The sequence below is a fragment of the Antechinus flavipes genome, chromosome 1 (genome assembly GCF_016432865.1).
Source record: "Antechinus flavipes isolate AdamAnt ecotype Samford, QLD, Australia chromosome 1, AdamAnt_v2, whole genome shotgun sequence".
NCBI lineage: Eukaryota > Metazoa > Chordata > Mammalia > Dasyuromorphia > Dasyuridae > Antechinus > Antechinus flavipes.
This window is the reverse complement of record NC_067398.1, coordinates 150,842,222-150,914,310: the sequence shown is the minus strand read 5'-3', so window position 1 is coordinate 150,914,310 and position 72,089 is coordinate 150,842,222. Positions and strand designations below refer to the sequence as shown.

The 72,089-nt window shown below is 33.2% G+C and overlaps 1 protein-coding gene across 5 annotated transcripts; it reads right to left on the bottom strand.

Annotated features, from left to right (window-relative positions):
• Positions 1–11,814: 11,814 nt before the first annotated feature.
• Positions 11,815–57,687, bottom strand: SREK1 (splicing regulatory glutamic acid and lysine rich protein 1). Of its 5 annotated transcripts, none has more exons than XM_051991475.1 (12): positions 57,415–57,661; positions 49,021–49,154; positions 43,025–43,140; positions 38,538–38,702; positions 38,226–38,404; positions 34,474–34,604; positions 33,501–33,615; positions 30,535–30,654; positions 28,986–29,312; positions 20,503–20,598; positions 17,473–17,617; positions 11,815–16,515 (listed from the first exon to the last, which is right to left on the bottom strand). In XM_051991475.1, the coding sequence occupies exons 1-12, from the start codon at positions 57,573–57,575 to the stop codon at positions 16,363–16,365; spliced, it is 1,842 nt and encodes a 613-aa protein (XP_051847435.1). In that variant the 5' UTR covers positions 57,576–57,661; the 3' UTR covers positions 11,815–16,362. The 5 variants fall into 5 exon arrangements, 4 of the variants coding, with proteins under 4 accessions (XP_051847435.1, XP_051847443.1, XP_051847450.1 ...); XM_051991483.1 differs by having other exon boundaries at positions 17,473–17,614; positions 57,415–57,657; XM_051991490.1 differs by lacking the exon at positions 28,986–29,312 and having other exon boundaries at positions 57,415–57,685.
• Positions 57,688–72,089: the final 14,402 nt, after the last annotated feature.

Sequence of the window (72,089 nt, the reverse complement as noted above, 5' to 3'; positions counted from 1 at the left end):
CCAGCACCAAGTTGAATCTGTCTTGTCTCTGAGAGAGCCTTCTCAATCTTCGGCTGAACTCTCGATTCATAGCTTCTTCCTCTGAACTCTTCTGACTGGCCCCTTTGAAGCTCTATTTATTTGAGAGAAAGGAATTGTGGGATGCGAGAGAGAGGGATTATGGGTTTCTCCCATAGTGCTCTCTGGCCCTAAGAGCTTCAAGGGAGGTGTGAATTCACAAAGTTACACAGTTAACTTTGTGAATCTCCCCTACTTGTGAATTCTAGTGAGTAAAGGTGTAAACACAAGCATTGTATCAATTAGTTCTACTTAGTACCTTGTTTCAGGTTCTGGCCCTAAACATCTTCTTGTAAGATCAGATCTATAATCTATCAACTCTAATGAGTTAGCAGTTTGTAAAGATTCCAACAATAAACTATATTCTATTTTAAAGATACCATAATGAAATAAAAGTAATTCATTAATATATGCACATTAAAAGACTTTACATACTTGAAGGAAAAGTTCATCGAATTAGAAAGAATGCCCCTTTCAGACCTAGACAAATCTAACAAAGAGATTTTTTTAAGTTAATCTTTTGATTAGAACTTTAGAAAAGTTGGATATGATAGTTCTAAAGCAATAACTAAATAGAAAAGAATACATATAGTTCTTACTTCAGCTGAAGTTCTGCTCCAACTCTCCCCTTACTTTATGTGTTTCTCTGTTTCAACTCTGTTTCTTGCAAACAACATATTATTGGGGGGAAGCTATATGATGCAGTAGATAGAACATTGGCTCTGAAGTTAAGAACACCTGAGTTAAAATCCAGCTTCAGGTGCTTAACACTTACTAGTCATGCTCTGGTCAAATCCCAACTGCCTCAACAACAACAAAAACAAAAAACCATATTGTTGAATTCTATGTTTAAATCCACACAGTTACCCACTTTCATGATGGGGGAAGGGGGTAAAGCAGGGGCAATTCATCCTAGTCACATTCAGTTGTTGCTTTTTACTTCCTTCCATCCTATTTTCCCAATTATTTCTCTCCCCTTCCTTTCTTTCTCCCTCTTTTTCCTTTTTTCTCGTTTCACCCAATTCCTCCTCAAAACTGTTTTGCATCCAAACACTGTTTCTCCGGATCCATATTCCTTTTTATCTTTTTACTATCCAGCCTCCCCTCCCACTTTCCTGTAGGATAAGATAGACTTCTATATCCAACTAGGTGTGTTTATTATTCCTTATTTGAGTCAGATGAGAGCTGAACCAGACATTATCAGCAGGTTCCCTTTAGGATAAACGGTCTTATAACTCACCAAGAATTCCCCCACTGCCTGTGGCCCTCTATAGTTTTTACAAGGATGAATGTTGAAAATGTGTCTAGAAAAATAAAATAACTAAAAAAATGAACTTTGCTATTTCTAACTTAGTATAATACTTTTTAGTAATATAATTGGAATGGTGTTGAATAAATCGGTTAGGTAAAATTATTTTGAAAACTGTATTGGCTTTACTTGTGAACAATAAATATTACTTCAATAATTTAGATCTGAGTTTGTATAAAAATATTTCATCTGGAAAATCCTCCATGAATTCAAGCAAAGTGAAATGTATTGTATACATAGAAAAGGCAATATTCTGAGATGACCAGCTGTAAATGACTTTGCTATTCTCAGCAGTACAATGATCCATAACTACTCTGAAGAGTTTATGATGAAAAATCCTATCCATACGCAAAGAAAACACTGATTATGTCTAAATACAGATTGAATCGTACTTTTTTTTAAACTTTATTTTTCTTGAGGGTTTTTTTTTTCAAACTAGGGTGGGAGATCTATGCTTTCTTTAACCACATGACTTTAATGGAAATGCATAACTTCACATGTGGTTTCTTAATGGGGTTTGGGGGTGGGGTGTTGGGGGCCGGGCCAGGTCACAGGAAAACGGGAAACCACAATAGTGACTGCCTCTCCAACTTCCCCGAGCCTGACGGGGCTTCGGACGTCTCCGGCCCTCCTCGTGGAGACGGGAGGAGGGAATCACCAGACAGAGAGCCGAGGTTGATAGAACAATGATGTTTATTGATGTTACAAGTCAGCCGTGTCTCTGTTCCATGCCCGCTCTTTTTTATAGCTCTTTTCCTTCCTCCTTGCTGTACACCAATTGGGATAGAGAGTCCTCCCCAATCCCTCCCCGAAGGAGGAGCCCAACCTTACTGTGCCTCCCCTGTCCCCCAACCAGTCCAGGCTCCACCACGCCAGCAGTGCCAGCGTGGTAGTCCAGGGATCCGGGTTAGGGTGGGCCTGACACTAAGGCGTCTCAACTCACTCCAGGAGGGTCAGGTCCAGAGCCTCTTACAGTGGGGAAAAAGAAAAGAATCTTGAACTCAAGCTTTTTTTAATGTAAAACAATTTATATTTTTTAAAATTTACATGTTTTAAATGTAACTGGGGGAAAATATAAAGTAAATAAAAAAATTAATAATGTTTACATTTGTGTTCATGAAGTTCCTGTCTATTTTGACAGGAATACATTCAAGTATTTTATACTATCTTGGGTATTTTAAGTGGTTTAACAATACTAAATAATATTGCTAACATAGTATATTTCTCTATTTTTCACTTTTGATTTTTAATTTTGAGATCAATAAATTCTATTCCTGTCCTTTATCTTTATAACTCTCATTTTTATATTTCCTGAAAACAATATACAGTTAAATTCCAATTTTTAGTCTGCTGTCCATGTCTGTTATATGAATAAATTTATCATGTTAACATTCTAAGCTACTATACTCATTGTATATTTTCCTCTGTCATATCCTTTCCCCCTTATCTTTCTTATTCTAGTCATCCTCTCTCTTCACTCTTTTGCTTTATTTCTACGTACTACCTTACCCTCCTATTCCTTATCCCACTTATCCCTATAAGAGTCCCTCCCTAATACTCTCCCCCAACTCTATGCCCTTACCCTCATTTCTTTCTGAATTATATATTCTATATATACATATAAAAATATTTCCCTCTTTAACCCACTCTCAGTGCCCTTCATTAGTTTCTTTTGCATCAATTCTTCCTTTTATGCCTTGTTTGTATAATTACTTTTTCTCTTTTTCTCTTTCTTTAGTTTCTTTTATTATTATTATTATTATAGCTTTTTATTAACAAGATATATGCATGGGTAATTTTTCATCATTGACAAATGCAAAACCTTTTGTTCCAATTTTTCCCCTCCTTCCCCTCACCCCCTCCCTCAGATGGCAGGTAAAACAATACATGTTAAATATGTTAAAGTTTGTGTTAAATACATGTGTACACATGTCCAGTTATTTTGCTGTACAAAAAGAATTGGACTTTGAAATAGTGTACAATTAACCTATGAAGGAAATCAAAAATGCAGGACAAAAATAGAGGGATTGGGAATTCTATGTAGTGGTTCATACTCATTTCTCGGAGTTCTTTTGCTGGGTGTAGTGGGTTCAATTCATTACTGCTCTATTGGAAATGATTTGGTTCATGTCATTGTTGAAGAGGGTCACGTCCATCAGAATTGATCATCATATGGTATTGTTGTTGAAGGATATCATGATCTCCTGGTCCTGCTCATTTCACTCAGCATCAGTTCATGTAAGTCTCTCCAGGCCTTTCTGAAATCATCCTGCTGGTCATTTCTATTTCCTTTTTTTAATAGCTTTTTATTTACAAGTTATATACATGGGTAATTTTATAGCATTGACAATTGCCAAACCTTTTGTTCCAATTTTTCCCCTCCTTCCCCCCATCCCCTCCCCTAGCCGGCAGGATGACCAATCCATGTTAAAGTATAAATTAAATACAAAATAAGTATACATGTCCAAACCATAAATTTTGCTGTACAAAAAGAATCAGACTCTGAAATAGTGTACAATCAGCCTGTGAAGGAAATAAAAAATGCAGGCAGGCAAAAATATAGGGATTGGGAATTCTATATAATGGTTCTTAGTCATCTTTCAGAGTTCTTTCACTGGGTGTAGCTGGTATCATTCATTACTGCTCCATTGGAACTGATTTGTTTCATCTGTTTGCTGAGGATGGCCAGGTCCATCAGAATTGATCATCATATAGTATTGTTGTTGATGTATATAATGATCTCCTGGTCCTGCTCATTTCACTCAGCATCAGTTCATGTAAATCTCTCCAGGTCTTTCTGAATTATCCTGCTGGTCATTTCTTACCGAACAATAATATTCCATATTATTCATATACCACAATTTATTCAGCCATTCTCCAGTTGATGGGCATCCATTCATTTTCCAGCTTCTAGCCACTACAAACAGGGCTGCCACAAACATTTTGGCACATACAGGTCCCTTTCCCTTCTTTAAGATCTCTTTGGGATATAAGCCCAGTAGGAGCACTGCTGGATCAAAGGGTATGCAGTTTGATAACTTTTTGAGCATAGTTCCAAATTGCTCTCCAGAATGGCTGGATGTATTCACAATTCCACCAACAATATATCAGTGTCCCCATTTTCCCACATCCCCTCCAACATTCCACATTATCTTTCCCTGTCATTCTAGCCAATCTGACAAGTGTGTAGTGGTATCTTAGAGTTGTTTTAATTTGCATTTCTCTGATTAATATGACTTGGAGCATCTTTTCATATAGCTTGATTTCTTATAAATTAAAGTCAATTCTCTATATATTTTGGAAATGAGGCCTTTATCAGAACCTTTGACTGTAAAAATGTTTTTCCAGTTTAGTGCTTCCCTTCTAATCTTGTCTGCATTAGTTTTGTTTGTACAAAAACTTTTCAATTTGATAAAATCAAAATTTTCTATTTTGTGATCAATAATGATCTCTAGTTCTTCTTTGGTCATAAATTCCTTCCTCTTCCATAGGTCTGTCTCTCCTTAGTTTCACCCCATCATACTTAGCTCAGCCCCAGCCTTTCTTTTAAACTATTCAAATAACAATGACAATCAAAAAATACAAAAGTACCTCTACTATTTTCACATATAAAAAGTAAGCAATATGACCTTATTAATTCCATTATAACTGTTCTTTAATGTTTACCTTCTATTCCTCCTGGATTTTATACACTGAATTTTTTCTTAAATTCTGGGGATTTTGTCACAAAAATCCAAAAGTTTTTCATTTTTTTCCCCCATTCAGGATTTGGATAAATTGTTGCTGATTATAATCCCAATTCCTTTGCTCTACAGAATACAGTATTCTAAGACCTATGGCCCTTTATTGCAATAACTACTATGTCTTATGTAATTCTTGTTGTATAATTCATGGATGTAAACTTCATGATGCTTAAATTATTTTTTTTTCCTTCTTTCCACTATTTTCTCTTTATAGCAGAACTTAAAACTTGACTATGATACTCCTGTATTTCATACATTCTTTCAGGTGATGATTAGTGGATTTTTTTCTATTTCTGCTACCCTTCTTGTTCTAGAACTTAAGGGAAATTTTCCATCAAAATTCTTTTTAGAATATAATTTTCAGTAGTCCAATCACTTATATATTATTCCTTCTCAATCTGTTCTTCAGATCTATTGTTTTTCTGATGTTTCATTTTCTCTTTTTCATTATTTTATTTATTGTCATCTTACAACATCATTGGTTTCCCCTCACCCAATTCTAGTTTTCAAGGAATTATTTTCTTAAGTTTTTGATTTTCTAGTTCAAGTTGGTTGACTTTTTCTTAATTTCCTTTATTTTTCTTGGATTGATTTACCTCCCCTAATTTTCCCTTGATCTCTAAAATGATTTTTAAAGTCCTTTTGAAGTTCTTCCGAAAACTATTTTTGTGCTGGGGACCATTTAATGTTTTTTTCACTGAGCAAGGAATGCCTTTTTCAGCTCCATTATCATCTTCTGAATATGAACCCAGATCTTTGCCATCCTCATAATTATCCTTAATTGGGTTCTTTCTCCTTTGCTTACTTTTTTTTGTTTTATCTGGTTTTTAGTGGCTATTAGCATAATCAAGTAGCTCCAGATATAGGAAATGATGCACCAAGTTTCAAGTTCTTCTTACCATTATTTCCTGAGGTCTGTATTAAGTCTGAACCTTGGGCTTACCTCTTCACTAAGCCATGACTAAAATCACCAATCATACTGTTCCACAAATGATCTTGCTCCCTGCAATCCTACAGGTGACTATAAACTACAGGTGTCCTCTCCAATATGGAACTGAAAGTACAGACTCTCTTCTTCTGCAAAGGCCCACAGCCAGCAAGGTCCCTGCCCCTCTGCTGCTGCACATACTAGATATATGCTAGCTCCTTCTCCCCACAGCCACAGCCCAGGGATGTCTGGGCAGCACAGCCATATTTGGCATCCCTTGACAGTGGGAGGTTTTTCAATCTTCGATTCAGTTGTCAGACCCCAACTTGTCTACAAAAATGAAAATGTCTAAGACTGAGGCTGCCTCTCAACCCTAGAGTTTGCTTTTTGATTCTGCAATCAGTTTGGAGGTATTTGTACCTCCCTCAAGCGAAACTTTTACTCCAGGCATTCTAGTCTTTCCTGGGTCTTCTCAAATTGTCTTAAGAGGACAATTGCTTGACCCTGTGTTTATTTCTCTAGCTATGAATCCATGTTCTGTTTTTTTGTGTGTGTAGGTTTTTGTTTTTGTTTTGCATAAGTAATTTGAGGAGCTAAAAGTTTTCTGGCTTACTCCATCTTCCCAGGATTTCTCCCAATACAATTCCAAAAGGCTCATGATGGAAAATACTATCTACATTCAGAGAGAGTCTGAATACAGATCAAAGGCATACTATTTTAATTCTCTTAGTTTTTTTCCCCCTTTTGTTCTGTTTCTTCTTTCACAAGATAACCAATGTGGAAATGTTTAACAAGACTGCTTGCTGTCTTGGGAAGGAGGAAGAGGAAAGAGGCAAGCAGAAAAATTTGGAACTCACAACCTTATAAAAACTTAATATTTAAAGCCAGCTTTATGGGTAATCAGAAAAAATATTATTTACATTAAAGAAAAACTGGTCATGTATTTAGGCATAAAATGTAATAATCAAAAATATTAAACATCATTTACCATAAGGCAATAAAAATTTACAATAAAGGGCTTAAAGAAAACATTCAACCTTAAAGAGACTAAATAATTTAATAACTAAAGAATTAGTAGATCAAAGAATATAACAAAGTTATCCTTTTAAATAAATGACAATAAAATGATAACAAAAATACAACAAATCAAAACTTGTCAGAAGCATCACTGAAGCCTCTAAGGGAAAATTTATATCTTTTAAACACTTTCATCAACAAATGAGAGAAAAAAACAAATTCGGAAACTGGAAGTGTAACTTTAAAAAAAGTTGCAAAAACATTTAAAAGGATGAAATATGGGGCTTCTGTACTGGCAATCTGATTCTCCCCTCACCCAATCTAGGAATGCTATTGTTCTGACAATCTGCCTGATTCCAGAGACCAATAACAGATAATCTGTTGGTCAGTGATAACCAAATTCCAGAGACTACTCCCCCATCCTACCTATGAGCCACGGAATTAGCATATCATTGATAGAAGCTGGATAAATGTCTGTTTTTGATTCTGTTTCTCTACTGAATTCTCTTAGAATTCCAGTCCACTTTGTAATGGCATTACTATTACAATAAATTTTGCCCCTTGACTAGGGAAAAAAAAAAAAAAAAGAAATATAATCAGGCTGCATTCATAGACACTATGCGCAATTGGCTCAATATTATGAAAACTATAAACATGTTAGGAAATAATATTCTTAATTCTAAAAAAAAGGCACAGTGAATGAAGAGATTCAGGATAAGTGAGAACAATAGAATAAGAAATAGATATCAGAGCCAAGTTATTGTAATCCCACCTTAACCCCACCTCCTCCTCAAGTTTCCACTGGGGACCCTTCAGAAGTCTCACTTGTCATTCCACTTCCACTACATACAGTCCTTAATATATACCCCCACACACACAAATATGTGTCCCATGTTCAAAAATAGTTATTAATTCCACCCTCCGGATGTGTCAGTTAATATGCATGAGGTTTATTAAGCATGTGTCTTTGCAAAAAGCTTATGTCCTGTCATTGACCCCAAATGGCTTCAATGAGCTTTAGACCTGGGGCCCCTTTATCAGTAACCTTGTGGCTCCGCTAGTTTCTTAATTCACAAGGTTATTGGTTGGAGATATCTTAACAGAATGTTTTGCACCTCCTTCTTGTCCTTTGCAACATTTGTAGCAACCTAACTATAAACATTTTTTGCAGTAACAAGCTATATTAACAAAATAGTAAAAATCAAGACACACACACACACACACACACACACACAAGACAAAATATACATTGTTTAAAAATATTTAAAGGCAAGGCAGCTAGGTGGCGCAGTGGATAGAGCACCAGGAGAATCTGAGTTCAAATGTGATCTGACACTTAACACATCCTAGCTGTGTGACCTTGGGCAAATCACTTACTCCCAATTGCCTCAGCAAAAAAAATTAAATTAAATTTAAAAATGTATATATATAAAGGCATAGGAAATAAGTGAATTAACTCCTTAATTTGTTAAACAGTGGTTATATAAAACAAGAGCTAAAATGTATAACGAAAAAATTCTGAACATCTTTCAAATATAACAAGTAAACTAAGGTTATCCATTATCATTATTGATATAGATATGCTTGCTATAGCGTAAAACAAAATAGAGAAAACAAAATTAGTGCTTTTTGAAGATGACAATGAAAATTTCAAGTTAAGAAAAAACACAACATAAAAAATTGAAACATTAAATTTAACAAAGTAACAGGATCTAAAATAAATCCCATAAAAATATTGGCCTTTCTGCATATTAGCAGCAAAAAGTCCACAGGTAAAGAAAAAAATTTCATTCAAGATAACTACAGAATATTTAAAATCTCTGGGAGACAAATTACCAACATCCAGGAATCATTTGAATATAACCACAAAATCTTCTTTATACTAGTGACAATCCCAAACAATTGGAAAGATTTTGTTCATGGTTGTACCATGTCAATATAACAAAAATGATTATGCTGATGAAATTATTTACAAACTCATTGCCAAACCAAGTTACCAAGGGTTAATTATAAAACCAGGAAAAAAACAATAGAATTCATCAGGTAGGGAAAAAAAAATCAAGTATTTTAAGGGAAATGAAAAAAATGGGGAGAGCCCCTCATAATGCAGTGATCATCCAAATTATTTGATACTCATTAAAAAGTAGATTTGATTAGTGAAACAAGTTAAGTTCACAATACTGATACAATTATAAAGGAAGAATGATTTTAAGAACAAGTTACCAAATTTGGATTTAAATGTTTCTACTAGGATTTAGAATACAATTGGAGTTAGATAAATCCTAATTTCTCAAGCTAAAGTGAACAAGTCTTTATAATTAGCCAAGTGCCTAGCATTTCCTGCCAAATAAATATTTATTGATTGTATAGAGGATTTAATAACAAAACTGTAATCCAGACATTCACATCAAGCAATCTTTTAAATAAATTGAGGTTGAGAGTTCCCCAGCTCTCTTAATCCTAAAAGCAATTCCATTTCTACTCCAGCCCTTCCATGAAGTTCAATCCGTCAGTGTCACAATGTTTCTCAGGCTCCCTATATTTACGTTAGGTCATTTATTTCACCATAAGTCTTAAAGTTCCCTTGATGTGCCACTTGAGCAGTAAAGCCCATTATGAAGCCCATTTTTTGCAGCGGGAGTAAAATTCCCCAAAGTCAAGCATTTAATAGGAGAAAATATTTAAGTAGTAGAAAGCTATTTCCTGGAAGGATAAAATACTATACATTTCTTTAAATTTGAAAGGGAAGGAAAAAAAAAAAAAGGCAAACACAATAGAGGGAAGAAAAAATACAAAACAGCATCTTTGGTGACAAAATAAATCTGACTTGGATATAAAACTGCACCCTACTTTGATGACATTAGCAGCCAAATGAGAACTTCCCTCATATTGTGAAATTCAATAACATATGAAGACAATACGTTCTGAAGAGATGAGATTTATATACTTTCCAAGAAATCAGTCCTTCAGGGTTTTCCCCCCAAAATGAGTGATTTTTTAAATAAAGTTCACAGCAGTCACATTTTTTTAATCCCTATAATTTAGACAATTATGTATTATCATACTAACAATTGTCTCTCACATTCTCTCTATTCTTTTACAGAGCTAAGTGGACCACATGGGGAATACTGCATATATTTTTAGATTATATTGATGTATTTTGTTGTTGATCTTTTTCTTTAAAATATTTTTTTTGATATATAGAATTGCTCTCTTGGAAGGAAAAAGGAGGAAGTTAACTAGAAATTAACTAAAAACAAAAGATGTCAATAACCATTTTAAAAATACATCTTTAGGACAATGCTAATTGAGATATCCTGTTTGGAAGCTCAGGAACATATAGCAATAACATTGACTGAGAGTACACATTCTGTATTTGAAGAAAGCTAGCTTTGATCAAGCTAATGAATGCTAAACCTTTCAAATAGTAGTAGTGAACTTATTAACAATCATTATCTCAATGGTCAGTTATAGGCCTTTCCTATCTCTCAATTCCCAGGGTTCAATTATATCTATGAAGATGAGCTATATCCAGCTCTCTTCATCCAATTCTAGTATCACAGACTGTTAGATCTATCTTAGATGTGAATTTTTCCTAATATCAAAATTTCACTCAAGAATATGATCATTCGTTCAGTGACTCAAATTGTAACTGAATGTATTGTCTCTGTGGTTTTTTCACTATGCCTCATCTTTCATTCAATCAATTTCCAAGATATATCAATTCTATCTTCACAATCTCATATCTCTCCCTATTCTCTTCCAGTACATGGTCACTCTCCTACTTTAAATGTTCTTCACTCATCACATGGACAATTGCAATAGCTTCTCAATTAAATTTTTTAGGATTAATTTTGTAGTAGTCCTCATGTATTCTATTCCAAATGGTCTAGTTCCTGGCCCCCAAAATAGAAAATTATCTCTTCTCTCTTTGCTTTTACAAAGTATAATAGAATTCCATCTGCACCTCTGCCTCTGAGTACCCTAATTCCATTTTCAAAGTTCAACTCAACTTCCTATATGAAGTCTTTCTTGATCCCTCTAATCATTAGTGCTGCCCCCACCTCTAAAATTATTTTTAAATTATTTTGGACTTCTCTATGTACATGAGCTGCGTTCCCATGGAATATTTCATTTTTGTCTTTCTACTTCCAGCACTGAAAATGGTCCCTGGCACATAGCAGACACAATATTTGTTGAATTGAAAATGACTGACTAGAAGTGAGGAGTTGAGGTGGAGCAGAGACTTAGACTCAGTCTCTAACCACATGAAAGTGAAAAAAAGAAATAAGGTGGCGAAATCTATAACATTAATTTCCATTAATGTCACCCCTTGAACACCTGCCTGAATGTCTAAATTTAAAATAATAAACTAAAATCAACTAAATATGCAACTTGAATAAGTGAGGCAAAAAATTAGTGTATTATATTTCTGATAAAATATCCCATCAGCCACTGTAAAAAAATAAATGTTTTTTCAGCATAAAAATGTGCCATTTAGTAAAAAAGTTTAGCCAAAACAAAAACAAAAACATTCAATTAGCTGGATAATGAGTATAGCTCTTGCCTGTAAAAACAAAAATTTATGTAGTAAATCACTGTTGTGCAAACTTATCAGCACTTATATAATGAAGCTATAATAATATACTTCTGTCATGGAATAAAGATGGTCCAACACTCAACAGCATCAAAAGTAACTTCATGGAAGAGATACTGATGACCCATGGACTACAAAAGTAAGAATAAATGTCACAAAGTGATAAGATTTTAGGAATTTAATTTTATTAAAAATATAGCAACATAATAGCAGCATCATTGGACATATCTTTACTAGTACCATTTAATATTGGCTCTACCCACAAATATATACCACCCATGTAGCACATTATTTCTTTAGATGTTTAAATTTTAATCTCTCTGCTTTATAACCAAGAGAATCATGTAACAAGCATTATTTAACACAACTAAATGAGATCAAAATGTGGGATATTATTTAACTATTCAACTGAATTGATTGTATAAGTTACCTAGAAGATCTAACGAAAAAGTAAACTGCTACAAAAATTAAGGAATTCTTGAGCAGATCCTTCTCTGCTTTATTCCCAGCAGTTAATTATCCACTGTACCCTAAAACTGGTGCAAACCAACTTCATTAGTTCTAGATTCTCCAAGTGATTTTCAAGAGTTTGAATTTACACATCCAAAGCTGGAAGTAACTGTTTATGCTTTAAAGCTGCCTTAGAGCTAGCTTGGAGGGACCTAAAAACAACAAAGAATATAAATTCTTCCATTCTTATATAAGTGCCTCAGAGGAAAAATGCATGCAAGGTCATTCAAAATTTGGCAGTTTTTAATTTGAAAAATTATCAAGGTAAGGCGACATTTAAAATATCAGAAGCTAAAATCTATTTAAAAGAGTCATACAAGTATCATATTTAAGACTGATATAAATTGATAATAGAAATAAAATTCTAGAGCAGAGAATTGAATTAAAATAAAATGACTTCTTATGAGTTAACAAATTCAATCTAACTGAACACAAAACAAAAAGCATGGTTGACTTAGTGGCTTCTGCCTTCAAAATTGTTTTAATTTTAAAGCAAGGGCACTTCACCAAAGAAAATATTTTTTGAAAAGATAACTCATTGAGCAGCCCAGGATTAAGAGGTCCCATTTCTGCCCCTAAAGGACCAGTAAGGCAGGTTGAGGCACATTTGTTGAATATGTTAGGAACGTTACTTATTTGTGCTGAAGGTGCCTCTCTCCAGAGCTGTCAATTCAGCACCTTTTCAAGAACATTACATAAATTTTGAAGCGTGAAAACAATTTGATTTTAAATTTTCAGATGTTAATTCAGCAGATGTGCATGAAATAAACCTCTTTGAGCTGGCTCCACAAAGAATAACAATTACTGAATGAAAGGGTAGTGCAAAATAAAACTATGAAAATATAGCAAACATTTTGATAAACCCAATCCTATTTGAGATCTCACAGAACTAGAACCGTATGTTAAAGGTACTAAAATTATGAAAGATAAAATTTTTCAAATTTATGGTTTTGGTTTTTAAAAACACACCATAAAATGGCTTCGTTTCAACTACTAATTCAGCTGCTAAGACAAGAATCAATTCATACACACAAATACTTCAGTAGGCTAAAAACAAAACAAAACAAAAAAACCTTGCTATTTAATTTCCACAGAAATAATTCATTAATTTATAAGTTCCTTCATTTGAAGATTAAACCCTAGATTTGTGTGACTGTTGTTTATTCTAATCTAAAAAGATAGGTAACAGTCTGAAAAAAACATTAGATACTGATATTTCTGGAAATGGTTAGCACCACAGAAGAATATCTATTATCAAAAGGTATCTTAGATTATTGGTTATTTTAAAATACATGTTGAAATCCAAGACTTTAATATCCCCATCAATAGCAAAGTACTTTAGCTTCTCCAAAAATTGAATTCTGTAACCCAGGGGGAAAAACGTAAACTACACAGAAACTATTTACTATGAAATTAATTTGCATTAGATAAAACAAATTGTACTAGTTGAAACAAGGTACACATTTTTTAAAGTTGAGAGACTCAGTTTATTTATTAAACCAAACTAAAAATGGACTAACTTGTTGCTTATCTGCTCAGTATGTAACACTGTTGAATAACAAGACTTGCCAAAAGGAAAGGGCATGTGTTACCTACTGTGGTCCCAGAAAAGAATAAACTGTTTATTTAAGTTAAAAGGAAATCTACAAATTAGAGGTATAAAATCTCAAAAAGGTTGTCTCTAAACTCTAAATTCAAAATATTCCTGTCAAATGGGAAGCAAAAGAATGAGGTGATAAAATAGAAAACCAGGTCTTTAAGCAAAGTAAATTAAAATGTAATAGAGTAGTAATGTTGAAATGGAAAATACATGTTTTTTAGGACAATAGTGCTATCTCTGAATCTGGAAACCATTGTTATCAATCAGACTTTCTCACATCATTTAGGAAAATCCCACATTATAATCTAATTTAACTTCCTAGAGCTCTTTGTTCAGGTATATAAATCATTTGCTATTCATTTTTCCAATTAAAAAAATCAGTACCTTTGATTAAGATTATTTTAAAGGTAAATATCAAGAAAAACCAGCAGCAGCAGCAGTAACCAAGTTAATTTTAACTAACACAAGGTTCATTTAATTGAGATCAGAGTTCAACCAAAAAACAGAGCCTTAAATGACTGTTTTATAGACAGTCTTATAAGCATGCACTTTTCAAATGAAAGGTGTCTCTACTAAACCAAGTAGAATTAGGGCAGGATTATACTAATATGTTCTTCTGAATGCATAAACAAAAACTTCCCTCTAAAACACTTGGTTTTATTAGTGAAATGGTATTAAGGATAACAAGGATTCAAACAATTTTTGTTCTACACTACTTACATATAAATAAGACAGTTGTTGCAAAACACACAATCCTCTGGTCTTTCCATCCACACAAATTACTCTTTTATGAGAATAAGCTGTTTTACCAGCCAACTGAATGTGGCTGAAGCATTAAAAATGACCATCTATACTTTACATAGTAAAGCATTTTACAAAGTTTAATGTACACAGTGGCAAAAAAACTATAATTCTGAACATGTGAAGAGTGATTAAGCAGCTTCATAATCAAACCAGGATTCATTACTTGAAATATGGATAACTTTCCATTCTCCACAAAAACTTTAGTTTCAATTGTAATTAACCATTAAAGGAAAATCAAATGAAAAGCAGGTAAGGAGCACACTATTCAACTTTCTAAATTTACACAACTTCCCATGAGGTAAGGCAACTGAGTAAATTTGATTGTATTATGTTGCATTAAAATAATTATACTTGATTTAGTATTAAGAGCTAATTAAAAGATATGACTTCTTGGGAAAATCTAACAATGATGTAAGGAATTCTGAAAGCATGAGTTGAGCTTTTTGGAAAAAATCTTCATAAATGTCATTCTCCTACATAAGTGCTTTCTTACAAAAAGCTGACCCCAAGAATGACTAATGACTTGTAGTTTAAACTCAAGTAAATTTAACCCTTTGGGGGAAAAAAAGAAAAAGCCATACATACCTTTACCCCTTTCAGGTACAGTTTTTGCACATCACATAACCAGCATTAGAGAAAATGATTGCGAGGTAATGATTAAGGCCATCCAATGTAGAGAATTAAAGGGCTTCCTTTGATTTAGGCAAAATAAGAACATGCTTCACTTTCAGCTACAAGAGTATAAAACTGATGGTCCCCAAACTATATTTTTGTTTCATGCTATAAACCTGTCCTAAAGTCCTAACCTTCTTTCTTGTATTAGGTGAACTAAGAAGCTGTTCTTCCATACTACTTGCACATTTCTCTATGGGGGTGGGTGGAATAGCTATCTAGGTTCAGTATGAACTGAGAATGACTAGCACATATAAAATACTAGAAAACACTAGAAGGCACTAAAGCTTCAGCTTGTGCTCCCATAGCCCGTTTTGAAAACCAGGTTTCCTTTTGTTAAGAACACCTATGCCATTTGCAGCTGACCAGACACAAAAATAAAATTCAAAATATTAACAAAAGTTAAAAGATATGCTCACTTTGGGAGAGAAAAAAATAAGCATATTAGTATTCAACATGGTTGCTTCTCTTTTTTTTTTTTTGGAATGGAACAGTTAGCATGCACCACTAAACTACTTTTTAAAAAAATCCACACATTTAAGCAATTTTAATCTGGAAAAAATATTTTAGATAAAGAACTGATATCCCAAATTGTGAGCAAATGAAAACCTATTAGTAGGTATTTAACACGATCACTGTAAAACCGTGAAGTAATGTCTTATTTCATTTACAGGGGATATTTATATATTTTGCACCATTTTCAAGCACATCATCAAACAATATATATTGAAATTAAAACAAAAAAGCAAAATACAAAATTCAATAACTAGCAGTATTTGAACAGCTTCCAATGCATTATCTTCCATTTTTCTGATCATCACAGATACAGATCTTTGTAACGGTTCTTGGCAAACACTAACAAAATCTTTTCACAAGTAGGTCAGCCATCATGGAAATGCATGGATTTTAGATGAGTCAGTTTGGGTACATCCCTTTGTTTTCATAATGTCCATGCTTGGTTTCCTTTCTCTGTAATAAGATGACCAAAGTCATCTGACAACTGTAAGAGCTGTTCATACATAGCTATATTTGACTGGACTGCTTCACTGTTGGCTTCTTAATGAGAGAATTAAAAGCTTTGGATTCCACTCTACAGCTGAGTGTAGTGGTACACATTTATTGGCCCTATACCGTTTCTGCCTTGGCAGTAAGGTTTTCTTCATTTGGTTGGCAATTCCCATTCTGCTGTACTTTGTTTTCATCAGTCTTTGGAGCTTCTTTGTCATCCTCTATTTTTTCACCTCCTATATCTGGTACTTCCTTATTGTGCTCTTTGTCCTAGAGAGAATGTTAAAAGACAGACACAATTTTCAAGATTATCTATTTTCATCATTTTAACACAAAGTTTTTACAAATTAACTAAAAAGGGATTTTTCAAACAACTGCAAAGCTACTACAAAAGCATGTTAGTTTCCTATCTTTCTTAGTAAGAGCCTCTGACATGAAAAACCTTAGCACTGACATGATTTTAAAATACAACCATATTTTACCAATATTCTCAGAGTTAATATGTTTCCAAAATACCTTACAAATTTAGGAAAAGTTTAGTCAACTGGCAGAATGTGACTTAACAATAAATGACATTTCTAATTCAACTAACTAAATTTTTATTTTACTAAATCAATTATCTTTATTTTTTCATCAGGATGACTAAGTTGACTGAGGCAAATATACATTTTTAAACAGAACTGAGTAGAAATAAAGACCCCCAAATCAAAAATCCTTTTATCATTTGTATGTGCTCAAAAACGTTTTCTTTCTATGTCTACATTCTTCTTAAAATAAGGCAGCTAGATGACTCAGTTGACGGTGTCAAGACCTAGAGTCAGGAAGCTCTGAGTTCAAATCTGGCTGCAGACACATCTTTGTTGTGTGACTTTAGGCAAGTCACTTAACTCTTGCCTCATTTTATTCAACTATAAAATGAGCTGAAAAAGGAAATGCCAAACCACTCCAGTATCATTGCCGAGAAAAGCCCACAAGAGATCATGAAGAGTTGGACACAACTAAAAACAAACAGCAATCATTTTAAAATACTTTGCAAATTTAACTTCAGGTGTTATTCAATTCAACAAACATTTATTAAGCAACTATAGTGTGCAAAGTTCATTTTATCTGCACCCTTCCAAAAGCTATTTGTCAGTAGCTGTCAAGAAAACAATTCTGTGGACGAAGTCAGAGACATTATTGACTATTCAATAATTTACTTACAAATATTGGGTGATTATTGTTTACCTTCAATGTACTTGTGTTTTTTTCCAATTTGTCTTTCACATCTTTGTCTTTAAAGCTCTTTTTCTTAGATGTTGAACGTTCTCTCTCTTTTCTTTCTATGTTTTGGTCTTTTTCTTTTTCCTTCTTTTTATCCTTCTTATTTCTGCTTAAGAACATGTGATCAAAAACATTAATTTCTAAAAATGATGAAATGATATTTTTGTCATAATATTCTTACAAAATTCCATAAAATACTAATTGCAACCATAAAGTCATTATTATTTTTAAAATCTTAATGTCTTATTGGTCATATAATAAATGCTTAAATTATTATTTTATTATTTTTTTATTAATTTTAGTAAGTCTAAAAAATAATCATTTTTCTAGATCTTTAATCTCAATTATTTTTTATCCTACTGGAGAAAAATATGCTCAGACAAGGAAAAAAACAATAACAATGTAATAGGCAGAAGCTATAAAAGCATCTTTTAGGGCTTAAACATTTAACATAACACAAACTTCAGAGTAAGCTCAAAAGTCACTTTTTGAAAGAAAAACTTCACTATAATCTCAACAATGAACAGAAGTCCAACAAGCCTCTAAGGACAAATGAATAATGGGAAAAAATTAAATGCCAAATTACTTGTGTGAGTCCCTACGATTCAAAAACACTGTTTCTTTTTTAACTGATTTGTTCTAATGTTTTCATTCACTTGACTCCAAACAGAAAAAAATGTTTGTTTGTTTTTTTAATATCTTTTCTTTCTTTAGAAATGATAATCTTTTTAGGGACAATATCTTAATTTCATAGCTTAATTCACACAGCATAGTGTTAACAAATCTAAGCAAAATAACAGGAGAAACATAAGAAAGTTCAAAAGAAGAATCCATATATATTTGAAAATGTTCTTTGTGAGTTAAGTACAAATACAAATCCGAGAAATATACAAATAGTTTCTACACATCAACAAAAATTTAACTAAAACATGATGAGTAAAATTTTCAAACTGTCCAGAGTTTAAAATGAAATGGAGTACCTCAAAATTAGTAAATAAATTATCTACAGCACTGTTTATACTCTAATCAATGCAATGACTAAACTTTACTGTAAGAGACTGATAAGATAGGAAAACATGCCTCCCTTTCTCTCAACAGGCAGGTGGGTAAACTACACATGGAGAAAAAGATATATACATTGTCAGATATGGCCAATTAGTTGGTTTATTTCGCTTAAAAATACTTTATTACAAGACAGACTTTGGTTGGTAAAGTCATTGTGAAATGACAAAATGAAAATAAAAAACATCAATAAAGCACTTTTAAAGCAGTCGTAAGTATAAGACTATGAGTCATGGGGGCAGCTAGGTGGCACAGTGGATAGAATACTAGCCCTGAAGTCAGGAGGACCAGAGTTCAAATTTGGTCTCAGACACTTAACACTGCCTACTTATGTGACTCTGGACAAATCACTTAACCCCAATAGCCTCAGGGGAAAAAAAAAAAAAAAGACTGTGTGTCATTAGGTTGGAATTCTATTCCTGAACCTGCCACTAATGTCTTTAAATTTATATGCTATCAACCTATTTATTACCTTTGTAATGATAACATTAGAATAAAATAGAAAACAATTTGAAAGCACCAAGACAGACATATAATGATTTCATTAGAGAAAAAAGTAAATCTTATGTTGTTGCTGGGTCAGTGAATTATCTGATCAAAAGTAAGATCTGTATTCTCCTTGTTTCCTTTAAATCCCAGTTAAAATCTTACTTTCAACAAGAAGTCTCTCTCAATCTCCTTTAATGCTAATGCCTTCCCTCTGTGATTGTCTCCAATTTATGCTGGAGTACGGGCACGCATGCGGGCGTACACACACACACACACACACACACACACACACACACTGTTTATAGTCCTTGATTAGACTGTAAACGCCTTGAGAGCAAGGCCTGCTTGTATTTTAACCTCTCTTTTCTATTTCCAGAGCTTAAAACAGTATATAGCATGTGGTAAAAAAATAAACATATATTGACCATTCAAGGCATAGGAAAATACTGTTGGTAGAGAAAACTGTGAATTGGTCCACCTATCCTGGATAACAATTTGAAATTAGGTTAAAAAGGACTGAACTGCTAATAACCTTTGACTCAGTACTGGGTTATCTCCACAGGGAGATAAGAGACAGAAAAAAAGTTTCAAAATTTATAAAATTCTAGCAAAAAAGAACTGGAAACAAACTAATTTGCACACTGGAGAATGGCTGAAGAACTTGGAATATGAATGTAAGTAGACAGTAAGAAGAGATGTGATGTTTTGAAGTGAAGAAGTCCAGATTCAACTCCTGCCTTTGGCACATTAACTATATGACAAGTCATTAAACCTTTCTGAGTCCCAGGCAACTTTACTCAAGTTACTAATCAGTTGCTGATCTGTATCAATAATGTAGTTTCCCTACATTAATGAAAACATCTGTACCCATCGACCCTTTCCCTGCACGGAACAAGATTAATTATAAGAAATTCAGGGAAACAGAAGATCTAAATGAACTAATATATCTTGTTGCAAAGTGATATGAGAACAAGAAGAATTATGTATACAATGATTCCAACAATGTAAATTACAATATCACTAAAAAATAAGTCAAACTTTGAATCTGACAAGAAGTCAAAACTTTTTTGAACTCAAAAAAAAACAAACAAACAAACAAAAAACCTAGTTATCTAAAGAACAGAAAAGAAAACATTTCCCTTCTCCTTTGCACAAAAGCAAGGTAGTATTATGGATGAACCATTTCCCTTCTTTGCACAGAAGCAAGGTAATATGACAGAATATTACCTATAATGTCAGACATTGGCTTACTTGTGCTTAACTTGTGCTTAATCTTTGTTACAAAGAGCGTTCAACCTGGGGGTGAAAGAAACATCCAGAAGTGACTATTGTTTAAAAAAAAAAAAAAGGTATCAATAAAACTTTTTTTTTAATCAGTTAAATTCACAAATTTCACCCCTACACTCTTCTAAAGTCTAAATGTATGCTATTATATAAACTTACCTCCGGGGCGATGGAGATCGAGAAGATTTCCTTTTTAGGTTTTTTGATGTTTTTGGTGATTTAGAAGGACTTCTGCTCTTCCTCCTACGTCTTTCCCTGAAAATTTCAAGATTTAGGTATTTTAAAATTAGCAAATAATGCCATTTAAAATTTAGAAAAACTTGATCTGAGGATGCTAGATGTACTCTAATTTGTTACATATATAATAAACAGATTTATGCCACTGAAAACAATGGAAATAAAGAAATCGAACTTCTAAGTTTATATTAAGAAAAGAAAAATTATCTTTTTCCCACCTTGATCACCATTTGGTCTACTTTTAAAGAAATTATTCTTCTTGCCTAGAATGTGTTACTATTAAATAATCTCTTTTACATACTTTAGCTTCTTGCTGCCCCCATTGTGGAACACTATCTTGTAACAGACAAAATAAGCTTTAATTTCTAAGTTAAAAGAGGGGAGAAAAAATTACAAATTGAACTTGAAATTTTTCTTAATCATAATTTCAAGATTGTTTCTGACCTTCTTTACCCCTCCTTACAATTGTTCTAGTAATGGTCAAAAATCAATTATTAGTAGTGGCATAAGTGTTATTAAAACACGATCAAATTTTAATTTCAAGAGGACTTACTGTGAAAGAGTCCTAATTTCACCCAAGACTCTATTTTTTCAAAAGACTAATACTGTTCTCTCTAAATCATTTTCTTAGTGAAAATGAAATAATTTTTACACAAATTTAAAATCATTCTCAGCAGAGAAAGATTGAGTACTATTTTAACAGCATGAATTTATGAATAAAGACCCAATTTATTGGGTTTATATGAATATAAACCCCAAAAGACCCAAATTTTAAATTTGTTTTCTAACTGTGCTTTGCTTAGATCAGTAGTGCATTGGTCTATGGGTTATGTCTGTTACAGTTGCGTATGTGGAATCATGTACATAGGAATGAATAAATATCATGTGCTGATGACAATAAACATAAAATTATTTATATTCAATAGAGTTGAGTTTTATTCATTGCTATCACTTACATTTCTCTTTATTGTACCTTTGTCAATGAATTACATATTAAATAATTTATAAAACAGCAAGAGATATCCAATTAGTAAAAATGTTTTGGGTTCTGTTTGGTTTTTTTTTTTGCTGAGGCAATTAGTGTTAAGTGACTTGCCCTGAAACACATAGCTAGGAAAAATGATAAGATTTGAAGAAAAGGTTGAAATCAAAAGTATTCAAAAGCAATTTCAGGAGCTTAAAATTTTTTCCTGCATACTAAATAAATCAGGGTATTAGGAAAGTGAAACATTGAAAGGCAGTAATAAATTGGAGATTTTGATGAGCTCTTCTAAAACTGTAAGAGAAAAAAAATTTAAAATTCTACAATATTAAGCCACCAAGAACTGATGTGGCTGATATTTTTTAGTCCTAATGGTTTTCTGAGACATGATTGTGACAAAAACATTCACTTATGATCTATTATTAAAGGTCTAAGTAACATGTTTAAAGCAAAACAAGGCAAAAACATCCCTGCCACTTTAGAAAAACTTAAAATCTGAGAAATAAGAGCAATATAAAAATTAAACCAAGGGACTTGAGGATAGAGACCACATCTTAATTATTTTTATATTTTCTCCAATATCCTAATAAATAAAAGAAGAAAAGGGAAAAGCTCAAAAGAAAAAAAAGTTAAGTCAAATTAATAAGAACAGGCAAGGGAAAAAAAAAATCAGGAAAAGTTTCATGAAATAAGTGATCTATTTATCCTTAGCCCTAAAAGCTAGTCAGAATTCCAAGAGACAAGGGGCAGGGAGGGAAGGAGTAATTCAGAACATGAATAGGATAATCAGAAAATTATATAACTAGAACAGCTAGGTGGCGCAGTGGATAGAGCACTAGCCCTGAATTCAGGAGGATCTGGGTTCAAATCGGATCTCAACACACAATACTTGCTAGCTGTGTGACCCTTGGCAAGTCACCTACCCCCAATTGCCTCAGCAAATTAGAAAAGAAAAGAAAATACATAATTTTGTTTTAAAAACACTTTCAAATAGATATTACTTAATGTAGTAAGTACTAAGAACTAAGACTGGAAAGCAGGCTAGAGCCAAAGTCTAAGCTTCAATGATATTAAGCTAAGGAATTTTAAATCACATAGCAATAAAGAACCATAGGTTTCTAAACATAGCAGTGAAAAGAGTTTTGCTTCATGAAAATTAAACTTCCTCAAAATTAGGACTATCTTATGAATCTGGAATGAAGAAAAATTAAAAGTTGAGATTTGATGAAAAAAATGGTAAAAGAGACTTAAAAAGAGTCATAAGTTGGGCTAGGTTTTTGGAAATATTCTTTAGAATTAGAATGAGCAGGATTTGACAACTGATGGTTTATGAGAGAAGAAAGAAGTCAAAGATGTTTCAAAAGTTTTGAGCCCCATGACTAGAAATTTTTGATTTTGAAAACAAAAAAAGATATCAGAAAAATATAGATTTTAGTGCAAGGAAGATAAGTTTGAGATTTGAGTCAGAAATGTGAGACTAGTTCTCAGGAGTGATTAGAGTGTCAGTAAACTATTGAACTAAACAAATATAGATGACTAGAGAGTTAGCTACATAAAAGGTTTATGTGGGAAGTGTCTAAGGATGCTAAAAGAGAGAACAGAATGAAATCAATAAACTATTAGGGACAGGACCATGATTAATTCTTACGTTTCTAGGGAATAAAAAAAGTTTAAAAAAAAAAAAAAAGCAACAGTAAAAAGAGAGAACCAGGATTAAACAGTATCACAGAAGGCAAGAGAAAAGAATGTTTCAAAACACAAGTAAAGGAGAACTAGAGAAAGACCATTATGCTTTCCCTCCTGATTTTATTTAATATTTTATTTTTTTCCCCACTTACACATAAAAACAATATTCTTTTTTCCTTCAGATTTTGAGTTCCAAATTCTCTCCCTCCCTCCCCTCTTCCCCCACTAAGAAGGCAAGCAATTTGACATAGATTATACATGAGCAATCATGCAAAACATATTCGTCTAAGTCAATCTCTGAAAGAAAACACAAAAAAAAAAAAAAGCCCAAGAAAAATAAAGAAAAAGTATCTCTGATCTGCATTCAGACTCTTCTAGTTCTTTGTCTGGAAACAGCATCCTTCATCCTAAATCCTACAGAACTGTCTTGGATTATTGTATTGCTATTACTGAGTACAATATTCTGGTTTTGCCCATTTCACTTTGCTTCAGTTTATTTAAGTCTTTTCTTGTTTTTCTGAAAGCACCCTGCTCATCATTTTTAAAAAACACAATAGTATTCCACTACAATCATATATAGCCATTCCCCAGTTGGATATTCCCTCAATTTCCAATTCTTTGACACCACTAAAAAGAGTCACTATAAATACTTTCGTTCTTATAGGTCCTTTACCTTTGATTTTTTTCTCTTTGGGAAACAGACCTAGTAGTGTTATTGCTTAGTCAAAGGGTATGCACGGTTTTATAGTCCTTTGGACATAGTTCCAAACTGCTCTCCAGAATGGCTGAATCACAATTTCACCAATAATACATTAGTGTTTTAATTTCCCTACATTACCTCTACTTGTTATTTTCCTCTTCTGTCATACTGCGCCATCTAACAAGTGTGATGTAGTTTTAAGTTGCATTTTCACCAATGATTTAGAGAACTTTTTTAGTAACTACAAATAGTTCTGATTACTTTGAAAATTACCTGTTCATATCCTCTGACCATTTATCAATTGAGGAATGGCTCTTATTTCTATAAATTAGACTTAGTTTTTCTGTTTGAGAAACCAAGTCTTTATCAGAGAAACTCACTGTAAAAATTTTTACAGTAATGATTACCCACTGTTTTTTCTATTTATCTTATTCTCTTTCTCCCTGTCCACTCTCAAATGTTTTGCTTCTGACTTTTACCTCCCCCAAGATACCCTTCCATCAGCTCCCACCATCACCCTCTCATCCCTTCCTAACTTCCTGTGGACTAAGAGATTTGTACACTCAACTGAATGTGTATATTATTCTTTCTTTGAGCCAATTTCAGTGAGAGTAAGATTCATGCACTTCCTTCCTTACTTTCCCTATTAGCCCCTCTACTGTAAATCTCTATCAACCCTCTTATGTAACATATTTTAGCCCATTCCACCTTTCCCTTTTCTTTTCCCAGTGCATTTTTCTTTCTCACCTCTTAATTTTATTTTTTTAGATATTCATATCACCACATTCAATTTACTCCTCTAACTGTCCTAATAAGGAAAACATTTTTTAGAAATATCATTTTCCCCAGAGGAATATAAATAGCTTAACCTTATCAAATCTCTTGTGTTTTTTCTATTTATGCTTCTTTTGCATCTTGTATTTGAAAATCAAATTTTCTTTTCAGCTCGTCTTTTCATCAAAAATGCTTGAAAGTTCTCTATTTATATGAATGTCTATTTTTTCCCCTGAAGGCTTATACTCAAGTTTAGCTCTTTTGTCTTTCGGAATCTCATATTCCAAGCTGAGGATCCTTTAATGCAGAAGCTGCTAAATTTTTTATTATCTTATTTGTGGCTCCACAGTATTTGAACTGTTTCTTCTTGGCTGCCTGTAATATTTCCTGCTTGATTTGAGAGGGCTGAAATTTGGTTATAATACTCTTGAAAGTTTTCATTTTGGGAGCTCTTTCAGGAGGTGACCGATGGATTCTTTAAATTTATATTTTACCCTCTGGTTCTAAAATATCAAGGGCAGTTTTCCTTGATAATTTCTTGAAAGATGATATGTAGGCTTTTTTTAATATGAATTTTAGTAGTTCAATAATTTTTAAATTACCTTTTCTGGACCTATTTTCCAAGTCAACTTGCTTTTCCAATGAAGTATTTCACATTTTATTACCTTTTGTCTGTTTCTTGATTTTTCACAAAGTCATTAACTTTCTCTTGCCCAATTTTAATTTTTAAGGAATTATTTTCTTCATTATTCTTTTTAAAAGGTGTTGTTTTCTGCAGCATTTTTGTGCCTCCTTTTTTCCCATTATTTTCTTGCATTACTCTTTCCAATTTTTCCCCTACTTCTCTTACTTGATTTTTAAAATTCTTTTTGAACTCTTTCATGGGCTGAGTCCGATTACTATTTTTCTCTGAGACTTTGGATACAGAAATTTTGATTTTGTTGTCTTCTTTCTGAGCATGTTACACAATGGTAATTTTTTTTTTCTGTTTGCTCATTTTCTCAACCTATTTCTTGATTTTTAACTCTAAAGTGTGGCTCTGCTTTTAGGATGAAGAATGCAATGTTCCAAGGTTCAGGGTTTTTTGTACAGCTATAATTCTAGGAACCTGTAAGATTTTGGCTTTTCCAAGGTAGTACATTTAAAGAGAAGTATGTTTACTATTCTCCTATACGATGCACTGATTTGTGAGTGATCACACTCTCTTTAACCCTGAAACTATGACTAAGGTTTCTGCTCCACTGCAGTATAGCAAATTCTGTTGTGCTAGTGCTCTTTCTCACGTTGGGACTAAGACCCAGGATTACAACCCAGATCTAAGTTTAGGCAATACAACAGAGTCCTGCCCCTAAAACCAGGAAAGGGACCCCTATAGATCTCTGCCTGACTCGTCTGCTCCTGGTGTGCCTAAGCCTGGTCTGCACTGGACTATGTGCCTCTCTCACCCTGAATTCAACAGATCTTTGCTGCCAACTTTATGGAAAATTGTTTTATTCCATCTTTTTGAGGAATTTGTTTAGAGTCATTATTTAATTTAAAAGTATTTGGAGGAGTTTGGAGACAAGCTCAGGCAGTTCTCCAGTTTTAATCCACCATTTTGGTTGCCCCTTTTCCATTATACCTCTTTAAATTAGGTCACTATTAACGTTTAAGACAGCACTTTCGGCAAATAGAAACAAAAAACAGATTAAAATTGGGTTAAGAAGGATGTAGACATTTAGGGCAATAAAAGTATCAAAATGTTTTGCTTCATTATTTATTCTAAGGCACCCTATCACTTTAAAAGAGAAAGTTTGCATAAGGGCTAGAGAACTAATAGTAAAGCCAAGAAGATATGTGTTTAAGTCCTGCTTCTAGTACGAGTCACTTAACTTCTCAGTGCTTTAGGAAGCTCTTTTACAACCTAGATCAGTAAAGGGGCTTTCCTAAACCAATGAAATCTAAAGACAATGTAATCTCCCCTTCCCCCCTCCCATTTCTGACAGAGATCTTGCCTGTCACTTTAAACTTTGTTTCTGCAAGAGTCTTTAAAAGTGCTGAGAACAGAAGCTTACTAATCAGCCTTAAAATTACATAGAAATATGTCAAATAAAAAGGTCTTAGTAAGAGCTTTTCTCCATTGAAAAGTAGATGGAAAAAGACTTCTCTTTCTGCTTAATTGGGGGGGAAAAAAAGTCATGAACAGAAAGGAAATAGGGAGACCCGAACATATTCTTTCCAAATTCTTTCTGGCTCCACACCCAAGCAATTCCACTTTGAGGTCTCTAAGACAGGATGAACTAGAACTAAAAACAGAAGAGGAAGAGAGATACGACACGTCCATATCCACAAAAAACAAAACAAAAACAAAAACCTGGGTTTCAAATAAACTCAATGAGCAAACAAAGATATGGTTACTGAATTAAATTTTGGAGTTCTAATATAAGTTTCAACCACTACACAATTGTTTCAGAATAAACCTTAACCTATATTCAATGTTTTATAGTTTACAAATTACCTTGAAAAAAGATCTCTCATAATTCCTATTATATAATATTGCCTTTCCTTATGAAACGGTTGTTACTTTAAAAAATTTCTCCTCCATAAACAAAAACACTAAAAAATCTGCTAAACTCAGATTAAATGCACTAATTTTGATACAAGAAGATGATCATTTGCTTCCTTTCAATATTCAAAAATATTAAAATGTTGCAATCAGATTAGGTCATTTTGAACTGCTTTTCTCTGTTATTAGGGGAGGAGGAAATAAGAGTATCAGGAAAATGGCTAAGAAGTAAAAAAAAAATAAGGTATTAGTAAAGCCTGTTATTTTTTGATAGTATTAAATTAAATAAAGGAACTGTCACATAAAATGTTATCCTTTAATCCCTAACTTAGATCAGTGATTGTAACACTGTGCTGCCACCTAATGGCGGCATTCCCAAACTGGCAATTCTCAGGCCACCCTTTGACCCTAGGTCAGTATACCAGAGATCAAAGAAAAAAGAAAAGGACCTCTATGTACAGAAATATTTATAGCAGCTCTTTTTGTGATGGTAAAGAATTGGAAACTGAGGAAATTCCTAACTGGGGAATAGCAAACAAGTTGTGGGCATATGATTGTGAAGAAATACTACTAAAGAAATGAGGAGCAGGATGCTCAGAAAAACCTGGAAAGATTTACATAAACTGATACAAAGTGCAGTGAGCAGAACTGGAAAATATTGTACAAATAACATAAATGTTATATGATAATCTATTGTGAATTGGTATCCTCACAAAATTGTGAATTGGTACAATGCAAAACAATTCTGAAGGACTTATAATGAAAAAATGCTTTTTATCTCCAGAGAAGAAATAACAGTTTTAATGCAGACTGAAACATACTTTTTTTACTTACTTTTTCTAGATTTGGAGGGGATTTTCTCTTTGGTCTGTATTTTCTTTCACAACATGGCTAATATGGAACAATGTTTTGCATGACTGCTCATGTATAGTCTAGATCAAATTGTTTTCCTTTTCAGGAAGAGGGAAGGGAAAGGAGGGAGGGAAAGAATATGGAACTCGATTTTAAAAAAAAAAAACAAAGGTTAAATATTGTTTTTACATGCAATTGGAAAAATATAAATTTTTTAAAAAGTAAATGATGCCTTAATGCCCAAAGAACAAAAGCAGCATAATGAAATAACAAGTAGTTCTTCCAAAAGAAGTTCTGAATAACCAGAAATTCCTATCTATGATGCTAACTAATAATACGCCATGGAAAATTCAATTCGCCCCTAAGAATTTCCACCATAAAATGACAGGGCTGTACTGGATTACTTAACATTCCTTCTACTTTTAGTATTTTACAATTTTATGAACTGTATGAAGATCAAAATCATCTATTTATTTTGATCTACATCAGAAATAATTTTGAAAAGCAAGTATCATTTAATTTTTTTTTAGGGGAAAAATCAATCTAAGCAATAACACTCTCATTTACAAAATCAACTCTGCATTCTATCTCTAATAAGTAGTAAGAAAAAATTCTTATACACCTACTAAAACTAACCTAAATTATCTTTCTTCATTGGTTTAAATATACCATAGAAGTGGGATTATCTGCTACCTCATCAAATAATAGTAAAGGATGCTTCCTTTCTTCAGAGTCTTTCCTAGAATTAAGTTTACACTAATGATTTCTACTTGTTCAAAATTAACTTTATGAGGTAAAAATTATGTATAATTGATCATTAACACAACTGAGAAAAATCCCAGCAAAAATTTTAAATGTAAGCAAACCTGCTGGAACTACGAGATCTTCTTGATGCATTATAACTTCTGGGAGGTGTTCTGGATTTCTTATCCTTCTTTCTTTTTTCATCTATCTCTCTGGCTCTCTCCTTTTCTCGTTCTCTCTCTCTGTCCTGTTCCTTTTCTTTGTCTCGCTCCTTTTCCTGCTCTTTTTCTTGATCTTTTTCCCGATCTCTCTCTCTCTCCTTTTCTCGATCTCTTTCTTTATTTTTACTCCGTTCCTTTTCCCTTTCTCTGTCTCTATCCCTTTCTTTTTCTCTCAGTCTTTCTTTTTCTTTGATCTTTTCTCGATTTTCTTTTTCTTTTTTCTTGTCCCTGTTATAAAAAAAAAAAAAAAGTAGAAAAAGAAAAAAAAATCACCACAGAAATAAATATCTAACAAAAAGGTATTTGGGTACTCTCTTTAAACCAGATTAATGTCTAAAAAAGAAAAGCATTAACCTACCACATTATGTAACTGGACATGCAATAATCAGCAAAATGCAACATAATTCAAATGAGTTTAAAAAGCTAAGAACAAGAGCAAATTTTGCAGAAACCATTTCGGTGGTATCATAAGTGATGCTAAAATTAGTTAAAATAGAATAAGAACTTTTGGATGGTTGTTTCTCCCTCACCCCCCTGGAATAGAATTTCAAATCTTGGGGAGAAATAGAGATTTTCAATGTGAATTAAGCTGAATTGAGCTTAACAAAGACAACAAATGAGCAAGCAATATATGCTGAAAAAGAACTGCCTATTTACAGAAGACCAATCTAAAGAATATAATTTTTTTTTAAAGTAATTAAGTACTTAAGTGAGGAAATGAGATCTGGCCAGGATGAACACACAGGGGATGGGGGGGAAGGATGAGCATGTATGCTTGGGGCAGTGATTAGTTATACACATATACACACACATACACACACCCAAGAAAGATAATTAGCTATAAATGGAGCTTAACATCTTTTGATTTCTTTAACATCTTTTTGATTTTGATCAGCTATCCTGATTTGAGGACTATTGTGGGTGAGAACATAGATAATTAACAAAACAACATATCCAAACTATCAAAGTACATACTTTGTTTCACTCCACAAATCAAAGAAAAACTTGTTACTACTTTTAATTATTAAATTTATTATGTTGTAAAATAAAGTGGTTTAAAAAAAAAAAAACCCAGAAGCCACTTCCCAATACAAGTCCAATGCAAGTCCATTTATAAGCCAAAAAACATTCTTGTTGATGGTAAGGTAAATCCAATTTTTGTGTAGAACTATTTCAACTTTCACTTGAGGAAAACAAATAATAATTTCGTCAACAGTCTATTAGTTTGTTATATGAGATCTTTCCATAGGAGAGCATTAGAATGAATTCTGAGGAAAATTATAACAGTGAAAAAATTAAGATATATTAATAAATGAATTTCACTGAATTTTTAATTATTTTAAATGAATTAATTAATTAGTTTAAGTAAATTGCAACTTTTAAAAATATTCTCTGAGGCTCTCACACTTTCTGGAAAAAAAATGTGATCCACAATTCCCTTCAAACTTACCGCGAACGTGAACGAGTCCGTGACTTCCGTCTCTCCTTAGACTTGGAACGTTTTTTGTAGGGACTCTTGGACCTACGCCTATCTTTCTGTCTTGAACGTGACCTGTTATGGGACCTGCTCCTACAATGAAAAAAATAACAAGATACTTGGACCCCATTCGAAACAACTCAGGAATTTGGGAAAGGGAGATTTTATTGCCTCTTCTAATTCCTAAAAAATATTTATGCTCAAGAAATGAATTATCTTACATCATATTTTCCATTCATGACAAAACATTTATCAATTCTGCTTTTATTTAACAATGATAAAAATTATCCTAAAAGTGTTTTTTTAATCAAGCTATAAATTTAAATAACACTAACTTAATTTGCTTTTCTGAAGTTTTAAAATTAAAAATTTAAACAGAGAAAAAAAAATCAAACTACATTAGCATAAGGTGATTTTATGGCACTAATCATAAAGGTCAAACTTTTTCAAAATTAGTACAGTATCTCAACCTTTAAAAGTTACCATTCAATATTATATAAAATTGGTGATTTTGAAAATTAAAATTTCAAACTGGATTTCATATAACTTTATATAATTTATAATTTTAATTATAATTACATATAATTATAATTTTATATAATCATATAAAATGAGATAACTATGTAAAATGCTTTGCAAATTTTAAATCCTTACATAAGTGTTAATTATCTAACAATCAAATTAAAAAACTTATGCTTTCAGAAATATATTGATATTGAATATACAATTATAAATTATATACATATACCTAACTCATATAATTATGTCTTCTCAGTGAATTTGAAATTGAACTCTGGAAAATGCTAAGTTAAAGAAATATTTGTGCAAATTTTCCAACTGGTCAAAATTACTTCAAAAATCTTTTGAGTATTTTCCTATCACTTCATCTTCAATATTTAAAGTTCAACACTTAAATTATTCCATAGTTTATTTTCATGTTGTTACTGACAACTTTCCATGATGTCAACATTCTTTTAAACTCTCTTTTAACTAACAGATTGATAATAAGCATTAAGGCAAAGCTGTAGCTTTTGCTTAGTCCACAATAATTTTTGAAAATCACAAGAAAGCAAAATAGATATGTATTTCATTAAATTTATATTTAAAAGTCAATGAATATTAAAACTATTTGTGTAAACCTCAAAGAAAATGTTTTAAAATATTTTTACTCCATCTTAAATTTGACTAATTGCTTCTAATTTAACATACTTGTCAAATGATTGTAATATTTAGTAATCAAATAATATATAAATACTATAAGCTTCAAAAAAGCTAAAATCAATAATTTTATTCTATAATTTCATCTAGCAATGATAAAGGAAAATTACAGTAAGATGTACATGTATTTTAAAAATAAATCTTCTAAATATAAATGAAAATTAACACAAAGACAAGCTCCTTTTTCTTTAAACGGCTGTAACGAACCCTACTGATTACTATGTCTCATTTCTCAACTCATCTTCACAGAGATGATCCAGTATAAGAACAATTATGGCAGTTTTAGGGCAAAGGGGAAGAGTCCCCTTAAAGAATCCATATGGAAAAAAAAAGAGAGAGAGAGAAAGGGTGGCATTTTGTTGCTAGCAAGAAAAACTCAGGAAACTTCAAAAGACCTATGTTATTTCCCAGCAGAAACCAGGCTTTCTTTACTGTACTAGCAGTACAAAAGAAAATATTAAAGATGGATGGAGACTCAAGAGTATAAAACTAAGACATAAACTTTTTGGAAATGGCCAATGTCTTATTTATTTTGCTTCACTATCTAGGCATATATTACAGGGATTTTCACCCCCAATTGTGCAAGGGGAAGGAAGGAGAAAGAGAGAAAATTATTTAATTGGAAAAAAAATAGTAAGAACAATCCCTACTCAATCCAATGAGCAATTCAGAAATACCTACTGTCATGCAAGGCAAAGGGAATATAAGGCAAAAACAAACAAAAAAAATAGGATTTCAAAGAAAAGTACATGAACTGATACAGTGTAAAGTGAGAAGAACCAGAACATTATACACAGTAAAAGTAATAATGTACAATGAAGAACTGAATGACTTAGCTATTCTCAGCAATACAATGATGCGAAACAATCTCAAAGGACTCATGATGAAAAACACAACCTGCCACCAATGAAAAATACTGATGGAGTCTGAATACAGACCAAAACATATTATTTTTCGATTTCTTTCCCTTTTTGAGGGGGAAGGAGGGAAGGATTCTTCCACAAAATGATCAATATGCAAATACACATGCATAACCTATATCAGAGTGCTTACCTGTTTCAAGGGTAGGAAAAGGGAGGAATAGATATAGAATTTGGAAAAGAAAGGAAGAAAAGAAAGAGAGTGAGAGAAACAAAAAAAAGGGGACAGGTTGGGATCATAGTAAAAATTCCAAAAGGAACTTATTCTCTATCTCTATCTATTCTCTGAACTTTAAAAAGTATTCTCACATTTTTTCACTTTTATTAGTAGAAACCTTTTAATTTCTTTGACCTGACATACTTTAAGAAAGAAAATGACAGCATTTATCACTTAAGCTAAGCTTAGATCAAGTAACTTAAACCATGTCATTTTATTTAAATTATTCTTCCTTCAGAACAGAAAAGACAATTTTGAAAATGAGCAATTTATTTACATTTACAAAAACATCCTCAGAGATTCATTTTCCTATCTCTTAATATGGCTCTAGTTTTAAAAGGAAATATACAACTTCCACGAAAAACTGTGCTTTAAAATTACTCATTTTTATTTAATCAAAGCTTTAAAAAACTATATTACTTTAGAATGAAAGTAAAATAAATACAGGTACAATTTTATCTATTAAACACAATAATAGATACAATAATTAAATAGCATCTAAACAGCAATCTCAGCATTAGGCTGCTCAACTTTGCTATTTGGACCAAACACTTGAGTTTTAAATTTAGAATTCAAAATCTCACCTGTGTTTTGATGGTGATCTTTTCCTTCTAGAATGTGATTTTGAGCTAGACCTGGATTTTGAACGAGTATGGGAACGAGATCTGCCGCCTTTTCTTTCACTGCTCTTTCCAGACTCTGAGAGGAAAAAACCACTTTGCAGTGTAAGCTCAGAACAATTAAAGATCCCAGTTAATACTCAGGCACAAGTGGAATGTACCACACATAATGCAAGGGGCCTACTCTCTGTACATCCTCCTTCTTTGCAATTATCCTTCAGAAACATCCAAGAAAGTCATTGCATATACTCGTTGAGTGCAGCCATCCTGCAGCAGTACATATAAACCAGATGATTATAAACAGCTGTGCATAAGGAATGATCTGATGCTGCCATAATGCACATGATTACAACATGTCAATCTCACTATCTCAAAAGGAATTCTGAAGTCTTTTCTGATGTTTTTTTCTTTTTTCTACAATAGGAGACACAATTTTCAGAGCATTTGAAAATATGTTCAAACTGAACATTTTCAGAATGCTTTTTTTCCCCCAGTTAACAGAGCACAGGCTTTAATATGGTAATATTTTTCTAAATAATATTAAATACCTGAGTCTGTTAGGATTGTTGACTACTATGCTCTATACTTTCAATTGAAATTTAAAAGAACATTAATCCACTCAATGACAAACTGGCATAAAACATTTACCTTTTGTAGTTTCAAAATAATTTTTTAAATATAGTATTTTAAACCAACTATTTAGTGAGCATTAATTTTACTATTAAAATGTAAAGCTAAATAGTTTTTATGTGCCTCAATACTTATTTTAAAAGAAAAAAATAACATTCATTAAAAGCAACTGTCTGATCTTGAAAACCATGTCTTTGAACATCAGTTTCCTCACCTATGTGATGATTTTAGACTTCTAAGGTCCCTGCCAGCTCTAAAAATCTATCACTTCTGATACAGAATCTAAGTAACCACTCAATGAACCTACCTGGTTCAATAGCTGCTGAGATAAATGATTGGGCTTCTCGTACTCTCTTCATGACTTCTTCTAGTTCTTTAGCAGCAGCCTGAGGAGTCATCTCAGGGGGTTTTACTATTGCATTGTTGGAGTGATTTATTCTAAATTTAAACATACCAGAACATATACACTTAAAAACTCAAAACAAATTATTTATGTGGTAAACATACACAACAAAAAACACATGAGGGCCAATGAATAATAAAACCAAATCTTTCTAACATCCAACTAATAAAAGTCTTCCTTTCTCAATAACTTGTTGTTGATGAAGCCAAAATGGTGAAAAGATCTGAAACATGGTTTTGAAAGGATGGTGACAGTAAACCACAAATTTTTAAGTCAATATAAAGATGAACTGTTTCTGATCCTAGCATTTAAGATTTGTTTTTTCCCTACACCATCTCATACACAATTAACTAGCACTGAAAAACTAATCAGTTTAAAAAAAAAAATCAGAGAACACCTAATAAACAAACAGACCTTTAGTTAGTATCCTTCCTAAAAGGTCATAGTATTTACCTAACATCTACATAAGGCTAAGGTTGAAAGAACTTGGTGTTCCTTGCCTCCCACATCTTCCCTTCCCTTCAAATGTGCCCCTCTCCCTATTTCCTTCTATCTCTTAAACCACCATCCTTCTCCCAGTCAGCTATATTCACAAACTTCTGTCATCTGACTCATCCCTCTCCCTGAGCATTACCAAATCTTCTTGATCCTATTCTTTCAGTCTCTCACATTCATCCATCCTTTCCAGTCATAGTGCTACCACCCTAAAACAAACTCTCATTAACTGTTAACCAAAACTATTAATAATCCCCTAACTCATTTCTCTCTTATCTCCCCAATCCATCTTCCATAAAACCACCAAACTAACCTTCCAAATGCTGAGTTCAAAAATTCAGTTTCTCATTGCCAGTAGAATAAAATAAAAACACTTTCTCCTGATATTAGTAACACTCTAAAAATCTGGTTCAAATCTTCCAATCTTATTTCAAACTACTTATCTTCAAACATTCTATGTTCATCAATCAGACTTCCGAATCACCAAACTGATTTTTTCAGTCTCTTTTGTAGGTTCATCTTCTTAACACTCACATCTCACACTCTATGCCCAGATGTATTCCAGGTCGCTTCCTTAAGCCCTATTCTTTCTCCATCTTCTTTTAGTGTAAATAATCTTAATAAACAGAAGTGTTTAACAAATGATTGAGTTCATCAGCTTTCAAAGATTCAAATATCTATTCTATGCAATACTTCCAAATCTACATATTCAGGCCATGTCTCTCTCACCTGAATTTTCAACTGCTTCCAAACATCTCCACCTGGATTCCATAAAAACCTCAAATCCATCATGACCAAATCAGAAGTCATTATTTCTTCCCTAAATACTTCTAATTCTAACTTCCTTCTTTCTGTTAAGGGATTCTTCCAGTTATACAGATTCTCAAACTGCGAGTCATCCTAAATTCTAATATCCAATCAAATACCAAGTCAACCTTGTCAACTTCTCTCACTTCTGTTTCTTTCCCTTCTCTCATGTCACCATAAGCATTTTAGTCCAGGTCCTCATCCCTCCCACCTAACAACAGCACAGCCTGCCCTTTCTATTAAATCTCTCCTTTTTACTACTTATCCTTTCACACAAGCTGGCAAATTGACATTTCCAAAACTCAGATCTGACTACATCATCCACTTATTCATAAGGCTTCTAAAGTTCTCTAGTGCCTTTAAGATAAAACAGGAACTTCTATTTGGTATTTAAAGCCCTTCACAAACAATCTTCTTAATAGGCTGATTATACATACCTCCAAATCTCACACTCTACATTCCAATCAAATTTGCTCTCCATTGTGCTGTTCCTTTATATGCATCATTCTATCTACCACCTCCATGCTTTTCATATATAGGCTGTCCTTCACACTTGGAATGCACTGCTCTTTTATTTCAGATTCCTAATTCCAAGGTTCTTTAAAATTATAACTCATGTACTACTACTAAGGCCTTTTCAAATTCTATAGCATGCTGCTTTCCTAGTCTCCTTTATGCTATCTCCTTGCTTTTGAGCAGGCCCTTCAGCTCCTGCTCCAGGGTCCTATTTGCTCTAGATAGTCAAGAGTTCTCCATACATAGACCCAGAGATCCATAATGAATGGTGCTCTCCAGCCATTTTCAATGGTGCTCTCCAGCCATCTTCAAGCTATGTCAGCACCTGAGTACTCCGCCCACCCTCCCTTTCCACCTCTATCTCAGAACAATCATAGGCCCTATAGTTCTATTCACCATCCCTACAACTTCCCAATCCAAAAAAATCTCTCCTTCCAAAACATGCTGTCCTTGAAAGCAGAGTATCTTTTTATAATTCTAGAGAACCTGATACGTAATAAGCTCATAATAAATGTTTTTTCATTCATTCATATTCTGTATTTCTACATTTCTAGAATGCAAACTCTTCAAGGGCAAGTACTAACCCCAGCACCTAGCACACTGCCTTGACTGAATAGACCTACTGCCAACTATTTATCTGTTCATCTAGTAGAAACTTGACAAATAATTACAAGCACATAAGCAATTCAATAATTTGTATAATAATTTTTTTCAATATATTTATTTACTGAAGGCAATAAGGCTTAACTGAGTTACCTATAATCACATAGTAAGTGTTTGAAGTCATATTTGAATTCACTGTGCTACCTACCTGCTCAGAATCTCTTTTGGTCTGAATAACCTAAATGACTGTTTTCAATGACACAGCTAGAATCTGTTTGTGATACAAACTGTTGAATTTGTCCTTAAAAAAAAACCTCCTTTAATTAACTTAATGTGCAGGAAGATGGTGAAGTACATAAGCATGCTGAGCCTGGAGTTGAGACTTAGTTTCCTGATTTTAAATCTGGCCTCAGACACTAGCTGCGTTTCTGGGCAAGTCACTTAAGTCTTTTACTCGGCCAAGAAAACTGCAAATAGTCACAAAGAGTCAGATACTAAAATAACTCAACAACAATCACTTGACTCTTCCTTTTTATGTACGCATAACAACTCAATTTAGTAAAAGTCCTGAAAATAATCTCAAATGATTCCTCCGAATTCCCAAATGGTGTATCTTTTTTTTTTTTTTTTTTTTTAAAGTGTGACACAAAATCTGGCCTCAGACATTTAATACTTCCAGGTATGACCCTGGACAAATCACTTAATCCCAGTTGCCTCAGCAAAAAAAAATAGATAGATAAAAATGAAAGTGGGGCACAATGGGGCAGCGAGGTGATGCAATGAATAGAGCTGAAGTCTCCTGAAGTCAAGAGGACCTCAGTTCAAATCGGATCTCAGATACTTCTTAGCTATGTGACCCTGGCCAAGTCACTTAATCTCAGTTGCCTCAGCAAAAAAAAAAAAAAAGTGTGACACAAGAACATCTGTAAAATGTGTTGAAAATGCTGTGTGGGGTTCTATATTTTCATAGTAAACTAAAACTAAATAAAAGTCTGTAATATAAACAATGGCAACTGACTGGACATCAGAATCTAGAATGGCCTCTAATTTGAGAACTTGGATAATTCAAAGGTTGGTGAAATCCTTGACAGATAAGAATGTAATGGATAAATATAAATTTCATTCCTCTTTAAATGCCAATAGCTAAAAAAAAGTAAAAAATAAAAAAAGAAGCATGTTAACAAAACCAAGAGGGGTATAAGACCATTATAATTTCTTCTTTTAGAATTTCTTACTTCAGTGGCCTGTCTCCAAACATTACTCCATTAAAAGCAAGAGCTCTTGGTACAGAATTCTGATCTGCAAATTCCACAAAAGCAAATCGAGTTGGCTGAGTTTCATCACCTGCCATACGAACAAACTTTACTTCTCCAACTTGTTTAAAAAATTCAAGTAGCTGATCAGCTGTGGTTGTCTAAAAAGACACAAATAAATCATAATAAATCTTTGATCTAAAGGAAAAAAATTCAGATAAGACATCAATAGCAATTAAGGGACAAAAAAGGAGTTATAGTTACTACTACTCAGTTTATTCTTTAATGTCCTACCTGGGAATTCAAGTTTCCAACATAAACAGTCCTCCTAATTTCATCAATTTTGGAAGGATCCACATTTCCCATAAGAGGTGGCTGTGGTATCTCTCCAAGAGTTGCAAGGTTAGGATCTAGTGCCGCTGCTGGTATAGCTCCCAAGCTGCTTAGTGAAACACTAAGCTGTTTACCAAAAAAAAAAAAAAAAAAAAAAAAAAAAAAAAGAAAGAAAGAAAGAAAAAGAAAGGGGGGGGAGAGAAATAATTTTATTATTAAATGTCAGTTAACAAGCATTTTTAAAGTACTCACTATGTGTCAGGCATTTTGCTTAATGCTTAGGATAAAAAGAAAAGTTTTTGTCTTCAAATTGCTCATATTCTGAGGGGATTATGTGCAAATAACACAAATAAAAAATGTATGTAGTATAAATGGAAGGTAAACTCAAATAGATGACAAATAGTAGTAAGAATCAGAAAATTCTTTCTGATCAAGGTGGGATGAATCTAAAAGAAGTCAGAGAAACTAAGACATTAGAGGTAAGGGAGGAGAATGGTGAAAGCACAAGGAATATACAAAGAGTTCTGTGAGGACTGTTAAGCAGATAGATCTTAGTCAAAAATAATATGTCATTGAACTTGTTCACAGCATATTAGTGGTTTCTAAAAGGTGAAATTTCTACTATTTATGACTTTTCTCATTACTAACAATTTATAAGGACTTTTTAAAAACCTATCAACCAGCAATTACTTATAAAAATGCCTACAATATGCACCAGACAGTATGTTAGGTATTGGGGATACAAGAACAAGGAATGACACTGTCCCTATGCAAAAAACATATTCTAATGGAGAAAAACAAATACATTATGAAAATATATGAAGCATAAAATAGTTGTTATAAGGTTGTTTAGTGGGGAGAACACTATCAGGTGGAGTCAAGGCAAGTTTAATTAGAATAGGGGTGTGAGAATCCATCAGGCAAAAGGAGGAAGAACATATTTAGGCCATATGGTACAAGAAAGTACAAAGGTACAAAGTACAAGGCACATAGCATACAGAGAGAACAGAAAAAAGACCAATAGGCTATCAAATTGAGCATACCCATTGATTAAGCAGATCATAAAAAAAGGAAAAGGAACCATATAGGCAAAAATGTTTGTGTGGAAGCCCTTTTTTATTATTATTAAAGCTTTTTATTTTCAAAATATATGCATGGCTAATTTTTTAACATTGACCCTTGCAAAATTTTGAGTTCCAATTTTCCCCTCCTGCCCCTCCGAAATGGCAAGTAATCCAATATATAGATAAAACATGGTAAAAATGTTAAATCCAATCTATGTATACATATTTATACAATTATCTTGCTACACAAGAAAAATCAGATCAAAAAGGAAAGAAAATGATTCAGAAAACAAGAGGAGAAAATGTTGAAAAATTATCTATGCATATGTTTTGAAAATAAAAAACTTTAATCATTAAAAAAAAGAAAGTAATGGAATAAATATTATTATCCTATAAGAAACAATAAGCAGGATGATTTCAGAAAGGCCTGAAGAGACTTGCATGAACTGATGCTAAATGAAGTAGAACCAAGAGAACATTGTACATAGCAACTGCAAGATTGTTATGATCAACTGTGACAAGACTTGGCTCTTTTTAACAATTCAGGCCAATTCTAATAGACTTGTAATGGAGAGAGCCATCTGCATTCAGACAGAGAACTTTGGGGACTGAATGTGGATCACAACATAGTATTTTCACCTTTTTTGTTGTTGTTTGCTTGGGGTTTTTTCCTCTCTCATTTTTCCCCTTTTTGATCTGATTTTTCTTATGCAGCATGATAAACATGGAAATATGTTTAGAAGAACTGCATCTGTTTAACCTATATTGGATTACTTGCTTTCTGTGGCTGGGATGGGGAGGAAAAATCTTCCAAATACAAGGTTTTGCAGGGGTGAATGTTGGAAAATATCTTTGCATGTATTTTGAAAATAAAAAGCTATTATTAAAAATTAAAAAGAAAAAAGGCCAGTTTAGCAGGAATGCAGAGTGCAAGAGCAGGATGAATGTCCAATGAAGCTGGAAAATTACTTTGGAAACAGGATGCATATGGTTTGAAAAACCAAAAGAGGAGTTGATATTTAATCCTAGAAGCAAAAAGGAAGCCAATGGAGTTGATGGAATAAGGAAGTAATATGTTTAGATCTACATTTTAGGAAAATCTCTTGGACAGCTATATACAGAATGAACGGGAAGAAATTTAGGACCAGGAAACCAATTAAGAGCCTGCTTAAATCAAAAGGTAGTAAGAAACTTAACTGAACTAGGAGAGAACAGCAGCATGAAAACCAGAGAGAAAAGAATACCTAGGAGAAGAGAATGATCGGCATTGTCAAAGGCCATTAGCTCTGACAATTACAAGGTCATTGGTAATTTGGAAGAGAACAGTTCTAGTCAAGTGATGAGAATGAAAGCTAGACTGAAAAAGGCTAAGGAATGAGTTAGAGGAAAGAAAATAAGACAGTGAGTACAGACAACTTTTTCAGCATTAGGCTGGGAAAGGAAGGAAAACTATATAGAACAATAGCTTGAGGATGGTTGGATATAGGGAAGATTTTTTAAGAAATGGAAAAGACAAGCATATTTGACTAGAGAAGCAAACAGCTAACAGAGATGAATACTGAAAGAGGGACAGCTTAGGCTGCAATTTGCTGGAAAAGACAGGCAGGCCTGGGATAAAGTATACAAAAAAGGATTTTCCTTGGCAAAGATAAAAGCCATTTTTCTGTCAGAGACTGGGGGTTATCTAATATGAGTCAAATGTGACTTGAATTCAAAGTGATCTTTAAGAATTGGGAAGTTGGGGAAAAGATATGAGTTATAAAGGACTTCTTTATAGCCAATATGAATTATACTTCAACCCTTACTTTAAGATACCTAACAAGAAGCAATCAGCATCTCTTTAAAGATTTTCAATATGAGGGAGCCTACTTCTAAAGGCAATAGACCCCACTTTTATAAAGCTCAATTTAACTTTTCTTAACACAAAAGCCTAAACTGCTCCCTTTACTTTTTCTACCCATTATTTCTGATTCTATGAGAACATACAGAACAAGTATAATTTCACCTTTATAAATAAGAGTCCTTCAAATACTTGGAAAACAGCCACCACATTCTCAGGTATTCTCCAGACCAAACATTCCAAATTCAAAATTCAGATTTAACAGGTATCTCAGAGGTCATTTTTTCCACTCCCCTTATTTTATAAATTTAGGCTGAGTGAACTGCCATGGTTCCAGAACAGATAAGACAGAATTTGAACCCAGGTCCTCTGAATCCAGAGTCAAGGTTCTTTCCATTGTACTATGCTGTCTTCCTTAATTTCTTCAACTAATCCTCATATGATATATATAAGGTCTTTTGCTATCCTTCTCTGGATCGTCTCTGATTTATTAATATCCATCAGTCCTGAACCTTTTTCTTTGGTTATCACACTTGGTAACCACAAATACAGAGGCATAAGAACCACTTGTAAAAAGTGTAGGTCACATGTCCAAAGGCAGGGGAAATCTACCCAGATTCCTTGGGAAATCAAAACGAGTATGTATACCTGGGAACCAAATATGCAAACACTTTGCTCTTTTAAAAACCAGAAGGTGAAGGGTAAAGGGAATAAGCAAAGACAAAAAAGAAATTACAACTTTTCCCCCCAAGTTAATTAAATGAACAAAAACTCTACTCATCTACATAGAATCATAAATTATTTCATTCTGTAGTCGAGATTTTTTGGGGAAAACTATCCTTAAACTATGGAGTTTTTAACCATTTCCAACTTGGGGAGGGGAGGGGGGAAAGGAGGGTGGTTTAAATAAATTGAAACAGCTTCCAGTTAACTGGTTCAGAGAAAAAGGGGAGAGGAGAAGATGAAAAGTAGAGATTCTATTTAGCTGAAAAATTCAATCAACCAGAATTATCATTCCACACTATAAAAAATAAGTTATTATAATTTAAAAGTTTCATAAATTGTAACTTGACTTTCCAATAAATGAACATTTAAAGACATTTTCAATACTATTTCAATCCCAATTTTTTGAAATTATGATTTGTGATTCTATATAGCATCCCAGATGCTTTGTGGGAGTAACAAAACTATGATTTATTATATGTTTGATTTGTATACCTATTTTACATATCTACATACCTGGGGTTACATAAAAATTTCAAGCAAAAAGAGGTCATAAGTGGAAAAAATCTAAGAAGCCCTGATTGAGATGTTTCAATAATAGATAACGCTGAGAGTATCCTGCTCAGGTATTAAGAAAGAACAAGAAAATTTCAATAACAAAATTTACTGGTTGTTTATCTTTCAAATCTATATTAAAAAAAAAAAAAGTTCTACTGAAAGTCAATTTTTCTAATGTCAGTCTCAGTTGTTTACAAATTTGAATAATTAAATCATTTAAAAATACTTCAACTCAAAATTCTAAAATAATTAATATTACTTACTGTAGTCAAGGGATTTGGAGTTGGTATAGGAAGCAACCCTGCACCAGGCATTAGACTTGTCATAGTTGGAGCAGGAGCCAATAAAGAAAGGGCTTTGGATTCTTCTGGAATTTTACCTGGAGAGGCAAGTTTCACACATTACAGAGAGCAGAAACACCACGTAAACTTTAGTCTATGATTTTACAATTACCCTTGCACTTAAAAAATAATAATAATAAATGAATCTATCTATCAGATCCTTAGAAAGAAATAAATAAGAACTTAAGTCTTTCCTTTACCCTGCTCTACTAGGAAAAATAAAAGTGATCAAAACTTCAAAGACTAGCAATCTCATTAATGGAATATTATTTTAAAAACTGAATAATGTAGACAATTATTTAACACTTTGAGCTATGGGTCACCTGTACTGGAAACTTAATGTTCATGAACCAAACGATATCAAGCATGGACGCTTTCCCAGGACGGTGTTTTCGCGGTGATCGAAAGTTGTGTTACACATGACAACCGTTCGTGTTGGCTGCATCACTAATAGCACACAGAACATCAGATACAGAAAAGAAGAACATTTTTTAAAGTTTAATCCCCAGAAATGGCAAATAACCAAATTAGTAAAAAAATAAAAAATAAATAAAAAATAAAAAATAAATAAGAAAAAAAAGAAAGAGAAAGAGAAAAAAGGAAAAAATAAGGAAAAAAGGAAAAAAAAAAAAGAAAAAGAAAACAGAAAAAAAAAAAAAAAAAAAAAAAACAAATGTGCGAATTGAAATCTGTTCCTAAACCAATGCCCCTTTCCTATTATTTAAACTACTTCTTTGTGATGCAAACACCAATGATGCCCAAATAGATTCCATGTTTATTTCAAGGGGGGGAAGAAGGGAGTGTTCTATAAGTATTAAATTTCAAAGAAGGATAAGAATATACTCAAACATTTAATTAACTCAAACATGACTTCTGTGACATGTTAAATGTCTCAGAGAATTAATTTCTAGATGTTCCCCTTGAATAATTTTAGTAAAAAATTATGTTAGTGGAGCAATTAGAAAAGAAAATATATCTGGCCTTCAAGAAATCCCTTAATGCTTATATTTTAAATCTCATTTAAATTATACTTGCTTGAAAAGGGACAATTAATAATCATTGTGTGTGTCTTGCTACAAATAGTCCCAACAACTATTGTCAATAAGAGGAGTAACAATTAACTAATTTCCTACATATTCAGAGGGGAAGAAAAAATAAATTCAATGACTTGATTTCAAAATTCCAAACGTCCTTTTAATCCAACATCCAGAAAATGTCTAAAACCAATCACAATTTAAGGACAATGAGCTACTTATCTAATTCAATGTTGTTCATTTTAATAAATATTATTGCTAACCTAAAAATTATTTCATTTTAAAAATCTGTATCTCAGATTTAAAATTTTATAAATATTTTAAAGATACTATTCATACATATTCATATACTATTCGTGCACCTATTCATGTGTGGCATAGTGGGACTTGTACTTAACTCCATTATAGGCTTCTAATTGGGAGACTTTTAATTCACAAAAAAAAAAATCCCAGAGTGAAATATAACTGGTGTAGCCAATTTTCAAAAGCACCATGCTGGGTTTTAATAGGAATGAACCTATTCAAAATAATCAAATGAACAAGGAAAATCTGAGTAACATCAGAATCTAGATACTTTCTCTAACCTCTGTTGGGATTCAAAATGGAAAGTTTAAACAAACAAAAAAAAAAAAAACAGTTTGCCTAGTTATAGGTATTGAACAAAAGTTAATAGTTTATTAGACTCAGATTTGTTGTTAACAGCCAAATCCTCAATGAAGTATTAGTTTCCCAAATTTTGAAACAAATTATGCTACTTAGTTTGACTACCATAACAAAAACTATACCTAATACTACATTATTTGAGTACAAGCTCATACACATGCAGTTTTAACATGCCAAAACTAAAATGTAAGGTGGTCTGACAACTTCAATTATTTAGCCTATGTTTATTAGCTATTAATGTTAGCAAATTTATCTATGTAGCCACACTCCTTCTGTAGCATCTAACTATGGATTATTTATTTTATAAAAGAGATAGCATGATTTTTAAGTCTTGAAATCTGAACAGCTCCTGAATCTTCATCCTTGAATTCAGAACATATTATCACTGCTATGATAATCATATACAAAAACAATTTGTAATTCCTTTGTTGTCCATTTAGTGCCTCAAGATGACACTCATTTAATAAGATATCCTATAGAAGAAAGTATGCTCAAGCTATTGGGGGAGTTGGGGGGGGAAAGGGGGCGCAGAAGGAATACAGGGGTAGGAGAGAACACTTCAGCACATCAAATCAGTCAATCAGTCAATCAGTGAAGTTTCAGAAAATTTTCATTTATACTTTGCTGTCTCTGAGCAAATAAATGAAAATGCACGAAAACCAAATTATATTCTTGGAAGTATTTTTCTCATTCTGTCACTGATGATACTTGAAAATGTTAAGCTTCATTGCTTAATTATTAAGAAATAGTCCTATTAAATTTATCCTCAAAATTCTTAGGTATAAGTGCTTAAGTGTGTAAGAGTGCAATGTAAATGATATCTCTCTTAATCTATATTTATTAAAGACAACAGTTAGGAAAAGCAATATATACTCTTCTCTTACTATGCCTCAGAATCTGTTTACCCAAACTAAAACACTGCAGATATGAAGAATTTTCAACAAACAACCACACACACACACACACACACACACACACACACACACACTCCCTCCCCAATTCCCCCCCAAATTTAAAAGCTTTCCCCCTCAAGAAGCATTCCCCAAGTAGACAGCTGAAAGTCTTCCTAGTTAAAGAAAATAAGAATTTATCCTGTAATGGTTAATTATCAAAAGTGAAGATCTCTTCACCCCAGCTTTTATATATAATATATATGTGCTATATTATAAAATGCTTCATATTATAAAAAATGAGTTGCTATTATATCCTTGATGATTCTGATATGCCTAAAATTTCAAGAAAACAAAAGCAGAAACTATAAATAAGCTTTTTTCTAAAAGATGATGTTAGTCTTAGAAAGCAGTCTGAAAAAGTTTCACTGAGATTAGAAAGTATTCAAAAGTATATTTACTGTATTAGTACTGTTTTAGTACAGAGCTTACTAAAACAGTTTATAAATGCCAATTAAAATCTAAGCTAAGTATCACAGCACTAAAACTTAAGTTTTTGACACAAAATTTGGCCTTAATTCTAAATTATAAGTTGAAAACTTGCAAATATACTATCTTCCTTTCATATACAACTTTGAAACAAAATGTTATGAAATCTTAATGGAATACCATTTACAAAGAACTGGAATATCAGTTCACAAGTTAAAGTGAGAGATTTAACAAAACAAAAACAAAAACAAAAAGGGACAAAATAAAGAAAAAGAAATCAAATTAAAGTAAAACAATAAAAAACAGAGACAGGGCGTCCATCTTCAGCGGGTCAGACTCCGATCTCATTTCCCCCATGAAGGTTTCACTTGACGGCAGGTTTAGTGGCATGGCAAACAATGCCTAACTCAGGCAAGTGTAAACAGGTCTGCCTTGGCCAGTCTAGTCATCTAATAATGCACAAATATCACATAGAGAAAACATACAAAACCAAATTAATAGTCAAAATCCATCTACCAGAAAATGTGGACATAAAGTTATGATTGATGGTTATGTGGCATCTTTATGTTTCAACCTTTTCTTTTTCTAAGTGTAACATTTAAAGAGAAATCTGGGGAGGTACGCAAGGAGGAAAAAAAAAATCACATTTGGACAGAGTAATGAAGCTATATTTTTAAATGGCATTTTTTGACTAGTAATAACTAATGGTTAATATGTAATGTTACACATCGAATATTATTTTCACAACTGAGATTCCTCCCATATAATGCACCAAATACAGTAAAACAACAGGCTAAAATTAACAGAAAAACACTTTCTATAAATTTCTACTAGGGTTCTCTCTTTTCTGTTACAATGTTATTTCTAAAGTATGCAAAAACAAATGCTGGCAATATTGACTTTGTTTAATGATGTCCAGAATCTCCCATTTTACAAAATTCAATTAAAATTCTTTCCTTTTGATTTATTCTGAAGTAACATGCTATTTTTAGCACAATCATAAGTTATTAGTCAGTGTGCACTGTAAAATCTGATACATGATGTACTGTAAACTTCTATATGGTCTGCATGTAAACCATTCTCTTGCTATATTAAATCTTTAATTACTTTTTGAAATAAAAAGTGTATCTAATTATTTTCTAATATTTCAACTATCCATGGGAAGGTTTATTACCTTTTAAGAATTCATACTTACTTGTAACTAAAATACAATTTAAAAATGTTGGTTTTATATCACATACTATGAAAGCTTCTATCTCAAAATTGTAAAATATATTTACATAATTACAATTTGACTTTTAGTCTTTATTGAATATCACCCCCAAAAAAGGAATTAAGACAACTCAAAGTTAAAGTTGCCCAAGTATTAAGTTAAAAGCTTTCCAGGGAAGAAATATACAATGTACCAAAAGTAACACTGATAATACAATAGGTAAAATGTTCTCCTTTGATTCAGCAGTAAATTAACATAAGACCCTCTGCTACCAATGGTACAGTCTTTCAAGTGCAGCTGTGCTTCTGGACATTTAATCTTAGTTGCTTGTTGGTCAAATTCCAATGAGAGATGTCTTCTATGGGAATTCTTCTCCATGAAGTTCCTACTTGGTATGGCGTATTTGTTACCTCACTCCCAGCCTTGCAGAAGCAAAAAATTATCATCCTTTCCCCAAGTATTATAAGCTGAATACCCTCACTGATCAAACTATAAGAAATAGTACACAAATAATTAATTGTATTCCTTTCTTTGTGGAGAACACGCATTTTTAAAACTCATTTGAAAAAAAAAAATCCAGAATGTTCTATTCTGGGACATCAACAACACCAGAACTGTCCTCACTGAATTGGACTTTTAATGTTAATAATGTCCCAAAATAATACATCCTGAATTGTACACAAAAATCTGAAGTGTAATCTAATCTGTATTTTAAGAATAACTTTCTTTTTAAAGTCAACTTTATTAATATGAACCTGCTAATGAAAGTATTCATTAACTATCTCAGGAATTTAATTTAAAATTTTCAATCATTCCTAGATGTTAGAAGGCAAAATCTTCCAGCAAAGGAATTATTTTAAAGTGATAGGTATAGTTTTTAATACAAATACTAATTGCTTAATCCTGAAGTTCTCGTGTATTCAACAGCATGGACTATTATAAATGACTTGAAGAGACTAAATATGCTATTACTTAAAAAAATCAATACTGATAAATTATTTGTTCTTAAGAAAATGTAAGGCACTTAACCTTAATGAATAGTAACCTTAAGGCCTTTGGCCTCTTTCTGTTGAGATTTCTTAGAAAATATTTTTTAACTTCAAAAAAAGCCTGTGAAAGTAAAAAATAAATTTGTTTTATATAAAATCAGTATAATAATGTGAAATTAAGATCAATAATTTAATGAAATTAATTTTATTTTTATCATTAACACAAACACCATTATTTAGATAACCCCAAATTGGCAAACTGTGCCCACTCTGTTTTGTTTCAATGGAAAAAAATATTAGAACTAGATGTTCAGGAGGACAAAATCCCAACCACTGAGGTGTTTAAATAAATGATAACCCTTATTAAGATCATAATCCTTTTAGAATATACTCTGTAATTTGTATTCGTCACAAAAAATTTTAATATTTAGATGTATGGCTAAAAACAAGATAAATCAATGATTTAAGCATGTATTTTACTACTAAAATGAAAACTTTTTTTTTTCCATTTCCAAATTTATTTTTTGCTTTTAAAACACACAAAACAGAGTACCAGCTACTTGCCAATTTCTGGGAAAACTAAAGGCCATCAAACAAAAAGGACAGACTGACATTACAGAAAAACATCTAAAATACCAACCTTCTGCACAGGGTACAACTATCAGAGCTCTGTCAATAAAAACCGTGTTAGTTAGATGCTGGGCCACACCAACACTCGATGGGTCACGAAACTTAACATAACATACTTTGGAGGAAAAAGCAAGAGGTGCGTTGCTGCAAGATAAAAAGAAAAACAATCAGTCTTATAAACTTATTTAAATCTTTCATTGTTTCTCCTTTTAAAAAGGAAAATTATAAAATCTTACATGATAAATCACTGAAATTTTTATCCACTTAAGGTAAATTACTATAACATGCTTGACCAAACTGTGGATTTGCAGGCAGTTCAACACATCCACTTATTTTAATATATTAAATCAGATCAACTAATTAGTCTGCAATGGACACAGCCCGGCGCTTTGCCTGAATGATGTTTGAAAGCAAGTATTTGATCTAGAGATAGTGAAGATAGGTAGTTAAACCTGTATGGTCTTACAATGACACTAAGTCTCTCCAGTGCAAGCTAAACCAGAATAAAATATAAATGGGAAATATCTAACAAAATAAATTTTTAAAAATTTTTAAAATTAAATTAATGTGCCACTTGAAGGTACCCTTAAGATGAGAAGTCCCCTTTTCTGTCGGAGTTTGACACAACTGCTATAAACTACTAATAATTCCAAAATCAATCTCCTCCCCCTGACATTCAGATGCCAAGTATTTTTTAACCATACTGTTTCAGTCCTCTTCTCTCTATTCATAAAGCCACCTCTTTAGTTTAGACTTCATTAATTCTCTCCTAATAACCTCCAAAAGATACTCCTATATGTGCTCTCCACGATTGCTTAAGGTAATTAGAACACATATGTATCCGCATCACTTCTTTGCTCAAAAATGTCTACTAGCTATCCATGCCTATGAAATAAAACAGAAAAGCTGCCATCTGGCCTTTTAAGGGTCTCCACCTATAATCTTGCTCTACACCTTTATTTTGTGATTCTTTATGAACTTTACATTCTATCCAAACTGGTCTATTAGCTATTACTCCAACAACATTCCATTACCATACCACTGTCCTAATTCTCTGATAGTTCCTAATCTCCTTAAAGGCCTGAAACCTTCCCAGAGTATAAATATGCTTTAATACTCATTCCCTCCTCCCCCCAAACATGCAAATACTTAGAATGTAAGGTGGATAAAACCAAGCAGGGTTTTCATTTTTATCTTTTTAATCATAGCACTCAACAAAGTAATTGGCATATCACAGACACTAAAGGCCTCAAAAAGTGATCAAAGGAAATCAGGGGGTTATCTTAGATAAATCTTGGATACCTTCTAAAGCCTAATCTGCTACATTGTCTAATAAGCAAGGTGGCCACAGATCCAAGAGGACAGGAAGGAATTCTATTACCCTGTCACCTGATAAGGGGTAATTCCAACCACATAGATGTGGTATGTGTGAGCAACAGTTTCATATTATCTATATTACCATATTATCACTTGACTAAATAAATATAGTCACCATCCACAATTTGGTGACAATTTTTTAAAGTATGTATACATATGAAGTTTAGAAATTCTTATTACAACATACTTTTATCCAAAGAAAACATACTGCAAGCCCCATGGATCAACATAATTATTAATAAATTACTATTATAAATATCATTTTAGAGGTTAAGACTTTTCAGATCATTTAATACAACATATAACAAAGCCATTTAGAAATTTTGAAGGAAAAAAACATTGACTCTCAAGCCTTTTAGTAGTAAGTGCTATTATGTTGATGAAGGTCAAAATATATGTTAAATATTTAAAAAGAAAGTATGTTATATGGAATGGTTCAATGGAAGAGGCTACCTGGAGGACCATGACGTAAGAAACAAAACTTACTGTTGTTTAACTTAGTGTATATAAATAAATAAAACAAACCTAAATTATTTTTTAAACCAACAATTACTTAATTACTATAGCTAGTAAGGCTAACTTGGCAAAATAATTGTCTCATAACAGAGGAATAAAATTGGCCCGAAATGTAATTGAGAAATGATCAACAAAATAAAAAAATTCAACAATGTTCATTTGTGGTTTTCTAAGTCAATACACAGACAGCAGTGATACATTTTGATTTAACACCACAGCCCTACAACAATCTTATCTCTGTCCCATTCTACCCAACCTCCAATCAACTCCAATCAATCCTATCCTAGGATACTTATCCCCTAAGATTCCACCTTAGTATTATCCATTATTATCTTGCTCTTTTCTCTCTTCTCCTAATCCAACAAATGGTCCAGGCATCTATTCTTGACTTTGGTCCTACATAACAAAATAGTCATGATGCCTTTGCATCAGTACTTCTTTACTATAAAGCCTTTTAATGAAGTATTAAAAATAAAATGGTAATGCCAATCCAAGTGTTCTGAGAAAAAAAAATTGAAACCCCAAAAGCTTACAACAGAACATCAGGGATATAAACTTATATATTACAACTACATACAGTGAAAATTACTGGTTTAATATGAGAATTGGTTTGGAGAGTGCTTTGCCATTCTATGAATTAAGGTATGTTACATAATATTTATGTCCTATTGTTTTAAAGAATTATTAGGTAAAAGTATACATTAAAGTATTTGAAATTTTCAAAGAATATAAATCTAACTTTTAACATTCGGAATTTTTTAAAGTACCAACAATGGACCAAAAAATTATATGAGCAGATCGACATTTTTTTAAAAATCAGTCTACAGAAAGTCTCCCAAGTGTATCTGACATGTTTAAAATATTTATTCTTATTATAATCTAAAGGGACTATCATTTAACTATATTTCATACAAGAAGGAATACTACAACTTCTTTTAAAGTTAACTTTTTCCCCCCTTCAATCTTTTCTTTTTTACTTAAAGCTTCTTATCTTTAAAATCTATACATGGTCATTTTCAACATTCACCCCTACAAAACCCTGTTAATTGTTTTCCCTCTCTTTCCCTCACCCCTCCCATAGTCAACAGATGATCCAATATATGTTAACCTTAAATCTTAAATAGCATTTTGCAACAATTTGTTTCAAAAAAAGTACTTTGGGTTCCCCAGAAAAAAAATGTTAAAATTGATTTTTTTAATCTAGAAATTTCATTCAATAAAGAGATTTAAGCTAAGAAACAAACAAATTAGTGCAGAAACTACAAAAAGATATAAATAACAGCAATTAAGAAATGAAAAATAACTAATTCTCTTGGAACTTAAATTAAGAAATTATCCAGAATTGCTGAAAAGTGATCTGTGAAAATCAGTGAATTTTTCAAGGGAGTTCAATTTTGGATAACAACCAAAATTTTCAAAAGAATCAAAAATTTACTTTAGAAGCTTAACAGCTAAAACCATAGAATCATCTCAGTGAATATCAACATCAACTTCTAAGAACTATGAAAAAATTTATTTTAAAAAAATGTTAAAAAGTTTTTTCCCCACACTTAGACTAACAACAATTTAATAAAGAACTCAATGCAATACTAGTTTCACTTCTTGTGGTACCTGAACAATAAAAAAAAGCCAGGAGGTAAAAACAAATGCAACTCAGCTGTTGAGTTTTTAATATTTTTTTTGTAAGATTCAATATGTTATGAAAATTATTTTTTAAAAATAAAAATAAGAGTATCCTATTCACTAAGACCTGGGATTTTTTAAAAAGGCCAATTAAAATAAAAATAGAAGCTTAGAAATTCCTTTAAAATTAAAAAAGGAAAAAAACACTAAACACCTGAATCTCAATCCATATTATGAAAAAAATCTGGATCTTTTCATTACTGAAAGAAAAACCTTTTTTCTTTCAAAGATACGTACCATAATTTTCAACTTTATTAATAAAATGTATTTCTAAATTCAGAACCATTGTTCTGTCGAGTCATGAATAATGAGAAAATATAGTTTATTAATGTTCTAAAATAGAGGCTCTAAGATCCGCAATATAATATTTGGAGTGTCATGATGAAAATATCCATTCCAACAGGAAAAACTCTAATTTACCCAAAACAACAACAATTATAACAGCTAGATGTTATAGTCATTTTAAAAAGTCTGGCTTGTACAGTTTAAGAATGGAAAACATTGAAGCATATCTCTTTTCAAAGAAAATGAAAAAAAAAAGTACAATTTGTACAAAATATTTCAAATCTTGTAAAATGACCCAACCATTCTAGTGAATTTGCAATTATACCTAGAGAGTTGTAAAACTTATGTGTACTTTATGAATCAGCAATATTACTATTTATATTCCAAAAACATCCCTAAAAAGGGGAAAGGACCTATTTGCACAAAAAATATTTATAGCTTTTCTTTTAATAGTGACTAAGAATTGGAAATTGAAGTGATACTCTTCAATTGGGGAACAGCTAAACAATCTGTGGTTTACGATTGTAATGGAATATCATTGTGCTTTATGAAATGACAATGATTTGTGGAAAAAACCTATAAAGACTTAAAAGAACTGATTCACAGTATATACTACAAGAACACTGTATACAATACCAATATTGTTTAAGAAAAACTGTGAATGACTTTAGCTAGTCTCAGCAATACAGTGATGCGAAAATCCCAAACGACTAGTAATGCATACTATCTGTCACCAGTGAAAGAATTGACATTCTTTGAATACATACTGAAACATGCTATTTTCACTTTTTTCTTTTTATTTGAATCTTCTTGTAAAAATGACTAACATGGAAATGTTTTATATGAAAAAAAAAACCTTATGATTTATTTATACTGATTAATTTTCATTTATACTTATTTTTAATGAGGGAGAATTTCAGCTTTTACTTCCATGAGCTAATGTTATTTCTATTCATTCATTATATTTTTACAGAAGATATTTTTAATAGAAAGATTTTTGCTGAAATGTGCCCATTATCTCGTTTGGTGTGAAACCATAAACACAAAATGAATGATTTAATATTTACATTAAGAGAGCTTTATTACTAGATACCTATGTTTTTTTTTAATCTCACACACATATACACATCTAATTTAATTCAAATATACACCAAATGCCTTCTATACTTAGAATACCATGTATTCTAATATGTGAATATTAGTTTGTAAATTTTATGTGTTATATATTTCTATGTATCTAGACAGCTGGGCCTGTCAAGAAGAGTTAAATTCAAATTCATTCACTGACTATCTAATGGACCCTTAAGCAAGTCACTTAACCAGTTTGCCTGTTTCTTCCACTATAAAACTGAGATGCTAATAATAACCTCTATACCACAGGGTTGTTTTAAGGACCAAATGAATCAGTACTTGTAAAAGTTTTTAACATAGTACTTATTCCCTTTTCATTCCCTTCCCCCAAAAGGAGGCTAAGGAACCCAAACATTAAAAAATCATACAAGTTACCTCAAGGAGCTTTTAAATCAAACAGAGACATAAATATACAGATAATTATAACATGTTATGAATTAAGCATATAAAAGAAACAGGTGATGACAGTAATGAGGGTTTTCTAACAGTTAATTCATGTACTAGATGGTTATTGATTTTCATGCAAATAATTCATAGGCAGGGGGCCTAAATGGTTTCTATCTTACTGTAGAAGTAAATATGGAACTTTTACTATCAATACATACTATAGGGAATATCAAATTACTTTTGTGTAAGAAAAAAAAAAAAACTAAGAACCTGTTGAGATTATCTTGCAATACAACTACAGCATAGTAATATGTAGTATATAGTCTATTTAAAAGCAAATTTTTCTATATATAAGCTTTTTCTAATTGTGTTATAATGGAAAGCCAGTGAGCTTTCAGGTCAACTTCTTCCTTCACATTGTCCATTCTGTACAATTCTATAGTGTAAGAAGTACATTAGTGGGGCAGAGAGAACCAGCCTTAAAGTCAGGAAGACCCGAGTTCAAATTTGGTCTCAGACACTTAACACAGCTTAGCTGTGTGACTCTAGGTAAGTCACTTAACCCCAATTGCCTCAGCAAAAAAAAAAAAAAAAAAAAAACTACATTAATGAAGAATGTTATATGTAAATATGAAGTATTAGCACAAAAGCATCAGACAATTTTTTGTTAATACTGAAGTGTATAAAAGATGAAAGAGTAAGCATGAAACATTCAAGGATGAAAGGATTAATTTTAGCTGGAAGAATCAAGAAAAACAACACAAGCTGTGACATTTGAATTGTCTTGAAGGATTTCAATTGCTAAAAGTATGGTAGGAATTAATTTCAAATGATAGCTTATATAAATACTAAGGTACAAAAGAGAATACAAAATGAAGAAATCACTAGTAAGATAGTCTGGCTAAGACACAGTGTAAATTTGTATTATTATTTAAGTAGGGGTGTACCTTTCTTAACTATGTATTCTTAAAAAGATTACTTTGGCAATAATGTTAAGATGGCTAAGAAAAAAATTACAAAAACTTCAGCTTGACATTTAAAGCCTATCACAATAGGACTTCTACCTTTCCTTCAAGTATTATTCAATATTTCAAGCACTCAGGATTCTATTCAAACTGACTTGCTAATTATTCCTCAACACATGAAGTTCCAATTTCTACTTCTGTGCTTTTGCACACATCTCCAATGTACTCCTTATAATTTCCATTCTTGCAGAATCCCTAATGGCCTTTCAAACACAATTCAAATGCTAACTCCAGTAGAAACTTATCAAGAAAAGCAGTTATGATGAATTTCAATAATGGCTTCACCACTTACTCCCTGAAAGAATTCCTTCACTTCCTTTCTAAGGTCCTTTCCAATTCTACATTTTCCCGTCTGTAATTTCCATCACCACCAGGAATGTAAATACAAAGGGATAATAAGTTACTTTGTGTACTTATCTATGTTCGTATATTTCTCCCATGTCCTTGATGACAAGGATTGTTTCTTTTTCTTTTGGTCTATATAGAGTTATTGTTGGGAGCATAATGTCTTGATTTGGAGAGGAAAGGACAAAATGGAAATATGCACATGAGTTGCAAGTCTACTACTACAATCCATCCTCTTTAAAAAAAAAAAAAAAAAAAAAAAATCTTGGGTTTTACCCTTCCCCCATTTCCTGGCAGCTACTAAGCGTGAAAATTATATCTCCTTCCACAAAGATAAGGGATACAGACGCAGCCAAAATTCACAGGGAAATTAAGTAATTAGCCCAGGGTCACAAAGAGAGATAATGGGATTTAAATGTGGGTCTTCAAGATTTTTAAGCACAATCCACTTTTAAAATATTTAGGTAAAAATAATTGATTGAGCCAATCTTATGTAGGATCTAAGAGACTCTCAAAATGCCTTTATTACAAAATTATATGTTAATAGGCATCATATGCTTATTTTTTCAATGGGGAAAAGAGGCAATGATGGGAGGAGCAGAATTTAGAACTCAAAAAAATTTTTTTACATGTTAAAAATAAATAAATGAACTTCTTGGGGAAAGGGGATAATATGTTTAAGCAATTAGTAGCAATTAATAGTTGTTTTGTAATAGCGAAAATCAAAAACTGAAAAGAACATGCCTACAGACGAATAAATTGTTTTTTGTTTATTTACTTTCCACCTTTTTTATAGACATACGGAATGTCTTGCTGGATAGAAGAAAGGTTTATATAGAAATTAAGTGTTTTGGTTTAAAGAAAAAAAAAAAGGCACGGCTTTGAGTGAAATATAGCATTCAACGACCAGAAAATTTTTAAGTTTCCTGTTAACAATCAATCATACCCTAATCTCATTTCTGAGGATACAGAATGAGGAATTTAGAGTCTGGAAATTCCATGAGTGCCAAAACTCAAAATAGGTTTCCGGGGAAATGGCAAGGGGCGGCTAAAGACTAAGGGCCCGGGTCACAGGACCTGGAAGAAGCCTCACTCCTGACTCCACCCGGCGCTGGACCGAGGGCATCTGGCGGATTAACTCAAGGCAGAGGAGAAGCAACCAGGCCCAGGTTACCTCCCAAGCCTCCGACGGCTTCAACCCCGTGCTTCGGACCTCCGCGGGAAAGCTAATCCCAGGCTTTCGCTATGAGGGCCCGGTTTAGGCCCATCCGCGGCCATTTTAGATTCAGGCAAAAAACATACACACACACACACACACACACACACAAAAACACCCCCCATCCCCGATCGGGAAGGAACACAAGCTTAAGGACAAAGCCCTTCTTCTGACACTATTGACAAATGTCTCTAGTCCGACCAACATCGCAACACCCACAATTCCGCTACCACGCTTCAACTCGGGTGAGTACAAGGTAGGAAACGGGAAAGGGAGGGGGAATCCGCCGACGGACAGGGGTCCCGGTGCCCTAATCCAACATGGCGGCGTCAGCAGCCCAGAGATCACGTGGGCCGACGCGCGCCCCAGACCCCCCCATCCCGCGGTCTCTATGGCGCCCGCGCCCCGCGCCCCTCCCCCAGCAGAGCCAGGCACTTACTCCGGGGGGTAGAGCCGCAGCTCTTCGATTTCTCCCAGGAAGGTGAACAAGGTCCGCATCTGCTCGCTGGTCACCGCCGACGACAAGTTAGTCACCTGAATCACAGCCGTGTTGGTCAGGCCGAAGCCCAGGCCCAAGGTGAAACCGCCGCCGCTATTCATCCCGATCCCGGTGCTCGTCTTCTTCCCGCAGCCCCAACGTCTACTACGCCGCGTCGTCGCCGCCGACGAGAGCCGAGGAAGAGCGGAGAGGAGGCGCGGCAGTGAGCGCGCTCCCGACCGCGGAGTGGCGGCGCCGGGCAGGTCTAGCCACCCTGCTCACAACTCCCCTGCTCCTCCGGGCTGCGCGCGCCCTGGGCTCGCCGCCCCCTCCGCGCGTGCGGAAGCGTCGCCCCGGCAACCCGGCCTAGGCGGGGTGGGGGGCTCACCTGGGGCGCACCTCCCCCGCGAACCGCGTGAGCCGAAGAAGTGCGTCACGGCCGTGTGCTCTCACCCTCCTACACTGGAGAGGAGGGGAGGGGGGGTTGAAGCAGGGTATTTAATGCAAATAGACCAAACCCCAGGAGTGCCGTTGAAGTGGGCTGGGGTTTTGCCCCGGCTTTATTTTTACTGGCAGATTCTGATCAAATATATAATCACCGTGTATTTTAAGCCACTCCCAGTGACAGGCGCCTGAGTTGGAGCTGGGGATACAAAGAAGGGAAAGAGACCCTGCCCTCAAAGAGTTTACATTCTATTGATGGGGGAGGGGAGAGGTCGACATGTACACACATATATCATACAAGTGTAATATAAAATTGGGAAAGGACATTAATAGCTGGGGGATTCGGAAAGTTAGATTAGAGTTCTGAACCTGAGCCCTGTGAATTTAATTTTTAAAATATATTAATATATATATATATGTTATATATTGAATATGCTATAATTCTACACATTTTAAATTATACAATATAAACTTTCCCGCGACTTCCTACACATACACCTTTACTCCTTTCCGCGAACAGGACATCATCTCCCAGCTGCGCGATTTTTTTTTTTTCCACCGGCAGTCTCCCATGCTGGAGATGCCCTTTTCATCTTGGCCTCCTGGCTTCCTGGGCTTCCTTGTCAGTCCCAGATAAAATCAATCAGGCATTGCCTTTCTTTGTAACCTCAAGAGAAAGGGTTTGTTGTTCAGTTCCTTCTGACTTTCGATGAGCCCATTTGTAGTTTTCTCGTCAAAGATACTGGAGTGGCTTGCCATTTCCTTTTTTCAGCTCATTTGACAGATGAGGAAATTGAGGCTGAGAGAGGCTCCGGGTCACATAGATAATAAATACCTGCCACTCTGATTCTCTTCGATTAGCCACCTATTAATACATCCTCAGCCAAGGCCTATTTGGTCTTTGTTGAGCCCAGATGGAAGTAAATAGTAATCTTTTCTACTAGGACCAAAAACCCTGAGGTTCTTCCACTCCCAGATTTATTTAATTAGTTGTTTTGACTAGGTGAAAGAAAAGTTTCTTTGCCTCAGTCGCCAACCAGCCCTAATCACTAAGAGTGTGGATTCTGTCAAACTGACAACCTTAGCTTTAAAAAGCCAAAATCTCTCATTTATTTCATCCAGGGCCAACTCCAGTTGTCCTGATCCAGATCTGGCCATTGGATCTATAAGTTCGGGAGGACAAAGTGAGACTGGTGACCTTGCACAGTTCCCCCTCATTTAAAAACAATTCAGTTGTCTATCATGGCATCAGCTCCCTAATGCCATGGTTTTTTTCAAGAACAAAGAACAACAAATATCTGCCTGACTCCGAGTCCAATACTATCTAGTATTCACTTAGGAGCCTGGAGTATTAAGAGGTGGAGATGAGGGCAGAGTGCATTCCAAGCCAAGGGGGAAAAAATCCACCAGTGCCTTTGTGAGGAAAAACCAGGGCAAGTGGAAGGAAGGTAAGGCTGATGGTGGTGTGGAATAGACCTTAAGAATAGACAAAGGAGGGACAGCTAGGTGGGGAAGTGGCTAGAGCACCAGCCCTGAAGTCAGGAGGACCTGAATTCAAATGTGGCCTCAGACATGTAATACTTCACACTTCCTGTGTGACCCTGGGCAAGTCACGTAATCCCAATTGCCTCAGGAAAAAAAAAAAAAAAGGAAAAAAAAAGAATTGGCAAAGAAGCACAGATGGGAAGGTACCAGCTTTAAATGAGGAAAAGAGGAAACTTTTTTTTTCTCCATAAGGATGCCTATTCTCAGGTCCCCAAATTCATCTTATGAGTTGTATAGACTTCTGTTTGCTTGTTTAGCAATCTTGCCACTGTAACTATGGACATATTTTTGAAATCCAAAGTGCTTAAAAATGAATTTTTAAAAAATGATCTATGTTTACATTCTGGGCACTAACCAATTCTTATCAAATAACATTTAAAACAGCCATATTCATAGGGTACAAAGTGGGATCAAATACAAGAAAAATTAAAGTGACCGATTTTTTTCTAGGACTTCACTAAATAAGACACTATAACTCAAACATCTTGTCTGCTAGAATGGTACAGGAAGGAAGGTAAAAGATGTTTCAAATGATACTCCCTTAGGAATGTTGTTTTTGGCTGCAATGCTTGATTCCAAGTTCTCAGCTTCAGATTCCACAGATAATTTGTAACAATCTGTTAGCATTCATGCATACAGTTCCTGGAGCAAGCAGAGTAAAAAAGTGCCCATGAGCAAATACAAAAGAGAAAAAACAAAGGATAAGAAATATTAAAAGGACTAATGAACATGGGGGATGGGATTGGAGTGATTCTGCTTTGCCTACAGGAGCCTTTCTTTCCATTTCTTCTTTCCTGCTATCCTGGCACAATTGCAACTGACATTTTGAAGTGAAGGAAACTCATTTGTCCAGTCTTAAAGGAAGAAATGTATGTACCTGGCCAGGCAAGAAGAATAAATGGGATGTGGCAATCACCCATTAGTGAAGCCAATGTTTAAGAAGATGTAGGGCAATCTTGAAATTGATCCAACTGGATAAAAAAATACTCTTTTAGCCCCTCTTGACTAGAGTTAATGGGGCTACCCTTCTGGAGCTTTTGTTCTGCCTGCCATTATGAAGTACATGCAAGAATTGAACAGTTCTAAGACTGGGAAAGCACATTCAGTGCGCTAGTAATCATTTGGATTAAAGCTCTGGTGAGTTGTTGATTGAAATAAAGTAGATACAAGGCAAAAAGGGGCTTTTTTTTTTTTTTTTTAAACCAAGCTATATGGTGGGCTGAGTCATGCTTTTTGATTGCATATTCCAAACCGGTCATCTGGACCAAAGCTTCTTAAATTATAGATCAACCCTATATGGGGTCAAGTAACTGAATGTGGAGTTGTAAATAATTTGTTAACAATAAAAACAAATATTTCACCAAGATTTAATTCTTTATGTAAATATAAGCAAGTACATCTATCTCAATAGTATACAAATTTGCGATAGCCTTTAATAAATGATCAAATTGTATGTATACCAAAGAATTGTTTTAAAATAAATTTCTTTATAATTTATTATCAGTAAATGTTTGATTTGTATACCCCTTTTACATATCTGTATATCTGGGCTCAAGAGTAGAAGTTTAAGAAGCACTGCTCTAGGCTAATTAAGAGCATCCACATTAGTCACAGAATGGAAGAAGCCAAGGGTAATGAGCTTTTCTTTCTGATACTGATTGCCTACCTCCAGAATAACCTCTGGCGTTAGACGGTATGAATAACAGGTGATGCTGAGTGACTTCCTTCCATTCACTCAAGTTCCTCCTGACTCATACTGAATAAGAAAGACCAAATACTCACGTGTCCCAACAGTCTCTACCAGTCATATTCCAACTGTCCCTTCTGTTAATTCAGACTTACCTCTTCACTGACATCTTTACTTTCAAACATAGGTATGTATGTTGATAAAGATTAATGTCTGACCTAATCCATCTCTAATTCTTCCTACTATGAGTCTGTGACTCTAAGTAAGAAAAAAAAAGAGCCACAGACAGTATTTTAAAGAAAAAAGGAAAGAAGTATTTAGATTATAAAAACATTCTCTACTTAATTCAAAAAGACTATATATGAACAAATCTTTGAAAGAACATAAGTAGAAGGGAGAGTATATGGCAAATTTAAATGGCCATTTTTTTTTCCACCTGAAGTTTTTAAGAAGCCATTAAGTAGCAGCTGCTATAGAAAAATTTAGCAAATATGGGAGTCTGTCTTTAAGACAGCTCAACAACATACAAAAATCTTAACTACCAAACAGATGAGAGCAATTTTCATGTTATAACAGAATTCTTCACTATACTGTTGGATTCCTTTAAATACTAAGCTTTTCATGTGTAGATAAAATGACATTTATTTGCAAATCACTTCTGTACAGCAATATGTAATTATATTTACATTTTAATGATATAGCAGAACCAGGAGAACAATTTACATGATGACCACAATAAATAAAGGAAAGCAGCTATAAAAAAAAGACTACTATTCAATATAATGACCAGCCATGACTTCAAAAGACAAAGAATGGAGCATGTTATCTACCTTCTGCCATAAAAAAAGGACTAGCAATGTAGTACTGAATGAAGCATATATTTTCAGACATAACTAATTTCCTCTTCTTGACTGATTATATTCTTTTTAAGATGGGACAGCTGAGACAGTGGGTAGTGATAGAGATGCAAAAAGAAAGAAAGAAAAAGCCATCAATAAAACATTTTAAATACATAGAAGAAAATTAAAATGTTCAAAAGGGATCCCACAATCAGAGCAGTTTTATTATTCCCATGTTACCTTTAATGAACACTTTCAAAAATAGTAACAGAAGCTCACAATTACATGTACAATCTCCTTTTTGTGTGATAAAATGTTTATTTTAAATAATTCTTTTAAATACTTAATAAAACTAATTTCAAAACCAAGAGAGCTTTTTGTTTAGCAATATGTAAATAACAGGATATATTTTTGAAATAGGGAATTATAGCATATTAGAGTTGAACTAGGTCATATAGTCCAGTCCTCTATCTGCACATCCCCTTCCCACCATTTCCCGCAAGTAACTCATCCATTGAGGGATTAGTTCTCATTCCATTTTCAGGTAAGTACAATTGTTACAAAGTTTTTCCTTTAATAATAATAATAACTAGCATTTATATAATATTTGAATTTTCACAAAAAGCTTCACAGAGATCTCATTTTATCTTCACAATAAGCCAAACATATTGGTACTATATTCCCCATTTTATAGGTGGGAAAGCTAAGATTGATCAAACTTAAATGAACTGCCAAAATCATGTAAGTATTTGAAGCTGGATTTGAATTTATATCTTTCTGACTTTGGTAGAAACCTAAGTACCCAAAGCTCTTTAAAGTAAGGTTCCCTGAATTCTATTTAATTTCCACCCAGTGGTCCTAGTTCTGCCCTCTGGAGTTGCTCAGAAATGTAGTATGTCTTTCATATGATACTTCTTAAATTTTTGAAGACTGCTATCAAATGGGGTCATTTCCCACCCTAGTCTTCTCCACAATTTGCATTCCTATTAATTTCAACCATTGCTCTTAAGATTTTAAGTTTTTCAAAAGGAAAAAGTGAAAAACTTAAACCTCAGTGAAAAGAAATTTAAATGTTTCAATTAAACTTTTTCCTTTATATTCCAGGAAGAAGTAAATTATTTTTAAGTCTGTTTGACATTCAATTGAAGAGATATTTATTAAGGATCAACTACATTGTACAAGGAAGGCTCTTTTATCGATGATCAGAGAGAATGCACCAATAATTGGAAGAGGAAAGACATCATAGCCGGGTTGAAAATGAAGACAAAGGAAGGAGGAAGGGAACAAGTATTTATCTACTATGTGCTGGTCACTGTGCTAAACACTTTAACAGGTATCTCAATTCTCAGGAAGAGAACAAGAAGCAAAGTTTAGGAGGGAGTATATTCCAGGGATGAGCATGCTTTGTGTTAATATAGAGGAAAGGGAAATGAAATGTTGAGTTGGAAAAACAGTGAGTAGTACAGTTTGGCTGGAATATACTGTTAGAGAAAGGAAAATGGTGCAGTACATAGAAACATAGAATATTGAACCTAAAATCAGGAAGCCGTGGGTTCAAATTCAACCTCAGATACTACCTATTCGACCTTGGGCAAATTATTTAATTTTCTTATCTAGAAAGTGAATATGATATTAGAATGTTGTAAAGACAAGATAATATTTGTAAAACATTTTGCAAATATTAAATTGCTACATAAATGCTTTATGTATGCAATGTATATGTAGGGTAGTGAGAAGAAGAGGAAATTACAAAGTGACTAGAGATTGTACCATGTCTCAGAAGAAGTTCCCACTGAAGGAAATTTGCTTGAAATTACCTATCATTATAGCAACATAAGATCTAGTCTTCTATGATTATTATCAGTCAATAAAGCCCTCCTATTCCTTTGGCTTGGGTGCAAAGGGCATGCCTAAACAAAGGATGGGAGAACTACCGCAAATAAAATCGAAAAATGTCCATTAGAATGGGATTGTATAGTAACAGTAAAATGTCAAAACATGAGTCTAATGAAGGGTCAGACCACTGGGATTCTGATGGATTAGAAAGGTAAGATTGGAACGCCTATAATTACAAGCTACAAGATCCTGGAAAGTTTTATTTCACACCTCATCTGTTCATCCTCAGTAGATCATCTGGAGATTTCTCAGCCACTTAATTCGAGTACACTTCCCAAGATCTTTCTGTGGTAAATTCTATACCCTTCTTACAAAAAGACTTATACAGTGCCTCATAACCATCACTTTTCTTCATTGACAACCACCATAAAGTGTATCTCTGGCAAGTCTGGTGGCTAATTGAGAACAAGATAACAGGCTTTTCCAGGATTTGATGGGCCATTGAAGAAAAGTGTACCATGGAGACAGTGTATTAATACTGCAAAGGTAAAAATGTCAAGAAATTACCCAAATCCTACCTTCCTCATTCTGGTTTAGAACTTCTGATCTTTACCAATATATTTACCAGTTGGAAACATAGAAAATATATTGCTGAAATCACAAAAATGAATGCAGAAGATAATCCTTGTGGGAGATGCTAGCCAAATTTTATAAAACCATTCATCCACGCTGACTTTAAATGTCAAAGTAGAAATGATCTGAAGTGATTAATTACTGCCTGAGCTGAAGTTGTATAATTTTGCAAATGTGGAAGAGAACTCTGGAAATTTTCTACCCCACCCCACCCCCCACCTCCCACTCAGAGGATATTTCCTCTTTGTAACCTTGGCTTTTCTGTGTACTTAAAGCAGTAGTACCTCACAGCTGCTGATTCTCCTCTGGCTCCAGATCCAGCCTTTGTTATTCATTTTTGAAGATGTTCTTTTTGTAAAGTGTTATTTTTAAAATTATATTTATATAAATACTATATGGTTCAAGTATATATTTGACAAAGCAATGTGCATTCACTTTAAAAGAAAAAAATTTTGAGTGCTAAAACAATATCAAGAAGTACATGGAGTTCCTTCTACTGAATTATTTACCCTATGTATTTTATACACATTCTGAAATGTTCCTATTGTCAATAGGCAAAGAAATATTCTAAGGACCCTATACTTGATGCTAAAAGGAACAAAACCTTTGTACCTTATGGCTAGGAACTTTGGAGAAACTTTACAACCTTCCTACTTTAATATCTAAAAACAAATTTTAAAATATGTAGTGCCTTGTTTTGTGTACAGTATATATACAGAAAAGTTTGTATTTGTGTTTTTGAAAATGGTTTGAAACAGTATCTACAATTTTATTTCATAATGATAAAAGTTTTTTTTTTTAAATCTGTTTTTGGATTGTACATATACCCCATATCAAATTGATTGTCATCTTAGGGAGGGGCGTGTGAAGGGAGGTAGAAAAAAATGTAAATCAAAATCTTTTAAAAGTAAATGTCAATTACAAATATGAAAATGTGTTCAAAAGAATTGTACATGTTTAACCTATATCAGATTGCTTGCTGTCTTGGTGAGGGAAGAGGAGGGAGGAGACAAGAACAGTTTGGAACACAAGGTTTTGTAAAGGTGAATGTTGAAAATTATCTTTGCATATATTTGGAAAAATAAAATACTATTGAAATAAAAAGAAAAGAAAAGAAAAAATAAATGGCAAAAACTAATAAATAAATTGAAAAAAAAGGAAAAAGCTTCCCAGAGAAATGTTTTATAGGATCATCAATAAAGAGCTGGAAAGATTTTTAAAACAATAATAATAACACTTTTAACATGTCTTTTGTGATATAAGGTTTCAAAGTAAGAGCTTCAGAATAAAACTTTGGCAATTAAAAAACTACATTCTCTCTATGTAATATATATTATAAACACATTTAGCATAATATAAATGTTATGTATAATACAAGCATGTAATAAATATAATATGCATTATATAAATAATAAAATACATGATATAACTATAACCCTGGAAGGATAGCTTTCAGCAAGATTGTAGGGAGTCTTAAATGCCAGATTAAAAACATTGCATTTAATTTATTTTAATTTGTATTTGTGGAATTCTTAATCTGGAGCTTGTAAATTCTTTTTAGTTTTTTCATGTTTTTTTTTTCAAAAATAAATATTTATAGTTACATTATAATGTGTTAAATGACTTCCTTTTTACTTCTGTATTTAAAAATTTTATGAATTGAAAAACATTATTCCAAGAAAGGGTCCATAAAGTTTACCAGACTGTCAAAGGAGCCTAATAGACAAACAAATTTAAAAATTCTAACCTAGAAACTATAGGAGTGCGTGTGCAAAAATGTTTGTGGCAGCCTTTTTTGTAGTGGCAAGAAACTGGAAACTGAATGAATACCCATCAGCTGGGGAATGGCTGAATAAATTATGGTATATGAATATTATGGAATATTATTGTTCTGTAAGAAACAATCAGCAGGATGATTTCAGAAAGGCCTGGAGAGACTTAAATAAACTGATGCTAAGTGAAATGAGCAGAACCAGGAGATCATTATACACTGCAATAGCAAGATTATTTGATGTTCAATTCTCAAGGGCATAACTCTTTCCAACAATGAGATGATTGAGGCCAGTTCCAATGGTCTTGTGATGAAGAGAGCCACCTACACAGAGAGAGAACTGTGGGAACTGAGTGTGGATCACAATATGAGAATTTCACTCTTTTTGTTGTTTGCTTGAATTTTGTTTTCTTTTTCATTTTTTTTCCTTTTTGATATGATTTTTCTTATGCAGTAAGATAATTGTATAAATATGTGTGTGTGTATATATAGTATTTAACATATATTTTAACGTATTTAACATATATTGAATTACTTGCCATCCAAAGGAGGGGATGGGAAGAAGGAGGGGAAAATTTAGAACCCAAGGTTTTGTAAGGATCAATGTTGAAAAATTATCCAGGCATATGTTTTGAAAATAAAAAGCTTTAATAAAAAAATTAATTGGAGGTTGTGGAGATGCTCATCAATTGGGGAATGACTGAACCATTTGTGGCATACATATTTGATGAAGTACTATTGTGCTATGTTAAGGATCATGCCTAGGTGAAGGGTAAGTAAATTCTCTGAGAGCCTTCACAGCTGTGAATCATAACATCTGAAGGAATTGCAAAGCAGCCTTTACTAATACAGGTATTCCTTGAGGATTGGGAATGAAATAAATTGGAGGCAAGAGGAGAGAGGTCAGATAAGGTATTTTGCCTCTCAGTTGAGAGGTCAGAGAACAGTAACTGCCTCTCCCAGTCTCCTTGTATCATCATCCTCCTCTCAAATGAAGAGATCCATTCTACAGGTCTCCAGCAGCCACTGCACGTGGCTCTCATCTCACAACAGTGCATAAGTCATATTACCAAAAAAAGTGAGAGTTATAGAAAACAAATAAACAAACAAAAATATGAACAGATGCTAAATGAAATGAATAGACCCAGGAGATAAGTATACATAATAATAGCAAAAGTGTAATGAGGATCAACTGGGAAAATTTTGGTTATACATATTGGATTACCTGTCATCTAGAGGAAAGGGTGGGAGGAAGGCAGGGAAAATTTGGAACACAAGGTTTTGCAAAGGTCAATGTTGAGAATTTATCCATGCATATGTTTTGTAAATAAAAAGCTTTAATAAAAAAGAAAAAGAAAAAGAAAGAAAAAAAGAAAAAATTGGTTATTATGATCAATACAATGATCCAAGACAATTCTGAAGTATTCTTGATAAAAAAAATTCTTTACTTCCAGGGAAAACTGATGAGGTTTAAATACAACTTGAAGTATAATCTTCTCTCTGTCTCTATCTCTATCTCCCTCTCTGTCTTTTTTCTCTTTCTCTCTTTCTCCTATCCTTCTCTGTGTGTTTGTGTGTGTGTCTCTGTCTCTGTCTCTCTCCCTCTCTATCTTTTTCTCTGTCTCTCTGTCTCTTTCTGTCTCTGTCTCTGTCCCTTTGTCTCTTTCTATCTCTCTACTTTTTTTGTGATACGACTAATATGAAAATATGTTTTGCATTATTTCATATGTATAATTAATTGATATCATCTTGTTTGCTTTCTTAGTGAATGAGGGAGCAGAATTTGAAATCAAAATTTAAAAAGAAAGGAAATGTTAAAAAAAATGTTTAGAGGTAATTAGATGGTGCAGTGGATAAAGCACTGGTTCTGGTCATTTAACCTCAATTGCCTCACACACACAAAAAAAAGAAAGAAAGAAAAAAAATTTTAATGGCTTTAGAAGAATAGTTTCTCTTTTTCGGGGGGGGGGGAGGTTGAGAATTTAAAAATTATAATGATGACTAACATTTATATAGCACTATGTGCCAGGTAATGTGCTAATTATTTTTTGAAAATTAAAGTTGTTTATTTTCAAAATATATGCATAGATAATTTTCAACATTCACCTTTGCAAAACCTTGTGTTTCGACTCTTTTTCCTTCCTTTCCCCCACCCTCTCCCCTAGATGACAAATAATCCAACATGTTAAACATATGCAATGCTTCTATACATATTTCCACAGTTAATCCTGTTATACACGCAAAAAATCATATCAAAAAGCAAAAAAAAAAATGATAAAGAAAACAAAATGCAAGCAATCAATAATAAAAAAAGGTGAAAATATTTATGTTGTGATCTACACAGTCCTCTCTCTGGTTGCAGATACATCTCTTCATCACAAGATCACGGGAATTGGCCTGAACCACCTCATTGTTGAAAAGAGCCACATCCATGAAAATTGATCATTCTAAAATCTTGTTGTTGCTGTGTATAATATTCTCTTAGTTCTACTCACTTCACCTAGCATCAGTTCATGTAAGTCTCTCCAGTCCTTTCTGAAATCATCCTGCTGATCATTTATAGAACAATAATATTCCATAACATTCACATACCACAACTTATTCAGCCATTCCCCAACTGATGGACATCCACTAAATTTCCAGTTCCATGCCACTACAAAAAATGTTGCTACAAACATTTCTGCACATATTTGTCATTTTCCTGTTTTTATGATCTTTTTGGGATACAGGCCCAGTTGAAACACTGCTGAATCAAAGGGAATGCACCTTTTGATAGCATTTTGAGCATAGTTCCATATTGCTCTTCCAGTTCACAACTCCACCAACAATTTATTAGTGTCCCATATCCCCCTCCAACATTTATCCTCTTTTCTTGTTATCTCAGCCAATCTGAGAGATGTGTGATTATACCTGAGAGCTGCCTTAATTTGCATTTTGTGATTTAGAGAGCTTTTTCATATGACTAAAAATGGTTCCAATTTCTTCATCTGAAAATTGTGTGTTCATATCCATTGACCATTTATCAATTGGAGAATGGCTTATCTCCTTATAAGTTTGGATCAATTTTGTATATATTTTAGAAATGAGGCCTTTATCAGAACCCTTAGATGTAAAATTTTTTCTCCATTTTTTTACTTCCCTTATCTGCATTAGTTTTGTTTGTACAAAAACTTTTTAACTTAATATAATCAAAATTATCCATTTTACATTTCATAATGTACTCTAGTTCTTCCTTGGTTACAAATTCTTTCCTTCTCCATAGTTCTGAGAGGTAGACTATCCTTTGTTCTTCTAATTTGCCTATAGTATCACTCTTTTTGTTTAAATCATGAACCCATTTCAACCTTTTTCTTAGTATAGGGTGTTATTATGTGGGTCAATAACTACTTCAAATAGTCAAATAGTGAGTTCTAATTCTAAAAACTAGGGAATTTGAATTTATGAAACACTGGATTACTATCATCATTGACTACTGAGTCCTGTGAACCTATTCCAATGATTGACAACTCTATTTCTTAGATAGTACCAAATGGTTTTGATGGCTGCTGCTTTATAATATAGTTTTATGTCTGGTATAGCTAGACCACCTTCATTTGCTTTTTTTTTTTTCATTAATTCTCTTGAAATTCTTGACCTTTTGTTTTTCCAGATAAATTTTGTTAATTTTTTTCCTAGTCTTGTAAAGTAATTTCTTGGAAGTCTGACTTTTTTGGCACTGAATAAATAGATCAATTTAGGTAGAATTGTCATTTTTTATTATATTAGTTCAGTCTACCCATGAGCACTTGATATTCTTCCAATTGTTTAAATTTGACTTTATTTGTGTGGAAAGTATTATTGTGTTCATATAGTTTCTGACTTTGTCTTGGTAGGTAGACTCCCAAATACTTTATATTATTTAGTTATTTTTAATGGAATTTTTTTTTCTATCTCTTGCTGCTGGGCTTTGTTGGTAACATAAATGTAGTGTTCTGGTTAGTTTTTTGGAGGTCTCTGGACCAGCCTTTATTTCAGCTGAATAATCACGAGAATAGCCAGAGATAAAGTCCAAAAATCTTTATTGTCTCCTTTACAGTGTTATCTCCTTGCCTGGGGCCCAGGCTAGCTTTCTGGAGGTCCTCCAGAATGTCTTAGTTTTTGTGGGGGAGGCAGGAGGACCACCACAATGGTCTCTGACTTGAAGTCTCCCTGAGTCTGGGAGTTTGTGTTCCAGCCTCCAGTCCTCTGTCTTCCCCAAGTCTGTTCCAGTCCCCGCGAGTCTTGGTTTCAGTGAAAAAGCTAAAGAGGAAAGCCACTATGATAGGGTGAGATGGAATGAATGTCTCTCCTTGGCTCTGAGACCTTGAGCTCCAGCTTCCAGTCCTCTGGCTTCTCTGAGTCTGTCTCCAAGCCCTCTCTAAGTCTGACTCTGTCCTCTTAAATACTCTATTACAATTAAATCCATTCATCATACTGAGTATAAGCCAATCATTATATCACTAGGGAACCATTATTTGTTGTAAGATTAATTCAATCATATTGAATTAGAGAACTATTCATCATCATGCTAAACTAGATAATCATTGTCTTATCAATTCTACTTAGTTAATACCTTGTTTAAATCAATCATACTGAGATTTAAGTATCCTGTCCTTTATACATAAAGAAATGGATGATGATTTATGTGGATTTATTTTGTATCCTGCAGCTTTGCTAAATTGTTTCTAGTGAATTGCTTCTAGTAGTTTTTTAGTTGATTCTCTAGGATTCTCTCTCTCTCTTTTTTTTTTTTTAATAACTTTTTATTGATAGAACCCATGCCAGGGTAATTTTTTACAGCATTATCCCTTGCATTCACTTCTGTTCCAATTTTTCCCCTCCCTCCCTCCACCCCTTCCCCCAGATGGCAAGCAGTCCTTTACATGTTGAATAGGTTACAATATATCTCTAGGATTCTCTTAAAGTATACCATCATATCGTCTGCAAAGAGTGATAATTTTGTTTTCTTATCACCTATTCTAATTCTTTTAATTTCTTTTTCTTTTCTTATTGCTAAAGCTAACATTTATAATACAATATTGAATAGTAATGGTGACAGTGGGCAATCTTGTTTCACCCTGATCTTATTGGGAATGATTCTAGTTTATCCCTATTACATATGATGCTTGCTAATGGTTTTTAATAGATGCTACTGGTCATTTTAAGAAAAACTCCATTTTTTTCCTGTTCTTTAGTGTGTTTAGTGGGAATGGGTGTTGGATTTTGTCAAATACTTTTTCTTCCATTGAGATAATCATGTTTTCTGTTAGTTTGGTTGTTGATATGATCAATTATACTAATAGTTTTCCTAATATTGAACTAGCTCTGCATTCCAGGTATAAATCCTACTTGATCATGATGTAGTATCCTGGTGATAAATTTGCTGTAATCTCTTTCTAATATGTTATTTAAGATTTTTGCATCAATATTCATTAGGAAAATCTGTTTATACTTTTCTTTCTCTGTTTTGACCCTACCTGATTTAGATATCAGCACTATATCTTTGTCATAAAAAGATTTTGGCAGGACTTCTTCTTTCCCTGTTTTTCTAAATAGTTTGTATAGCATAGGAATTAATTGTTCTTTAAACGTTTGGCAGAATTCACTTATAAATACATCTGGCCCTGGAGATTTTTTTTCTTAGGGAGTTTATTAATAGCTTGTTCAATTTCTTTTTCTAAAATGGGACTATTTAAATAATTTATTTCCTTCTCTGATAATCTGGGCAATCTATATTTTTGTAAGTATTCATTCATTCCACTTAGATTATCAGATTTATTGCCATACAATTGAGCAAAATAGCTTCTAATTATTGCACTAATTTCCTTTTCATTGGTGGAAAGTTCACCCTTTTCATTGATCT

Excerpts from the sequence above, each read along its gene's own strand:
- SREK1 (XM_051991475.1), bottom strand. The coding sequence starts at position 57,575 with ATGAATAGCGGCGGCGGTTTCACCTTGGGCCTGGGCTTCGGCCTGACC. Across the intron at positions 34,605-38,225 it reads TTTGGAGACAGGCCACTGAA|AATAAATCACTCCAACAATG; the intron begins GTAAGAAATTCT and ends GTTTAAATTTAG. Across the intron at positions 17,618-20,502 it reads CGATCTCCATCGCCCCGGAG|CAGAAATAAGAAGGATAAAA; the intron begins GTAAGTTTATAT and ends CATGTTCTTAAG.